This window comes from Triticum urartu, chromosome 1A (assembly GCF_056163025.1).
Source record: "Triticum urartu cultivar PI428250 chromosome 1A, HENAU_Tu73, whole genome shotgun sequence".
Lineage (NCBI taxonomy): Eukaryota > Viridiplantae > Streptophyta > Magnoliopsida > Poales > Poaceae > Triticum > Triticum urartu.
This window is the reverse complement of record NC_141873.1, coordinates 260,733,745-260,805,833: the sequence shown is the minus strand read 5'-3', so window position 1 is coordinate 260,805,833 and position 72,089 is coordinate 260,733,745. Positions and strand designations below refer to the sequence as shown.

The 72,089-nt window shown below is 42.8% G+C and overlaps 2 protein-coding genes across 2 annotated transcripts; one reads left to right on the top strand and one right to left on the bottom strand.

Moving 5' to 3' along the window:
* The first annotated feature begins 25,875 nt into the window (after positions 1–25,875).
* On the top strand, positions 25,876–27,490 carry LOC125508371 (uncharacterized). The gene is made up of 3 exons (XM_048673070.2): positions 25,876–26,150; positions 26,227–26,637; positions 26,725–27,490. Exons 2-3 carry the CDS (start codon positions 26,326–26,328, stop codon positions 27,277–27,279), a joined length of 867 nt encoding a protein of 288 aa, XP_048529027.2. The 5' UTR covers positions 25,876–26,150; positions 26,227–26,325; the 3' UTR covers positions 27,280–27,490.
* A 3,036-nt stretch (positions 27,491–30,526) lies between these two features.
* Positions 30,527–36,616, bottom strand: LOC125508365 (uncharacterized). The gene is made up of 11 exons (XM_048673063.2): positions 36,459–36,616; positions 35,744–35,843; positions 34,468–34,626; positions 34,155–34,286; positions 34,022–34,084; positions 33,788–33,877; positions 32,545–32,637; positions 32,306–32,449; positions 31,646–31,753; positions 30,890–30,941; positions 30,527–30,803 (listed from the first exon to the last, which is right to left on the bottom strand). Exons 2-11 carry the CDS (start codon positions 35,837–35,839, stop codon positions 30,766–30,768), a joined length of 975 nt encoding a protein of 324 aa, XP_048529020.1. The 5' UTR covers positions 35,840–35,843; positions 36,459–36,616; the 3' UTR covers positions 30,527–30,765.
* Positions 36,617–72,089: the final 35,473 nt, after the last annotated feature.

The following is a 72,089-nucleotide window of genomic DNA, read 5'->3' as shown; positions in this document are numbered from 1 at the left end:
AATTCCGCACAATTCCACTAAAGCAATCGTTAAAATGACACTAGAGAAGGCGGTGGCGGCGGATACAAGTTCGTTGTCTAGAAAAACAGCACGGTCGCCCGAGGGCAATGTTGACGTTGAGCCCCCGAGCTCCATGGATGATTCCTCCATGATCTTGACAGACATCGGAGTTGATGTTGATGAAGGCCCTCATCCGAACATGACGATCGGAGGTAGGGCGCAATCCTCGGTCAAGCCAAGGTGACCAGTCGAGCCAGCGACGAAGATGCTGACGTCGCAGTTGATCTGCAGTTGAGCCATTGATCCTTTGTCGATCACACAATGGAACTCTCAATGAAAGCACCATTGTCGGTGTCAAAACCGGCAGATCTCGGGGTAGGGGGTCCCGAGCTGTGGATTTAGGATGAATGGTAATAGGGACGATGAACACGGTGTTTTTACGCATATTCGGGCCCTCTTTATGGAGGTAAAACCATACGTCCTACTCTTGTTTATATCAATAGAGTATCAAGTACAGAGTTGATCTACCTCGAGATCATATACCATGGTCTAAACCCTAGAGGTATGATGAGTAATGTCATAATGATCTAGCATATATCTATCAACTAGCCTAGCCTCGGTTTATATAATCCACCAGAGGCCTAGGATAACAAGAGTCCTAGTCGAATACGCCTGTGGGGAGGAGTCCTTGTCTTGATCACCAAGTCTTGTGGAATCTTCCTTGTGTATACATCGGTTGTCCGAACTGGCCCTTGAGTATACGGCCATGGGGGTCCTCGGCCCAATCTAACTGATCGGCACACGATGTGGTGAGTACCTCCTAGTCCAGGACACCGTCAAGGGGAAAACACCATATGATCCGACTATATTAACAAAGCCCGTGATACATCAAGATCATGACATATCAAGAACACAAGAGAGAGAGAGAGAGAGAGAGAGATTAAACACATAGCTACTGGTACAAACCCTCAGCCCCGAGGGTGGACTACTCCCTCCTCATCGTGGTGGCCGCCGGGATGATGAAGATGGCCACCGGAGATGATTCCCCCTCCGACAGGGTGCCGGAACGGGTCTAGATTGGTTTTCGATGGCTACGGAGCCCTGCGGCGGCTAAACTTCTGTTCTAGGTTAACCCCAAAGGGTTTCGGAATATTTGGGAATTTATAGTGCAAAGAAGGGGTGCGGGAGGCCACCGAGGTGGGCACATCCCACCTGGGTGCACCAGGGGGCCTGGCACGCCCTGGTGGGTTGTGCCCCCCTCGCCCCCCCCCCCCAGGTGCAGCTACGGCCCATTAGGTTCCTTCTGGTCCAAAAAAGTCTCCAAAAAGTTTCGTGGTGTTTGGACTCCGTTTGATATTGATTTTTTGCGATGTAAAAAATAAGCAAGACATAGCAACTGGCACTGGGTACTGGGTCAATAGGTTAGTCCCAAAATATGATATAAAGTTGCTATAAAATGATTGTAAAACATCCAAGAATGATAATATATTGGCATGAATACTTCATAAATTATATATACGTTGGAGACGTATCATAAAGCGAGAGATGGTTGTGCACGAGGAGGGCAAGATCATGCTGACGGAACAGGGACCGACAATGGAGCTCTCTATGGTCTCTATGGACCTCACCTTGCTCCACTGCCCCTTATGCCTCCGCCCCTTGAAGCCTCCAGTGTATGAGGTTCGAATACACCTCGTCCGTTCAGCTGATCGAGCAAGGTGCATGTTTCTTGATTGATGTGGTGTTCGATTGATTTGTGCAGTGCAAGTGAGGGCACCTGGCCTGCGCGGACTGCCACGGCGAGCGCCCCGAGAACCAGCGGTAGTGCCAGAAGTGCGAGCGCGGCAGTGGCTTCGACGTGCGGAACACGGTGATGGATGTCGTGCTCTCCTCGGTGAGGGTGGAGTGCCCGCGCGAAGGTTGTGGGCTCTACGTCACTTGCCATAAGCTCGCCAATCACCAGAGCGAGTGTCCGCTCGCACCCTGCAAATGCCCCGTGCCCGTCTGCGGCTATGAAGGCCCACCACCGGCGCTCTCCCACCACATCAGCACCGTGCATCCCATGCCCGTGCACAGGATCTAGTACGACAAGGTGCTCCAGCTGCAAGTGCCACTGTTGGATCCACGGCTCTTGCTGTTCGCGGAGGAGGACGGCCACGCGTTTTTTCTTAGTCGGCGGCGTGCTTGACATCGGCGCTCCTATCGTCGTGTTGGTCGTCTGCATTAGAGCGGGGGCGTCCCCACTGCCGCACTACGCGGCCAAGCTGTGGGTGAACGGCCCGCTGGGCGAGCCCAAAGGTAGGACCGACGCCGTCAAGGTGGAAATGGAGATGACAAGCAGCAAGGTTCCCGGCGACGTCGTCGTGCAGGAGCTGACCTTCTTCACAGTTCCGCCCAAGCTGCTGGCCGGGGCTAAGCTAGTGTCCCTCCACATTCAGATTGACAAGCTCACGTCCTAAATGATTATACAGTACCTTCTGTTTATCTTAGTAATATGCTAATATAGGGGTTAACTCAGTCTACTTTAGCTTAAGAGATGGTGGGTTTTGGTGGCGATGGAGCAATTACTTCGATATCAGATTAGCAGTTAAAGTAATTTCCAACAGTCGAACAGATATTTTGTGTTTGTTGGATATAAAGATCCTTTGGGTAAGAAGTATAACAGCGTATATGCTTGTTTGTTCAGGAAGTGTTGCATACTTGTGCGAGTTGATGCGACACATCAAAGTAGTAGTACTACTAGTAGTACTCCCTCCGATCCTAATTTCTTTGCAGATAAGTCGAGGAACAAATACCAAGGAGGGTTTGGTTGTGTCTATACTTGGACAAATCACCTGACTGCGCACCAGGAAGACGAAGCTTGTGTCGTGTTGGTGCCGTGTGCGGCCCGCACATTAACCAAAACCTCGCTCCTCCAGCTTAGCCTCCGCATTTTAAACTTCTCAATCTAAAGCCCAAGGAGCAACGGGAAACCTATGATAGAGCCAACCGGATGGTTGAGAACTCTACAATTCGTAGCTACAGATGCGTGTGTGAGAGAGGACGAGTGCGTGCGTGCACCTCTTATCTTCCTGTATAACATGCTCCCTACCAAACATGACATGCAATGGTTAGGTAATTGCATGCAATGCTATTAATTAGCAAATAAAAATTAAGTTCTCTCGTTTTCCCCTCCTTCTTGGTCACGGTGCACATTAAGTATCGAAAACTCTTCAAACCTGTTCACACCGATCACAACCTAAATGGTTTCCCACTTAGGAGCGTATTAGTACTTTGTTATAAATACTACTATGCCAAGATGACTGCACATTCCTCCTCAACTCCTCATCCACAAAAACAAACAAGTCATTCAGCATCCTTCCCTTGCGTCTGCCATGGCCAGCGTGAGTTCTAGGTCAAGAGATTACCACCAGGAAGAGGCGAGCATGGAAGCGGAAGCACGAGAGATGTCATGCCTCGCCACGAAAGCAGCCGACATGTCCCGCAGCGTGGAAGTAGCAGCACAGAGGTCCCGCCGCATTGCTGAAGTAGCACGGAGGTCCCGTCGCGTCGTCGATGCAGCAGAATGGTCCGGTCGCGGAACGGAAGCAGCAGAGATGTCCTGTCATGCCGCGAATGCAGCAGAGATGTCCTTCCACGCCGTGGCGACCTGGGTAAATGTCTCGCGGGTAGGCGACGACTCTTACAAGCGCATGCATGCGATCGTCCATAGCCAGATGGATCAGATCTCCGGCTGGGCGAGGTTGCATTACGACATGAAATCCTCGTTTGAACAGGCTACCGGCGTCATCCGGCAACTAAGGGAGGGCAATGAGAAGCTCCGGGCCAAGCGCGACCTGCTAAGGGTGAAGATCATCGGAAGTGCAGAGCAGCAGGAGGAGACCAGTGCCTTGTTGAAAAGGACCGGCGTCATCGTCAAGAAACTTATGGACGAGAATGAAATGCTCCGCATCGAGCGCCAAAGGCTGGTGGAGGAATTTGTGGATGCTCTCAAGCAGTGTGTTGAGGACACGAAAGAGCTCATCGCCGCTTGCCGCAGAGACTAGTTCCCGCGGCCTGCAGCAACGCATCAAGAAAGTAGAGATCAGCGAGCCAGATCATTGTCTTCCTTCTTCTTTTGCCCTTGTGTATTTCAGGCGTAGCCGCATGTAGCTTTTTTAATTATCTTCCTAGTTATGTAAGACAATTATTATCCACTGTCGTCGTCCTTATATATTCATCAGTCTTGTAGTAGATGCTATATAGGTCCGTCGGATCTTACATCAAGATCCATGCAAAATTTTCTTTTCAGATTTTCTTTTTTCTCTCTTAAATCTCAGTCGAGTGAGACATATCCACGCCATTAAACAGGGGCTCGGGCGCCATTAATGGAGACCTTGGGAGAGAGGTGGGCGGCAGATGGAGGTCAAAGGGCTCTCCTCCCGATAAGCACGCGTAGGGGTCTGATCGCACACCTCCCATACTCAAATAGCAACCCTGCATGGCGCCTCCTAGCTAATAGAAAAGGGGGATGCATGGTGGCATGTAAATGGTAAGTAGAACGCCCACGGTTTCAATAATACTAGTGTTTCCGATTGTAACGTGACAACACTTGTTCCAAAATGACTTTGTTGATTGTTAATCTGTGCGCCTTCGCAAATCGGACAACAAAATTACCACAACATGTTGGTGCCATGTCATGACACCAAGCCAAGTTTCATGATTTTCATGTGTGTTTTGGATTTACGGGTATTAAAAAACCAAGTTTATCAATGCTTTCGGCCGAGCCACGACGCCCAGATGTTTGAATTTCATTCACATTTCTTGCATGGGACCTAGAAATTTACTCGAGGACACACATGTGATTTTTCAACAAACTTTGGTGCATTGGAGCATGTGCTTGTAGTTCAAAATTGAATTATGCACATTAAATGACCAGAAACTCAATTAATGTATAAAAAAAGCCAAACGAACCCAAAATAATTCCAAAATTTAACATGACACTCATATAGTTCTATGTTGACTCTGTAAAGAAAATCAGGGGGGCAGCGTATATCGTTTCGTACACAAAGGTGACATCTTCCCTCTCAGAACCACGAGCATTGTTGAGAGAAGCTACAGTTTGCAAGAAGCTTATACCAAAATTTGTTCCAATTCGGCCAATTTTTTTGCCACAACATGTTAGTACCATGACATGACACCAAGACAAGTTTCATGATTTTCAAGCATGTTTTGGATTTACAAGAATTTTAAAACCAAATTTCTCAATGTTCTTGGCCGAGCCACGACACCCAGATGTTTGAATTTCATTCTCATTTCTTGCATGGGACCTAGAAATTCACCCGAGCACACACATGTTATTTTTCAACCAACTTTGGTGCACTGGAGCATGTGCTTGTAGTTCAAATTTGAATTATGCACATTAAATGACCAGAAACTCAATTGATGTATAAAAAAGGCCAGACAAACCCGGACTAATCCCAAAATTTAACACGACACTCATATAGTTCTATGTTGCCTCTGTAAAGAAAATCAGGGGGGGCAGCGTATATCGCTTCACACACAAAGGTGACACGTTCCCTCTCAGACCCACGAGCCTTCTTGAGAGAAGCTCCGGTTTGCAAGAAGCTTAAACCAAAACTTGTTCCAATTCGGCCAAGTTTTTTACCACAAAATGTTAGTGCCATGACATGACACCTTGCCAAGTTTCATGATTTCCAGGTGAGTTTTGGATTTACAGGAATTTAAAAACCAAGTTTCTCAATGTTCTCGGTTGAGTCACGACGCCCAGATGTTTGAATTTCATTCCCATTTCTTGCATGGGACCTAGAAATTCACCCATGGACACACATGTGATTTTTCAACCAACTTTTGTGCACTGGAGCATGTGCTTGCAGTTCAAATTTGAATTATGCACATTAAATGTCCAGAAACTCAATTAATATATAGAAAAGGCCAAACGAACCCGGAATGTAAACTTAACTAATATCTTCTCTATGTGGGGCATTTAATAAAGTCTATTATATATGTTTTCTACCCTATTCAAAGTTAGTAGATATGAAAGTTAGATGCTATCACATAATCTATTATTGGCACTATAGGGGATGTTGATTCCTATCAACTACCATATCCTAAAGGTTAAAAAAGGTACATAATCATCTTCTCTGTTATGCACAGTGCACTTCCAACCCCTATACAATGATGCACATTAAACTGTTGATACGATTTTTATGTAAACCAGAGGCTTAAAATTGATTTTCATATTGTTTGAAATTGTGTCAATAAAGATTTTTTTAAGAATATTGTTTGCTGATGTTGTCGGATGTGTGTATGAAAGATGTTTTTTCCCTCCCGTTGCAACGCATGGGCATGTTTTTCTAGTGTATAAAAAAGGCCTAACGAACCCGAAATAGTTCCAAAATTTAACAGGGCACTCATATAGTTCTATGTTGCCTCTGTAAAGAAAATCAGGGGGGAGGCAGTGTATATCAGTTCGCACACAAAGGTGACACGTTCCCTCTCGGAACCACGAGGCTTGTTGAGAGAATCTCCGGTTTTGCAAGAAACTTATACCAAAACTTGTCCCAATTCAGCCAAAAATTATACATATGAAAATAGGGTTTAGATTATCCCGAACATCTCGCTACCTAGACCAATGTACTGTGATTTGAATTCAACAAAAAATGGATACAAATATTTGAATTAGAGACCGTATGGCACATGTAGTTCATAGTGATTACTGCTATATGCATGTTTTTTGTTATCAAGATAATATTTAAATGATGGTATAATTTGACAATAGACGTATTCAAATAAGGAAAATTGATTGAAATTTAGTCCATATGGTAGACGACAATATATATGTTCATAGGGTGGAGTAAAATGTTCATATATGATGGAAGAACAAAATGTAGGACTACATCCATTATAAACCGCTGCTGATTTAGATCACCGCTTCTCTACTACTAGTGCTCGAACGCCCAAAACATCTATTGCAATGCTCTGCTACCAGTGTTCGAACCGCTGCTGGAAGATCAAAATGTAGGACTACATCCATTCGAAATCAACATAACATGGATTCAAATATTGAAATTCGAGATCCTGGCATTTGTAATCATATAAAAAGGGACATGACTCTTTATTGTGGTGGGAATTGATTTGTTTTTTGTTGTTGTTGAGGGAAGTGCGAATTGATTTGGTACTGTACAGGGTAATCTTGTTCTCCCGATTTTTTTTAATTTTTCTTGTAGTTTTTTCAATGGAATTTATAGCAATATGGTAAAAGGGGACATGACTCTCTTGTGTCTTGTATGAATTGTTTTTTTGTACACATTAAGTTTGTTCTGCCGAACATGGAATCCGCGCCTTGTTATCCCGAAATTTTCAAGCTCGAGTATCTTTTGTCTCATCTGCTATGAAACTTCCGCCTTTTCAACCCGCGTCGCACCTTATTATCTCGAAATTTCGACACGCGCCAAAACTCCCTCCTCATCCAAAATCGGTCCTGCAGCCGAGACACGCGAAATTCCCCTTCTACCCCTCAGCCGGAAATGTCGGCTCGACATCGCATGGTCAAAACCGGTGGGGGTACGCAGGTAACTTACCCTACATTTCGAACAAGCGCGTCCCTAAGCCATGGCTCCCCCTACCTTCCCCTTTGTCCCCCCCATTCGTACACCGAGGCCGCCAAAACCCGCAAAACCCCACGCTCCTCCCCGGCCTCCTGACCGCCCCAGTCGGAGACTCTTCCCCGATGACGTCGTCCACCACAACACTCGTCACCCCTCATCCACTGCACTAGATGAGGATCCATCGTCGATCTCGTCGTCCCGCCAAATCAGTCGCCCCGTCCTCCACCTCCAAGGAGCTGCCTCGATGTTCGCCTCGTCTATTGTGCCACCTCCATCTGCACAGCACCGCCTTGACCTGCCCCACCGAAACCGCAGCACCCTCACCAATTCCTCCGATGAAGCCGAGGCCTACTCAGTGCCACCAAGGAGGTTCTGCAATCACTGCTGCATTTTATCTTTTATTCGATCTCACGGGGCTACCAGTGCTCGATACCGAGCAGCCATGGTGGGTCTCCATCGATGGCACCATCGTCGGCCACTTCATCCACGGCGTCTCTCCCCCATGTCGTTGCTTCCTCGACGGTGACTTCCACACCGGCACTAGTTGCAGCTACTCCGGCTCTTGCTCGCGCTGCGGCTCTGTTCTTGATGTTGGTCGTGCTGCTCTTGCTTTTGTTCGTGCTGCTGCTCTGCTCTGCTATTGCCGTTGGTCGCCCCGCTGCTCGCTCTTGCTCTCATTTGTTCTGCTGCTCTGCTCTTGCTCTCACTCGCGCTGCTGCTGCTGCACGACCTCCGGCAGCTATAGGAGTTGCTGCTTTAGCACTCGCTCGCCATGCTGCTGCATGACTAGCTCTCTGCTAGTGTGTTCCCTGCTCGAGCGGCTGCTAATTTAGATCGTTGTTTCTCAACTATTAGTGCTCGAATGCCCTAAACATCTATTGCAATGCTCTGCTACTAGTTCAACCAGTTTCGATAGTAAAATTCAGTTTCAACTATAAAGTTTAGTTTCTTCAGTTAAGTTCAGAGTGAACATTATTTACAGCATCTGTCAGAGCGGCCGTGGTGCGGCTGATGCATTTTACATGTAGCACTTTTTGGTGATGTATTTTACATCCTCTATTGCAAATGATATTAGAGTCCACATTCAGATTAAATTTGTCTGTCTTCTCCTGCTTCAGCTCGCCGCCGTACACCTCACCAGAGCTGCTCCAACGATGGAACCGTCCATCACAGCGGAGCTGTACCCTCGGCGCCATTTCCAGAGGCCTTAGATCTTCTTCCCCACCTCCGACAGTCACACCAGCATCACTATCCTCCACGTCCAACCCAATGATGCTGAGGTCGACAAGGCTATGCCAAAGAGGTTGTACACTCGTCGCATCATTTTGTTACTCTGCATTCATGTCGATCCCTCAGGGATCCTTTGCTATGGAACTAATATGGTACTACTATTCATGCATTTGGTTAGAAGGAGTGGAGCAAAGCAAAACTGGAGGATTTTTTCCTTTGGTGTCTCTTTAAAAGAAAAAATGTAAGAGTTTTAATATCCACTTAGACGTCCTTTTCAAATTAATATACATGAAGAACATGACTAATTGCATTACTGTCATGATAAGATTCTTATTTTTTTCATTTTCACGTGGTTTGACTTTAATTTGACCATGTTTCTCCATTCATGTGTTCCTCCTGTTCATGTGAACCAAAAACCCAGGTTGACAGAAATCCTATGTTTCCAAATGCTCTGTTTTACACGTGCATTGCTATCCTATTCCTGTGTTTTTCATGTCCCTGCGTTTATAGAATCCTCCAATTCTAAGGAGCCCTTAGGATTTACTTCATTTTCAGATTGGCGTCAAAGAAAACTCTATGTGTTATGTTCTGCTCCTGCTATGTCGTCATCCACCCCACCTGAGGTGCACCATCGACGGAAGCGTTCATTGCAGCAGAGATTCCCCCTGCAGACTTTCTTTCGCCACCTCAGATCATCTTCCCTATTGCCAGCAGCCACGCCAACTGCATTACCATCATCCACTGAGCAGATGAACCTGAGGACTACACAGTTCCGGAAGAGAGGTCGCACTCTTTCGTGTTTGCTTACGTTATACATTAGTTATTATTACCTGCTACTGTATCGTTCAAACTTGAGTTTTAAAATGCCCGTGGGGCACATATCGAGGCAGCAACGGATAGTATATGTCTACTATCTGGTTCATCTGGGGTCTTCTGTGTGGTTCATGTTGGGTTGGCAACAAACAGTAGATGATCCATTGTCTATATTTTTAAACTGAAGCTATAATCTACCTGCTATCATTAGTTTTGGATCTATCCACTCGTTTGCTACCATCAGTCTTGATTTTTGCATGCACCCCTTAGGCCTTACATAATCTAACTATGTTTTTTTATTATGCATGTCAGTTAATGTACACAATCGTACTAAACATGTAGAGAAAAAGAGAAGATTGTTGCGTGGGAATATAATGGCATGCAGACTCCGCTCCATGGTGAGCGAAGTGCCCCCCCTCCCGCCATTCTAGATTGTATTCCAGAGGAAGATAACTATTCAGATGGGGATTCAGAGGGAGCCGACCACTCCTATTTACCACATGAGGTGTTTGCTCTAACCTGGCATGCCGATGTTGGTCATATCATGCATATGGCGCCTCGCATTGCTTACATTATACATCTTATATGTCATCAGCTTAGTTTAGATTTGCTTTGTGTGAACGCCACCTGTTTGGTTTCTATATCATATATGGGAATTATGCAATGCCATCTTCTTTAGCCAGGATACATATACGTCAATCATGCAATGCCATCCTGTTTAGCCAGTCATCGTATATGTGAATTTTATCATGCCATATTTTTTTATAATGTATTACATTTGTCAACAATGTTTACACATTCATCTACTCTTCCTGTGCATCAGCCATTTGAGTCGGTCATGGGAAAATCTGGAGTGAACCAGGTCTTTTGAGCAGTCAGTGCTACATGTCGATGCAGATATCTTGCTGGTTACAGATAGCTCCTCAGAGGAGGATTCAAATACAGATGACCAGTCGTATGCCCCCCCCCCGAGGTGCATGCTCTAACTTGGCAGGGTTATATTGCTCATATCATGCATATGGTGTCTTGCATTGCCATGCCATCTGCTTAGATTAGACATGCTTTGTGTGAATGCCTCCTGTTTGCTTTCTATATCAGATATGTGAATTATGCAATGCCATGTTTTCAGCCAGTTATCATATATGAGAATTAAGCACTGTCATGTAGCCAGGCATCATATATGTGAATTATCTCATGCCATCTTTTTTTTCATTACGTATTCCATTTGTCGACAATATGTGTATATTGAACTACTCTTCATGTGTATCAGCCATTTGAGCCGGTTATGGAAAAATCAGGAGTGAAAACAAAGTCTTCAGAGCAGGCAATGGTACCTGTTGAAGCATATATCTCGATGGTTACAGGTAGCTCCTCAGAGGTGGTCCTATATCCCACCTGAGGTGTATGCTCTAAGTTGCAATCTTTATATTTCTCATATCATGCATATGGTGTCTTGCATTGCTTAGTTTATACATCATATGCACAATATTGAATTCCATCTGCTTAGTATATGAATCAATTATGTCAATTATATCATGCCATCCTGTATACTTAGACAACATGTATGTGAATTATTTCATCTCAACCTATTTTGGAAAGACATCATATAGTTTTGTCATGTTATCCTGTTTAGATACTCATCATATGTTGAATTATACCATTATATCCTGTTAAGTAATCCATCATATATCTAAAACTGTGTCATGCTATCATGTTTAGTTAGGCATCATATATGTGAAATTGTGTCATGCTGTCTTGTTTGGTTAGACAACATATATGTGAATTACCACATCTGTCTATCATACAATGTCTATACATTCAATTTCTTTTCTTGTTTATCAGCCATTTGAATTGGAGGGGGTGATGGTAGTATCTAAGGGAGCAAAAACCCATTCTTCACAAAAGACGATGCTACCCATCGATGCAGATAGAACCATGATTGTACTGGCCCACGAACTAGCCCCACCACACATAACCGAGACTTTTCCAGATTGCGCACTTACACCGTTGGACGGAGAACCAGCTACAACCCATCTAACCCCAACCCTAGCGGATAGTAACCCACTTCTAGTTGACACAGCACCATGTCCACCACAGAGTACCCCACACGAGCAGTTTGTAAAGCAACTACAGTGCCCAAAGCACGAAGACCACCACAGCGAACCCAAACTCCACGTTTAAAGCAAAAGAGCAACTGTTCCCAGGTCAGATTCCGTAGCTATGGTCCATACTCCTTTGTTGTTGCATCACTGTATTTACTCATACCAACTACTTCCGAATTTGAAGGATCCAATTGAAACTCCAATGGCGCAACAGGTATGTTCTCAACCTATTTCTTTAACTGGATTGTTGTTCTAACTTCTTCCTCTATGTTGATTTCAGTTTCAGTTGTATAAACAGTTATGTTCTCATGTGATGCACAATACAAGCATTGCCAATGTTGTGTAGTTTCTCACACTTATATTCTGTCTATGATGTTGTGTCTTAAAAATATATGAGTTCAACTGTGTCTCTATCTTGATTTGGCAACATAAACTAGAATGATATCGATAATACAGTGACCATAGTACATAGATATATGTTTGTTTCATGTTGTTATCCTGTCCACCTTACTACTGAACCGGTTTACCAAAATGGGTTTCGTATACTACATGCTAAACATGTGATGTGTCTGCTTGTTTCTCTTGTAGTATGCGAATGGAATATTGGAGAAGAGCACCCCACTATGCAATGGTAGAGAAAGTAATGCAGATAACGTTCAAGATAGTGAGACAACCCTGTTGGTCTCCAAGAAAGGTGATAAAAACGATCTTCTAGATAGTGAGAAAAACCCACAGTCTTGCGTTGATGTAGTGTTCGATTTACTGGCCAGTACCGCTGGCACAAACTCTTCGAACTCTCTGCCTGAATCACTTCGACTTCTTTAGTCTCAGCTACAAGCTGAAAGGCATCAGTCAGCCGTGCTACGCAAGAAGCCGAAGGACTGAGGAAGTCCCTGCAGAATTCAGATGCATACTTTCTTGTGCAACAGCAAGCGGTGGAGGATTTAAGCGCCAAACGAGAGAAAGTTAATAAGATTGCTAAGTATCTTGCCAGCATTATGGGTACCCAGGATATTGTTTCTTGAGCTCTTCTGAAATGGTTTCCGTTCTGGACTTGTTTTGCTTCGGCGTTTATTTGCATTGGTCATCAACTTAGACAACCAATGTATGTGATATGCTGCTTTGTTCCCTATATTTGCACTGGTGGCAAACTTTGATGCCTGGTGGATGTAATATGTGTAATAGCCGTGATAGTCTAGCGTAAGTTGCTTGCTTATTTATTTCCGTGTTGCCTTGTTTACTTGTTTGCTTGTAGTTAGTGCAGTTCTTTTTCCAGTTCGCTGGTGGCTGCAATAACCTATTTTTAAAAACTAGGCCACAATAACCATGGGCTACATATTTACTGTAGTGACCCTGGGCCTCCTACGGGTCGTAGAAACAATGGGCCTTCTATGGGCTGTAGAAATAATGGGCCTTCTAGGGGCCGTAACATCAATGGGCCTTCTATGGGCCATATCATCGATTGGCCAAACATGGGCAGATAACAGACCGCATTATGGGCCTTAAACAGGCTAGAGTTGGAATCGTTCGTTCATGGGCCGACCATAATGGGTCATCGTTAATCGGTCGTATTTGAGGACGCTAAGAAAACGGCCCAACAAATTAATGGGCCGACTATAACCATAGGCTGAATTTGGCCCACAAGTAGAAAGGCCAGTAATAGGCCATAAGTAACCGAATGCTGGAAATAAGCCTAAGAATAAATGGGCCCTGAGAAGGCCGAAAGATAACATGGGCTTGAAATGGCCCAATGAAATAATGGGCCGTTAATGGGTATAAAGTGATATACTGTTCATTACGGGCCAGTTTCACCACGAGCCGTTAATGGGCCAAGAGTTACAAAGTGCCTCATATGGGCCGAAAGACGTCATGGGCCATACATGGGTCGGAAGTTACAACGGGCTGGAATCATATTGGACGGCCCAGATGACGCTACTCAGCCTAATTTGGATAGGCCGTAACGGGCCCTGGGTTAGTGGGTTGTAAATGGGTTATGTGCGAACAGGCCGTTAACATGCTTTCCGAGGGCCGGCCTGCTATCTTTTGACCAAGTCAAATGGGCCGGCCTTTTCACGGGAATGGGCCTCTTTTGGGCCGTGCCATGTGTCGACGTATCATTGGTGCCTTCTGTCCAATGAGTGGATGACATCTATCCCAACGGTGAGCCGACACGTGTTTCCTCCAGCCAATGATGATTTCACATGTGGAAATCCCCATTGGTCCGGGCTGTTAACGGGTTATCGGATCCAAACCGAAACCCGATAGCTTGATGGTGACCCGTTACGGTGGATGCCACATGTCGGTTACCCTTGACGAAAGCACTTCCATGAGGCGCCATTTATTGTCATAGAAGTGGACACCTCCGTGACGATAATTTTGGTATTTTCATGGAACACTTCTACGACAGCACATGTATGACTATCTTGATTCTGTCATAAAATCGACATGGATGTACATGCATGACAAAAAACGTGACCTACTGTGACAAACACGTATCATCACGGAAGTGTATTTTTTTGTAGTGTAATATGATGGGCATCCAAGAGGGATATAATAAAAACTTTCATGTAAAGTGCATTGAATACTATGTAAAGTTTGATTCCTTATGATTGTTTTGAGATATGAAGATGGTAATATTAGAGTCATGCTAGTGAGTAATTGTGGATTGGTGGAAATACTTGTGTTAAAGTTTGTGATTCCCGTAGCATGCACGTGTGGTGAACCGTTATGTGATGAAGTCAAAGCTTGATTTATTTATTGATTGTCTTCCTTATGAGTGGCGGTCGGGGACGAGCGATGGTCTTTTTCAACCAATCTATCCCCCTAGGAGCATGCGTCTCTTACTTCGTTTCGATAACTAATAAATTTTTGCAACAAGTATGTGAGTTCTTTATGACTAATGTTGAGTCCATGGATTATACGCACTCTCACCCTTCCACCATTGCTAGCCTCTCTAGTATCGCGCAGCTTTCGCCAGTGCATTGAACCCACTATCACCTTACTCAAAACAGCCGCCATACCTACCTATAATGGCATTTCCATAGGCATTCTGAGATATATTGCAATGCAACTTTCCACTGTTTTGTTTATTATGACACGCTTCATCATTGTCATATTGCTTTGGATGATCATGTAGTTGGCATCGTATTTGTGGCAAAGACACCTTTCTTTTTTATATACATGTCACTCTTGATTCATTGCACATCCCGGTACACCGCCGGAGGCATTCATATGGAGTCATATTTTTGTTCTAGAATCGACTTGTGATTCTTGAGTTGTAAGTAAATAAAAGTGTGATGATCTTTATTATTAGAGCATTGTCCCATGTGAGGAAAGGATGAAGGAAGCTATGATTCCCTGGCAAGTTGGGATGAGTTTGTGGACTTTATAAAAAATAAAAGAGGCCAAAGAAGCCCACAAAAAAATAAAAGAGGCCAAAGAAGCCCACCAAAAAATGAGAGAAAAGAGAGAAGGGGCAATGTTACTATCCTTTTTCCACACTTGTGCTTCAAAGTAGCACCATGATCTTCATGATAGATAGTCTCCAATGTTGTCACTTTGATATACTAGTGGGAATTTTTCATTATAGAACTTGGCATGTATATTCCAATGATGGGCTTCCTCAAATTGCCCTAGGTCTTCGTGAGCAAGCGAGTTGGATGCACACCCACTTAGTTTCTTTTTGAGCTTTCATACACTTATAGCTCTAGCGCATCCGTTGCATGGCAATCCCTACTCACTCACATTGATATCTATTGATGGGCATCTCCATAGCCTGTTGATACACCTAGTTGATGTGAGACCATCTCCTTATTTTTGTATTCTCCACAACCACCATATTCTATTCCACCTATAGTGCTATATCCATGGCTCACGCTCATGTATTTCGTGAAAGTTGAAAAAGTTTGAGAACATCAAAAGTAAGAAACAATTGCTTGGCTTGTCATTGGGGTTGTGCATGACTTAATACTTTGTGCGATGAAGATGGAGCATAGCCAGACTATATGATTTTCTAGGGATAACTTTCTTTGGCCATGTTATTTTGAGAAGACATGATTGCTTTATTAGTATGCTTGAAGTATTATTGTTTTTATGTCAATATTAAACTTTTGTTTTGAACCTTATGGATCTGAATATTCATGCCACAATAAAGAAAATTACATGGATAAATATGTTAGGTAGCATTCCACATCAAAAATTCTGTTTTTATCATTTACCTACTCGAGGACGAGCAGGAATTAAGCTTGGGGATGTTTGATACGTCACCAATGTATCTATAATTTTTTATTGTTCCATGCTATTATATTATCTGTTTTGGATGTTTTATATGCATTATTCTGCTATTTTATATTATTTTTGGGACTAACTTATTAACCTAGAGCCCAGTGCCATTTTCTGTTTTTTCCTTGATTTTGAGTTTCGCAGAAAACGAATATCAAACGGAGTCCAAACGGAATAGAATTTCGTGATGATTTTTCTTGGACCAGAAGACACCCAGGGGACTTGGAGTCCAAGACAGAAGAGCCGCGAGGCGGCGGCAAGGGTGGAGGGTGCGCCCCCTACCTTGTGGACCCCTCAAGACTCATCTGACCTAGCCCTTCATCCTATATTCACATATATTCCAAAGCCCTTCAGGGGAGCCACGAAACCACTTTTCCACTGCCGCAACCTTCTATACCTTAGTTCTCAAACTGAGGGAAATACTTATCTCTACTTTGCTGCATCACCCTTTCCTCTTCAAGGGAAAAACCAACGCAAGCTCAAGAAGTAGCAGGAAGAATTTCTGGCGCCGTTGCCGAGGAGATCTACGCCAAGTGAAGACATACCAAGTACCCATCATAAAATATCATGTCTTTCATTAAGTTATTCGCCATTTGCCTCTCATTTTCATCTCCCCCACTTCTGAAACAATTTTCGAAAAGATTTGCCTTCTATCTGTCCTTCTTCTCATTTGATCTTATGATTGCTTTCGTTGCCATGTGCCTTCTATTTGCTTGCATCTTCGCTTGCTAAAAATCTATTCTTATGGATCCTCATCCACTTGCTAATATTTTTATAAGATCCAATTATGATGAACCAATTGCTAGTGAGTTGAGTGCACTAGATTATCTTTATGAGGTTTTGCTTGAAATTCGTGAATCTGAAAATTTTGATGAAGTGTTGAAAGAACAAAATTATAAAGTGATTCATGATAGCTCCTTGAATGAAAAGCATGGTTGCAATAATGTTATTATAAATTATATTAATGCCAATTGTGTTAATGATATGCAAAACTCTAAGCTCGGGGATGCTAGTTTTGATATGTCCACTACTTGTTGCAATGATCGTGATTAGGGTGATTTTTCTTACAATCTTGAAAATTTATTTAAGCCCCATGATGAATATGAGATTGATAATAATGTTTGCAATAATATTGAAAGTGGGTTTGGAAGGGTGTCAGCTTTAGATCCCACATATTTGGATAATGTTCAATCTTATGAAGTTTTTGATAAAAGTGGATTAGGAGAGGTGTCATGACTTTATTTGATGATAATTCCACTATTTTAGAAGAGTGTCAACTTTGCATGCATGTGGATCATGTTGAGAATATTTTATGTGATAGTTATATTGTTGAGTTTGATTATGATCCTACATGTAATTATTATGAGAGAGGAAAATATGGTTGTAGAAATTTTCATATTACTAAATTACCTCTCGTTATGTTGAGATTGCTATTGGTTCCTTCTTCTTCCTTGCATATGGTAGTTTTTGCTTGCTATAATAATTTGTTTGCTTATAAAATCCCTATGCATAGAAAGCATGTTAGACTTAAACTTGATTGTTACATGTTTTATGATGCTCTCTTTGTGTTTCAATTGCTATCTTTCATGTGAGCATCATTAAAATTATCAATGCCTAGCTAAGGCTGTTAAACAATAGCGCTTGTTGGGAGGCAACCCAATTTTATTTTTGTTCTTACTTTTTTTGGTCCTGTTTAGAAATAAATAATTCATCTAGCATCTGGTTAGATGTGTTTTTGTGTTTTCCTTAGTGTGTGTGCCAAGTAAGACCTTTGGGATGGCTTACGGTGATAGTTGATTTGATCTTGCTGAAAAACAGAAACTTTTGCGCTCAGGAAAACAATTCTCATTTTTAACAGAAATTTGACAAAATACTGATTATTTTTGCAGAAGATTAATAAGCAAATTTCTTAGCTTTTCCTAATTTTTCAGAATTTTTGGAGTTACATAACTTTTCGAGAGTTACAGACTGTTCTGTTTTTGACAGATTCTGTTTTCTATGTGTTGTTTGCTTATTTTGATGAATCTATGGGTAGTATCGGGGGGTATGAACCATGGAAAAGTTGGAATACATTAGATATTACATCAATATAAATAAATAATTAGTTCACAGCAGTACTAAAAGTGGTGATTTGTTTTCTTATACTAACGGAGCTTATGAGATTTTTTGTTGAGTTTTGTGTTGTGAAGTTCTCAAGTTTTGGGTAAAGATTTGATATATTATGGAATAAGGAGTGGCAAGAGCCTAAGCTTGGGGATGCCCAAGGCACCTCAAGTTAATATTCAAGGACAACCAAGAGCCTAAGCTTGGGGATGCCCCGAAAGGCATCCCCTGTTTCGTCTTCGTCTATTGGTAACTTTACTTGAGGCAATATTTTTATTCACCACATGATGTATGTTTTGCTTGGAGCATCTTGTAAGATATGAGTCTTTGCTTTTTAGTTTGCCACAAACATCCTTGCTGTACACACCTTTTGAGAGAGACACGCATGAATCGTGATTTATTAGAATACTCTATGTGCTTCACTTATATCTTTTAAGCTAGGCAATTTTGCTCTAGTGCTTCACTTATATCTTTTTAGAGCGCGGCGGTGGTTTTATTTTATAGAAATTGTTGAACTCTCATGCTTCACTTATATTATTTTGAGAGTCTCTAAACAGCATGGTAATTTGCTTTGGTTATAAATTTAGTCCTAGTATGATAGGCATCCAAGAGGGATATAATAAAAACTTTCATATAAAGTGCATTGAATACTATGAGAAGTTTGATTCTTTATGATTGTTTTGAGATATAGAGATGGTGATATTAGAGTCATACTTGTGAGTAATTGTGAATTTGAGAAATACTTGTGTTAAAGTTTGTGATTCCCGCATGCACGTATGGTGAACCTTTATGTGATGAAGTCGGAGCATGATTTATTTATTGATTGTCTTCCTTATGAGTGGTGGTCGGGGACGAGCGATGGTATTTTCCTACCAATCTATCCCCCTAGGAGAGTTCGTGTAGTACTTCATTTCGATAACTAATGGATTTTTGCAATAAGTATGTGAGTTCTTTATGACTAATGTTGAGTCCATGGATTATACGCACTCACACCCTTCCACCATTGCTAGCCTCTCTAGTGTAGCGCACCTCTCGCCGGTACCATACACCCACCATATGCCTTCCTCAAAACAGCCACTATACCTACCTATTATGGCATTTCCATTGCCATTCGAGATATATTGCCATGCAACTTTCCACCGTTCCGTTTATTATGACACGTTCCGTCATTGTCATATGGCTTTGCATGATCATGTAGCTGACATCGTATTTGTGGCAAAGCCACCGTTCATAATTCTTTCATACATGTCATTCTTGATTCATTGCACATCCTGGTACACCACCGGAGGCGTAGAGTCATATCTTTTTCTAAGTATCGAGTTGTAATTCTTGACTTGTACGTAAATAAAAGTGTGATGATGTTCATTATTAGAGCATTGTCCCATGTGAGGAAAGGATGATGGAGACTTTGATTCCCCCACAAGTCAGGATGAGACTCCGGACAAAAAAAATGATGCCAAAAAATGAGAGAAGGCCCAAATAAAATAATGAGAGAAAAGAGAGAAGGAACAATGTTACTATCCTTTTACCACACTTGTGCTTCAAAGTAGCACCATGATCTTCATGATAGAGAGTCTTCTATATTATCACTTTCATATACTGGTGGGAATTTTTCATTATAGAACTTGGCTTGTATAATCCAATGATGGGCTTCCTCAAATTTCCCTAGGTCTTCGTGAGCAAGCGAGTTGGATGCACACCCACTTAGTTTCTTTTTGAGCTTTCATAAACATATAGCTCTAGTGCATCTGTTGCATGGAAATCCCTACTCACTCACATTGATATCTATTGATGGGAATTTCCATAGCCCATTGACACGCCTAGTTGATGTGAGAATATCTCCTTATTTTTGTCTTCTCCACAACCACCATATTCTATTCCACCTATAGTGCTATGTCCATGGCTCACGCTCATGTATTGCGTGAAAGTTGAAAAAGTTTGAGAACATCAAAAGTATGAAACAATTGCTTGGATTGTCATCAGGGTTGTGCATGATTTAAATATTTTGTGTGATGAAGATGGAGCATAGCCGGACTATATGATTTTGTAGGGATAAGCTTTCTTTGGCCATGTTATTTTGAGAAGACATAATTGCCTTGTTAGTATGCTTGAAGTATTATTGTTTTATGTCAATATTAAACTTTTGTTTTGAATCTTATGGATCTGAACATTCATGCCACAATAAAGAAAATTACATGGATAAATATGTTGGGTAGCATTCCACATCAAAAATTATGTTTTTATCATTTACCTACTCGAGGATGAGCAGGAATTAAGGTTGGGGATGCTTGATACGTCTCCAACGTATCTATAATTTTTGATTGTTCCATGCTATTATATTATCTGTTTTGGATGTTTTATATGCATTAATATGCTATTTTATATTATTTTTGGGACTAACCTATTAACCTAGGGCCCAATGCCAATTTCTGTTTTTTTCCTTGCTTTTGAGTTTCGCAGAAAAGGAATACCAAACAGAGTCCAAACGGAATAAAATCTTCGCGATGATTTTTCTTGGACCAGAAGAGAACCAGGATACTTGGAGATGAAGTCGGAGGAGCCATGAGGCGCCCACAAGGACGGAGGGCACGCCTAGGGGGTAGGGCGTGCCCCCACCCTTGTGCCCCCCCCCGGTGACCCTCCTGACCTAATTCTTTCGCCTATATATTTCCAAATATCCCCAAACCACCAGAGGCATCCACGAGAACACTTTTCCACCACCGCAACCTTCTGTACCCGTGAGATCCCATTTGGGAACCTTTTCTGGCACCCTGCTAGAGGGGGATTTGATCACGGAGGGCTTCTACATCAACTCTATTGCCCTTCCGATGAAGCGTGAGTAGTTTACCACAGACCTACAGGTCCATAGCTAGTAGCTAGATGGCTTCTTCTCTCTCTTTGATTCTCAATACCATGTTCTCCTCGATGTTCTTGGAGATCTATCCGATGTAATATTCTTTTGCGGTATGTTTGCCAAGATCCATTGAATTGTGGATTTATGATCAGCTTATCTATGAATATTATTTGAATCTTCTCTGAATTCCTTTATGCATGATTTGATATCTTTGTAATTCTCTTCGAACTATCGGTTTGGTTTGGCCAACTAGATTGGTTTTTCTTGCAATGGGAGAAGTACTTAGCTTTGGTTTCAATCTTGCGGTGTCCTTTCCCAGTGACAGTAGGGACAGAAAGGCACGTATTGTATTGTTGCCATCGAGGATAAAAAGATGGGGTTTTCATCATATTGCTTGAGTTAATTCCTCTACATCATGTCATCTTACTTAATGTGTTACTTTGTTCTTCATGAACTTAATACTCTAGATGCAGGCATGAGTCGATCGATGTGTGGAGTAATAGTAGTAGATGCAGAATCGTTTCGGTCTACTTGACACGGACGTGATGCCTATATTCATGATCATTGCCTTAGATATCATCATAACTTTGCACTTTTCTATCAATTGCTCGGTAGTAATTTGTTCACCCACCGTATTATTTTCTATCATGAGAGAAGCCTCTAGTGAAACCCTATGGCCCCGGGGTCTATTTTCCATCATATTAGTTTCCGTTCTACTATTTTTGAAATCTTTTACTTTCCGATGTATAAACCAAAAATACCAAAAATATTTACTTTACCTTTTTATTTATCTCTATCAGATCTCACTTTTGCAAGTAAGCATGAAGGGATTGACAACCTCTTTATCATGTTGGGTGCAAGTTGTTTGACTGTTTGTGCAGGTATTAGGTGATTTGTGCGTTGTCTCCTACTGGATTGATACCTTGGTTCTCAAACTGAGGGAAATACTTATCTCTACTTTGCTGCATCACCCTTTCCTCTTCAAGGGAAAACCAACGCAAGCTCAAGAAGTAGCAATAGACAAGTGGATCGGGTGGCCGGATCCGAAGGGATTCAATGTAGTGAGGGCTAGTTGGGTCGGCTGGCGCTAGTGGGCTTCGGCCGTTCTAAAAAAACAAAGAGGCCTTTTCTTTTTAAAATAAACATAAAATAAAATAAAAATTGCTATAGGAAATATATATATATATATATCAAATTCTTTGAATAAATGAGATAAAAACATGAATTATTTTTCAGAGGCAAATAAAATACTTTAAAAATTTGTTATTATGGAAATTCCAAATAAAAGGGAAATTTGTTTTTCAAACCTTTTCCAAATATTTTTCTGTTTTCCATCTCCAAATGTATTTCCAAATTTCCTCTGACTTTTGAAAGGTCATGTTCCTCCTCTCTTTATTTGGATTAGGGGATTTTGAAAAAATTCGAACTCAAATTTGAAAAGGATTCAAATGAAATTCAATGAACTTAAAATTCAAAAGGCACTCAGTGCAAATGATGATGATAGATGCTTAACTATTTGTAGAACATTCCAAATTCAAATTTGGGATGTTACGAAGCTTTCGGAGGGGGGCACCACCTGAACTTGTGGGCCCCTCCTAGCTCCAATTGACTTAATTCCAACTCCATAAATTTCCTAAATTCCAGAAATCACCAGAGTGAGATCTGAAAAATTATTCCGCCACTGCAAGCATCTGTTCTTCCACGATCTCATATGGAGGCCTCCGCTGGTACTCAACCTGGGGATCGATCACGAAGGGCTTCTACATCAATCTTGTTGCACCTGCGATGATGTATTAGTAGTTCCCCACAGGACCTATGGGTCCATAGCAGGAGCTAGATGGCTCTCTCTCTCTAGTTATGATCTTCAATGCAATGTTCTCTCTTCGAAGATCGATATGATGTAATCCTTTTATGCGTGTGTTTGTTGGGATTCGATGAATTGTGGGTTTATGATCATCTTATTCATTGAAAGTAATATAGTTGTATTATGAACTTTATTATGTGTGGTTGTTATAGCTATGTAATGTTTTCCAATTTATGAGTTATCTTTGGCCAAGTTAATGATTAGATCTTCATTGGAAGTGGTGCATCTTAGTAGATTTAATCTTGTGGTGTCCTCACCTCATGGCAGAAGGGGTAGCAAGGCACGTATTTGTATTGTTGCTACTAAGGATGTAACGATGGGCTTCGATCATATTAGTTGATCTTATTTTGTCTATATTATGTCATCATACTTAATGCATTACTCTATTTTTCATGAACTTAATATCTGGAGAGGCAAGCATAGAAGCGCTCTCGAAGTGGAGTAATAGTAGTAGATGTAGATGGATGTCACGGCCTACTTGTCACGGGCGTAATGCCTATGTACTAATCATGACAAGAATAACATCATAACTATGCGCTATTCTATCAATTGCCCAACAGTAATTTGTTCATCCACTATATTGTTATGCTTATGAGAGAGATGCCTCTAGTGAAAGCTATGGCCCCCGGATCCATTTAAATCATATTACTAAAACCCTAAATACCCTGCTGCAATTTATTTACTTTTATTTTACTTTGTAATTTATATGTCTCCTACTATCATATTTTGACCCTTGCAATTAACGAGTACAAGGGGATTGACAACCCTCTTGCCCGCGTTGGGTGCAAGTATTTGCCCTTGTCTGTGTAGGTACTGCTAGGTCATTTGGATAATTCTCCTACTAGTTCGATAAACCTTGGTTCTTTACTGAGGAAATACTTTTTGCTAATATATTACTTCACCCTTCCTCTTCAGGGAAATCCCAACACATTCCACAAGTAGCAACTGGCGAGTCGTGTTATGACTGGAGACGGGCGACGCTACGACCAGAGGTGAGTGGTGCTAAAACTGGCGCGGCAAGATGCTGGAACCAGCGATGCAGGAAGCTTCAACGGCGGCGTAGAGTGCTGCAACGGGGTGGACTGATGTTGCAACTGTCTTCTATAGCTACCGTGGATGGTTGATGCTACAAACAGCAAGGTGCGCTGCTGGGGGTGGCAAAGGTGTCGCACGCAACTCCAGAGGTGGTGTTGCAACCATCGCACCCAGGAGCTGCAAGCAGCCATGGCTGAGCTGTCGCGATCGTCATTCGTGCCGGGAGGTGTCCTGGAGACATGGGCCAGGGAGGCAGGCAGGAGACATGGAGCACAAGAAAATCATGCTCCTTTCTTCGAGAGCGAGGAGTGTGGAGGACGCGTGCGAGGTGGGGGAAGCGACATCCCGATCCGACATCAAGGAGCGATGCATCGGGCGACTTGTATGCGACTGCTCCATGCATTTTGCCGGTCGTCTAGTGCCTAGTGGTGCGTTTGTTATCTAATGACTTGGTATCAATTTGATAAATTATCCTTTCGGGTGACCGACCAAAGTTTCTGCTGGTCTCACGCGCGACGTCAGATGCCACCAGATCATGCGCTCTCTTTTTTATTCTTTGTTTTTGCATTATACTCCTCCCTCGCCTCTTGTATCTTATCCACATGGACCTCTCCTTTCTTCTACCTTTTACATGACACGTTGCTTGCTGGGAAACACTCCACTTCTCTTCCCTCATCATCGTGACACGTCGCGGCAAGCTGGGCGGCGTTGTTGTTGCGTGCTGCTAGGACAAGCCATCGTAGGGCGGAGAAAATAGCCACGATCAGCACCTCCTTTTTCCTCTCCCTCTCATGCAACACTCGCCTCTGGCACACACGAGTTGCGATGACACCAAGGGCACATGCTGGAACAGTGATGGAGGGTCCTGGAACGAAGACTTGACATGTTGGGACTGTAGATTCCTTGTGCTGATGACCAGCGACGCACAACCACTGGAGGCGAATGTTAGAACAGCTGCATACCAGTGTTGTAGCCGTTGACATGAAAAGCTTCATCCATAGATGGAAAAGCTTCACCAACCATATAGAAAGCTTCAATTGACCACTTCACAACCAAAACAAATTGCACCAATTGACATGAAAGCTTCAACCATACATGGAAAAAGTTTCAACTAGTGATATAGAAAGCTTCAATTGGCCACTGCACAACCGAAGTTGCAACCATTGACATGAGAAGCTTCAACCGTATATGGAAAAGGCTTCAACTCGCGATATAGAAAGTTTCAACTGGACACTGCCCAACCAGAAAAGATGCAACCATTGAGACGAAGAGCTTCAACCATAGATGGAAAAAGCTTCAACACGGACTGGCGATAGAAAATGTTGCAAGGGGTTGAGCCAACGATGCACACAACGTTTTGTGCCATGTACTGCGACACATGTTGGACCCGTCACCCGCCATTGCTGCAACCGGCTACAACGACGACTTATGGTAGGGTTGCGCCGGTGATGAATGTTGGGGACCAACGAGACGATTTTTTGCTAGGTCTGCCTGTACGATTTGGTGCATAGGGCGGACTAGTGGGCACCGGTGCTGCAACCGGTGAGCAGCGCCACCGTGCTACAAGCGAGAGGCGATGGAATGTCGCGGGGGCAACGAGTGACGACATTACGACAATTGTTGCGAGATGAGAGGCAAACGAGTTTGTTTGCCGGAAGAGGAAAGACACAAGGGGATCTTATAGCCACGTCGGGGAGGCATCTGACGGCTGTAGGGAGTCAGATCAGTGACGCCCTATCTTCGCCTCAAGCCATCACAGGTTAACAAAATGCAAAATACAAATGGAAAACAACAAATTGCAGCTCTAGGCTGGTGATGTAATTTTTTTTATTTTTTATTTGTGGAGAGGTGAGTTTAAAACTTTGCAGTAGGTTTTTTTCCTACTGTTTTCTTGTTAAAAAAACAAAAAGTGATGTCTTGTCCGCTTCATTCGTTTTTACGGTGGCCATCTCCAAATTCCAAACTCGCGCGTCCAACGAAAAGAAAAGGTAAAAATCATAAACCCACTCCCGCCAGCGAACTTCAAAAGAAGCCCCTTAGCCCACCCATGTGAATGCTGTGTGTGGGTCGCCTCACCGACTTACCTTCTCCTAGAAGCCCACCAAGCACAGAAGTTTCCCCAAACCCTTTCGCGTTCTCCTCTCGGGCTAAAGAAGCAGGCGGCGGCGATTGCGACGGCGGACGGGCTCCACGGCGAGGCGGTCGTTGACGATCTCCTTTGTAGCGGCGGCGACCTCCAGTCCTTCTTTGACCAGTTGGTAGGTTTTTCCTTTCGGTGAGGCTTTTTGGGGGGTCTCGTCGTACGGAATCGGCGATGAAGGTTGGTGCTTGCAGTTGCAGGGGCTGGAGGTGGCGGCTTGCGGAGGCGGCGAGGGGGCGGAGGAGGAGCTCGAGTGGCTGTCCAACAAGGACGCGTTCCCGGCAGTGGAGGAGATGGACCTGGAGCTAGCGGTGATGGGGGCCCGTCGGGCCCAGGAGGAGCTCGAGTCGCTGCCCAACAAGGACGCATTCCCGACGGTGGAGGAGATGGAGCAGGAACCAGCGGTGATGGGGTCTCGGAGGAAGGTGGTGCGCCGGCGGCGCGGGGCGATGTCGGCTAGGCCGGGGCAGCGGCGGTGCAGGCACTGCGGGACGACGAAGACGCCGCAGTGGCACAGGGGGGCAGCGGGCTGCCGCACGTTGTGCAACGCGTGTGGCGTGCGGTACAAGAGGGAACGCCCGGAGTATGCACCCTCTCATCAGGAGGTACGCGTTTTCCGCACGCTGTTCCTTTTGGTCAGGGAATTGGGGTTGCTTGGTAAGGGAAATGGAGGTAATGTTTGGCTCTTGCAGGGACTGGAGGTTGGCGGCGGCGAGGCGTTGGAGACTATGGAGGCGGAGCCGTCGGAGGTGGGGTCTCAGACGAAGAGGGTGGTGCGCCAGCGACGGACTTTGGCGTGGCCTCCGACAGCGGCTGAGCCGGAGCAGCGGTGGTGCCAGCACTGCGGGAAGATGAAGAAGCCGCGATGGCGCGAGGGGGCGGCTGCGGAGCAGGAGCGGGAGTGGCTGTTGAACAAGAACGTCCCGGCGGTGGAGACAGTGGAGCCGAAGCCATCGGTGGTGGCGCCTCGGACGGAGGGGGTGGTGTCGCCGGCGCTTTCTGACCTGGGGCAGCGGCTGTGCCGGCACTGTGGGATGGCGGAGACGCCGCAATGGCGCGAGGGACCGGAGGGCCGCAAGACGCTGTGCAATGCGTGCGGCGTGCGGTACAGGGCCGGCCGCCTGGTGCCGGAGTACCGGCCGCTGCGCAGCCCCACCTTCTCGCCGGAGCTGCACTCCAACAGGCACAGCCGCGTCGCCCATATGCGCCCTGCCGGGGCTCCTCATCCACTGCCGCCGGACAAGTGAAGTGTTGACAGTGGTTTCTGCCGTTTGGAGATTTATTTATGTTTTGGGTTTAAAGACCTACTGCTCTATCTACACTTCATTAGCACAAAATGATTTAGAATAAGTAGTAGGAGTACCTTGGTTTTGGTGGTAAAGGACATCCAGTTTTTGGTGGTTCTTGGCTTTTATGGTCAATGTTCCAATAAGCAGGAACTTGCTTGATCTTTGTCAACTTACGCTTCACATTATTTATGTGTTTCTGTTGCAATTAAGTAGACATGAGATGCATGATGTGCTTTACACCTTTAGTGCTTCTTGTTATAGCGCTGATGGTTTGAGCCCAATCTCAAACTTCACGTTTAGATAAATACCTTTGTGGCCTTTGAGTTCCAGGGATAAACAGTTCCGATCGAGGAATTTTAAGACATACATTGCATATGAAAGGAAAAAAAAATACAGCATTGAGATAGCATGTACTCCCTCCGTAAATAAATATAAGAGTGCTTCACAGTACCATGAAATCATCTATAACACTATGCAGCCACATTTAATTAAGGTCTCCAATTAGAATTGGATCATCTGATTTTAACTGGGTCAACAATTTCTCAAAAAAAAATCCAATTCTTTTATATTATACACTGCATCCTCTATAACACTATGTTCCCTAGATTTAAAGAGCCCACATTCAATAGAGGTCTTCAATTAGAATTGGGTTACCCGATTTTCACCGGGTCAACAATTTCTCAAAGTTTTCCCATTCAATTCTTTTATACTACTATACACTATGGTTCCTAATTTTTAAGGCCTCACAATTAATTGAGGTATTCAATTTAGAATTGGGTCACCCGATTTTGACGGGGTCAACAATTTCTCAAACTCTCTCATTCAGTTTTTTTTTAATTCACTATGTTCTCTAATTTTGAAGCCCTTTCATTCAATTGAGACATTCAATTTTGGATTTGATTTACAATTTTGACCGGGCCAACGATTTTTTCAAATCAATCAGCAGCAACTGGCCTATAAAAACATGTCAATCCCGCGCATCCTCCCACCATCCAGGAAAAACCATGTGATACTGTAGCACCAATATAGTTCATGCAGTCAATGACGTAGAAATTTCCCCACATAAATATAGGTTGGTTAGTGGATAACATAGAATCAATCACGAAAGTTCAACCAAATCATCGCATTATAAATAAAAATTAAACACACTCCATCATCTCCCCTATCCATGAAACTAAATATTCCATCAGTCCCAAACTATAAGGGGTATTAGTTTTTTGAGAAGTCAAATTTCTTTAACTTTGACCAAGTTCACAACAAACATATCGACATCCATAATATTATTTTTTAACGAACTATTAAACAAAAAAGTACGAAAATTCATTTCATGATGAATCTAATCATACCGATCTGAAATTATGGATTTTGATACATTTCTCTACAAATTTGATCAAACTAAAAGGTTTGACTTTTCAAAAAGTAATACACCTTATATTTTGAAACAAAGTGGTTAATTTTTTTTAACAAAACCAACAACACCAACGGCGTAGTAAAGCGCGCCCAACCCCTTCTAGTCCTGTATGATTCTAGAACAGAGAAAATCTGCATTATGTGTCCTTGGTTGGTGCACATGAAACAAATACAAGAAGTTTGGAGGATTGAGGAAAGAGTGAAAGTTCATTAGACTATTTTTTGCGAAAACGATCCAGGTTTATTATCAAAGTTCAGCGGAAGTACAAAGCATGTCGAACATAATAAAAATTACATTGAGATTCCAAAACCCCTCATGGACTTATTAGAGGAAAAATGAAATTTGAGCTCATGTTGAGATTCATATGGAATGGGGGACATATGAGCGGATGATAGAGGAATTTGGTAAACCCAATATTATGACCCCAAGGGCTTTCATAGGAAAAAGGTGCTACTTAGAAATCAAATCCACCAAAATTCTCATGAAAATCCAATCCAAATAGACCCTAAATTAGAAAGAAAAATATATTTACAGGTACAAAAATAATCTGAGGTTCTGTAAACAGTGCTCCCTCTTTCCATGTATACAAGGCTCACTTAATCTTGTCTTAAGTTGGGCCGAGTTAATAGTAACAATATGAAGAAAAAAAAAGTACAATACTAAATGAATATATTATGAAAACAGATGTCATGATCTCATGATATTAATTTGGTGTCACAAATATTGTTATTTTATTTTATTTTTTCGATAGAAACTTCCGATCTATAATCAACCACGGTAGTATAAAGAACACATGAGTTAATAAAAATTACAAAGAGGCCCATGGACCACCTAGCAACTACTAGAAACACTGGAGAAACCTTATTGTAATAGACAGACGAGAAGTCATCGTGCTAAGAACACGCAGGATCAATGGACTATGGCAACAACCATCGCCGATGAAGAGAGTTATAGATAGAAAAATAAAACATGTAAACACACAAACAAAATCAGATCCAACATAGATACAACTCAAAACACCCTCCGACAACGATAGACGCATCATGGGGATAGGAATCGGTCGTGGGAGACATTATTCCTACACTGATGTTGCAGGAGGAGAAAAGGTTGGATCTTTTCTTGTGGGCAAAGGATCCTTCGAGCCGGAGACATAAGATATTGCCGTAGGGAAAAAAGATATTTTATTCCATCAATTGATTAATCTTAAATATGTTTGACTAAAAACAAGATCAATACATGAAATGAGTGAGTTCATTCATATATTATCGTCTTGTATACATGTAGAAGAAACTTTTTTATGTAAGAAGAAAAATGTCACAAGCTAGTGTTTTCACTCGGCCATGAATAATCATTTTTTCACCGTATCAGGCTCCTGGGTGACTTTAAAAATTAACCAGCCACCCCCCCCCCCCCCCCCCCCTCTTTACCCCCCTGCCTCTGTGTACTCCCTGTAACACTTTATCAAACAATCTCTCTACATTGTACTCCCTCCGTTCCTAAATACAAGCTTACAAGCTTGTATTTAGGAACGGAGGGAGTAAATCGCAAAGCTGTCATTAAATTGTTTTGCTTGGTCAGAAACATACTCCCTCTGTTCACAAACATAAAATGTTTTGAATATTTCAATACGGACTAAAATGAATGAACAAAAACACTAAACGTGTCTATATACCTCCAATCAGAAATAAAAGTTAGAACATCTTATATTCATATTTGTGGAGGGGAATACTACTGTTTCTGCCAAAATAATTGTGAAGAGGCAAACAAAGCAAACCAAAATTAAAGGCCATCGAATGGAAGTTTACGGCAAGAAAGCTACCTGATTGTCCAAAAGAGGCTCAACCAGTAATAAGCAACAAGGAGAAGGACAGTGCATCACATTCAACTGGAGACAGAGAACCAAGTTTAAATACAAGAAAATGGACACAGATAACCACTCCAACACAGACTACCGTTAACTTCTTTTTAGGGTAAGACTACTGTTAACTAAATACATAGACTTGTTATAGTCGGACAAGGCTACTGTCACAAGCTCAGAAGCCGTCGCCACGCTCCTCAGAAACCGCGCCGCCTGTGGTGCGTAGTTTGTTCAAGCCGTCAAGGTTAAATGATTAAGCACATGAAATGCGAAGAAAATATGGGGTGAACATATCGTACTTGCGAGGGTGATGGCTATGTTTGCCTGGCGATCCGCCTCAGAGTTCCATTCCTTGCATTCAGAAAATGGACAGAGATCAGCAAAGCCAAACATATTGCTGTCTGAAGCAGACACACAAAATGCAGTACAGGAAGCATAAAACATACTCCCTCTGTCCCAAAATAAGTGTCTCAACTTTGTACTAACTTACTAAAGTTGAGACACTTATTTTCGGACGGAGGGAGTATTATCTTGCATTGTCAAGGCACTGTTATGCTGTAAATTGAATTTGCTCTTCCACATGGAAAGTATAAGAACAGGATGATGCATTGGTGTGGATGCAAAACCAAAGAGAAAATAATGTACTGGTTTTGGTTCATTCAGAAGTTTAGGAGGTGCCCACAATCCGCTGTATGTGACTATGAATCAAATAGGAGTAAACTAGTACTTGCATTTTACTTTATATTTCCCCGCAAAGAGTATCAGCAATTTCATCTTGACAGGTAATAGAAGAAAGAATGCCTCTCCAAGGCACCCTTTGTCACGCAACCCTTGCCTGCAAGTCTAACGCTAACAACACAATCTTTCTCAAACGCACAGTTACCAGTGCCAATAAGTGCCCATGACTTAACATCAAGTGCTAAGGTTCCTCTTTAGGAAGTGCGAAGAAAATAATGTGGCCTCACTATGCATGCCTGTATGTCAAATTACCAAACCAACAGCACGTTGGAATTATTAGGACACCAATATACCGAGAGGAATAGAATGTACAGTACCCGTCGCACATGGTGGACCTCAAATGAGATGAAGTTCTCTTGAAGTTTTCTCACTTCTTTGCACAGTTCCATCATGTTCTCTTTCTTTGCTTGCCACGTACCTTTCACCTGTTTAAGAGATATGAGAAGGCTGTCAAAAGAAAAAATATCTTTTCTAGTCTCCACATCATCTTTCTTTGCCCCATGATTTCGATAGAAATTTTTAACATCGTTTGTAAAATGACGTTTGTCCTGTTTATCCTCCTTTGCTCTAGTTTACACTTTCAATAGTTGTGCAGTGAAGTTCTCAAAGAAAATGCACGATGGTTACAAGAACAGTTCCAGGTTTTAAGGTGCTGATATGCACGTTGAAGGTTTCAGAGTAAACGAAGTGCTACAAAAATAAGAAAAATGCTACAGACATCCTGAGTGTTTCTGATTAATGTTTTCCTACATAGCATTAAATATGGGAATATTGATTCCTAGTTGCCTGTAGAATAATGCACAAGTAAAACTAAGATTTGTATGACTTTCGCTCTCTTTTTCCAGTTGTTCTCTTACTGTTTCAGTTAGCCGCATGACTTGTGATTTAGATTATAGCATGAAAATGCAGAGTTGCCAGACAACCATAAAATGTGGGCAACTTGATCACTGATAAAAAAGAAGCTCATAAGCATGTACCTGATAACAGACTAGTTGAGAGTCACCATATACTTTGATTCTCTTGAATCCAAGCCTGATAGCATATTTCAGTCCTAAGATAAGGCCCCGGTACTCAGCAACATTATTGGTAGCAACACCAAGACCCTCACGAAGTCGAGATATCTTCAAGGATATGTCAGGACATGAAGTCAAGGGATAGATCGACAGACCAAAACTGCAAAGGATAAACTCTGAAGTACATTAAATATTTACTGTACCACTCTCCCGTCTTCAGTCATAAGTACAGCTCCAGCACCTGATTTTCCTGGGTTTCCTTTTGAAGCACCATCAAAGTGAACCACACATACCATCTGATGACCAGAAAAGTGCAGAACTTGTATAAATTCAACATGAAAATATAGCATGCGCTGATGGCCAGCTGAGGCAAGTTACGTGCAAGAGAAGTAGGTAACCACACAACCATCAAAGTTCTATTGTTTCAATAGTTTGGCTGCAACAGTTATAAGGCTAGGTGCAAGTCTTTAGGTGCAGGAAATGAATATACTTGAAACACCTATTATGGGCAGATAGTCTTAATTGAATAGATTATACAATATTAATACACCCGCTTTGACTAAACAAAGTATAGCAGCCAAGAGATACAACAAATAAGCACACTTGAAAAATACCTCATAATTTAATGGCCTGATGTGAGCAGGTTATAAATATACAAGCTTTCAGTAAATGATCATGCAAAAATACATCTGGATAAAATTTTCCTTTTTAATCAGAACATGTTCATGAATGGAATTGAGTTAGTGCCAGAACAGGTTCGTAACTGAAGACCTATTTGGTTGATTTTGTGGCAAAATAAAAAAATAGTGATGCTAAGTCAGAATCTTGATTCAAGTCATACAACCCTACATTGTAAGACCTATTGATTGGACCAATCTAATCCTACGTAACACAAAAATTTGTAGGATCATTGACTGTATATGTCCTCTTTAGTGTAACATCTTACTTCTTATCAAATGATAATTTTGGCGAACCAAGCTGGTGGCTTTATTTATAAAGCGGGGCGAAAGCCTATTTCGAGAGATAATTTTGGCAAACCTTTTTTTTCTTCATATCCATTATAATATGTATAAATAATAAATGATCTTTAGCATCCACTACATTTTCGAAAATTTAAGTTGTAAGTATAATTTCTATAGTTGACTACAGATGTTTAAAGTGTTTATTTTGTAGAATCTGGTTTGATCCTGATTCTACACTGAGGCTATATTGCGCTATCCTGCCAATGAACATCTTATCTAATTCAGCATCGTGAGTCTAACAACACCAATTACAAATATTTACCATTGAAGCATATTAGATATTTCAAAATTGAAACTATGTAGGCTTAGCTTCTTTGATATTCGACCTACTAGACGGAACTTAAGTGCATAGATCACTTCCTACAGCATCTCAAACAGATTGGAAAACTTATAAGCAACCAGTCCAAACATGACCAAACATTACATATTGTTTTGAGACAGGTTGTGCATCAAAAGCTCCAGTGTGGTTAAGGTTATTTGGCAAGGAATAACTGGAGGACCTTGGTTTGGCTTCCTGCAATATAAGCCCATCATATAAAAAAAATATCAATACTTCCATATTAGACAAGTGCTTGCAATTATATTTGAAAAGGGGAAATATATGCTAGAAGCGCATAATTTGCGTGCTGCATATTCTTAGTCGTGACATGTTAGATACCTGCCCACTAAATGCATGTTCCTGGACTGAGTAACCTTGAGCTTGACCAGATCCAGCGACACTCTGTAATAACACAATATGACGTAATTGATGATATTATGAGTGGTTGGCTGCTTGCAATAGCAGAACTTACATAATTCAGATCCACAGGTTGTGTCCCAGGCTCATGTTTTATATCATTATGGATGCCAGGTTGATATCTTATATCACTGCCGAGGGTGGACAGATTTGGAGCTCGTTGGTTTGAACTAGTAGCAGTTACCTCCTATAAAGAAAAAAAAATATGATAATTCAATGCATCAAAGATGCCAGCTGTACTAGGTCAAAAACAAGAAAATAGCTCATCATACAAGCTTTGACCTCATACCTCATAGTAACTATTTTCAGATTATAACATGTCATCTGATTATGAAAAACAAATTCAAGTGCAATTTTTAGCAGTTTACCTGGAAAGTGCAGGGCACAAGGGCACCCAATAAATCTTCCCTAAGTTCAGATGCACTGATTGTATACGAAGCATTGATTAGTCCACGTGAAGAGAGGTATTCTGCCTTTTCTTTGCTCCAGCAATAACCCTTGTAGGCACTTGCAGCAGGACCAGATACCTTTCAAAAACAAAACCAAAATGTGAGAAGATAACGCCTTTGCTCGTAAGAATATAGGAATGGTGATAAGCTGGTGAATGGTTCATCTTCCATCCCACCTTGTTTTCGAGGTTCATGTACTATGATCATTTTATAGTTTTGCTATCTGCAGATTCCAAGTTATTTTCATAGTAAACATGAAGAACACACAAAATATATATAGTATTGGATAGTTGTAGCAGAAATACAGGCTGCTATTACACTATTCCCCAGCTTAAAACATAAATCCTGTGGTTAACTGTATATAACCAGACCAGTACAATATTTCATCAAAATAACAAGGAATTGAAAGCAATATTGTAGTGGTTCAACTGGAATTATGCGGAGTCATGAATACGCTATATTATGAAAAGGTATACATCTTATTAAATTTAGCTAATACAAGCAAACATTGGTAGCAACTGAGCATCATAATGAATTGGCATATAATTCTCAAATCAAACATATCAAATTTAGCTAATATATTTTGAGGTATTGCAAGATTGTTGTGATTAGCTAACCTTAAGAGGTTCAATGTATAGCAAACTCCACCTGCGGAACCAACCGTACAGTAACGTACTAACCTAGCTACAAATAATGATTTAATTGTTGTTCATAAGACTAGCAGTATGTATCTATCCAACCAATTAACTTCAAGTAAATATCAAGAAATATTGAAACCTCAGCCTGGTTAACCAGCATTAGAAAAATTGGAAGGAACAATGTTAGTAGTTCACTACTTCACTAAGGCATGGAACAGCAAACACTGATAGAAGCTACAAAAGGAGCTGTGCTGACATGTTCATCTCCCTTCCACTAAGTATGGAACATGCCAAGGCCAGAAGGCAAAAGAAACAAGGTTTAGTAAAACTTCGTACATATGCAACCATGGTGATTTTAGGATACAGACTTGACTGAGGGAGCAAGGACAAGTGGAACATTTGCTAAAACAACTTCATGTTGAGAGTAGTCATAGTAGGGTTGATACATTATGACATAATTCTGACTTCTGATAATGGCATAATAAGAATCTTATACATCAGCATAGAGGTAAAGTGCAAGCAAGTTAACTGAAAATTCTTCATATAGCATCACATACCGAAGAGCAAATTTGCGCCTGGCAATCATTTAAAGTTTTATAAACAGCAACCATGTCCCCTTTCTTGACAACATAATAGTCACTGCCTTCTTCCATAGGACTGCCAAAAGAAGAAGAATAAATCAAGCAATCCTCCAAGGCACAAAATGTTATCGTGTAGAAATCTAATTATAAGATACATTACACAAGCAAAACTGTTTTCCAGTTGTTGGTTACCATACTCAATCTATGCCATATAAAGGCATTTATAGCTCTATATCCCAAAATGTGAACAATGTATAGCCTATGTCTCAAAATTCTGAAAAACGAATGGCGCTTTCTAGTTTCTACATAAAACTACAAAAAAGCACCTAAAATAACCAAATTATGCAAGATTAACTCAAATTCCCAAGGAAACAACGAATGGATTGCAGAATCGCTAATGGAGAAGGTGCCCTAACTTCCACCAGACTATGGCGATGCTACTCCATGGCTCTGTATATTCCAGGGGGCGACTTCACACGGGGCATGTGGTGTGGGTTCAGTCGAAGCCCCCAAATCTTACTGGAAAATAGGGCGGATGCAGCAACAGCAGCTTGCGTAAACCCTATTTGACGGGGCTCAACAGCGATCCATCTTTACTAAGAAAGATCCGGGTGGATCGATTGTTTACAGCAGAGAGAAGACCAGAGCAAAACGAACAGCAATGCAGTTGCAGAGTCTAGGGCTCCCTTACCAGCCCGGTGGTCGGGCTTCGAGGTGGCAGCCGCGTTTCCGTGGGAAGGGAAGAGGTTTGGGACGGGAGAACAGGGGAGACGGCCGACGGAGGTGAAGAGGGGACCGGAAAGGCAAGAACAAACAAGACCCCAGTCTCAAACCAATCGCCAAAAAACAAACGGAAATGATAATAAGTTTTTCTCTCTTTTCTATGAATTTTTTTTATCAACAAACACCAGAAATAATAAAATTACGTTCAGATCCGTAGACCATCTAGCAGCGACACAAACACTGAAGAGAGCTGAAGGCCTGTCACCGTCATCGTCCCTCCCTTGTCGGAGTCGAACAAAACTTATTGCAGTAGACAGTCTGAAAGTCGTCGTGTTAAGACTCCATAGGACCAGCGCAGCAGAACAACAACCGTTGCTGATAAAGAGAAGTATAGATCGAAAGAATCCTACCTGAAGACACACACATAGGCGAATAAAGACTAGATCCGAACAGATCCACCAAAGACAATTACGATCAAATCTTAAGAGATCCGCCGAAGACATGCCTCTACACGCCCTCTGATGGTGTCCTGAATTAGGGGTCATTCACCATATCGGTTCCGGCTAGGTGGGCCAGGCCGAGAACCCATGACGGTTCATCAAGGGGCCATTTCGTGTTGTCCATGATGATTTATGAAGAGCCATGACGTACAAGACAAGATAAGGATTCCTAACTTGTGGAGGACTCCTTTTTATCCATGTAGGCGACTGAAACTTCTGTTATCCAAGACCTTTAGTATATTATACAAACTGAGGTTAGACAAGTCGATAGATCATTATAATCTCAACACATTTTAGAGATGAGAATTTTACACGACAAATCTCATGGTAAACACATGTACTCAACATTATACCTTAATCAATAAACATAAGCAAGATGTAGGGTACTATCTCCTCGAGAGAGCCCAAACCTAGGTAAAACCTACCGCCCACTGTTACCATCGTGTCAAGGCTACTAGCTTGGAACCCCTATCCGAGATCTGCTGGATTTGACTCCACCACCCTCCGACAATAGTAGACACTGAAGGAAATATGCCCTAAAGGCAATAATAAAGTTATTATTTATTTCCTTAATTCATGATAAATGTTTATTATTCATGCTAGAATTGTATTAACCGGAAACATAATACTTGTGTGGATATATAGACAAACAGAATGTCACTAGTATGCCTCTACTTGACTAGCTCGTTGATCAAAGATGGTTATGTTTCCTAGCCATTGACATGAGTTGTCATTTGATTAACGGGATCACATTATTAGGATAATGATGTGATTGACTTGACCCATTCCGTTAGCTTAGCACTCGATTGTTTAGTATTCTGCTATTACTTTCTTCATGACTTATACATATTCCTATGACAATGAACACTTTGTGTGCTACCAAACGTCACAACATAACTGGGTGATTATAAAGGTGCTCTACAGGTGTCTCCAAAGGTACTTGTTGGGTTGGCGTATTTTGAGATTAGGATTTATTACTCCGATTGTCGGAGAGGTATCTCTGGGCCCACTCGGTAATGCACATCACTATAAGCCTTGCAAGCATTGCAACTAATGAGTTAGTTGCGGGATGATGTATTACAGAACGAGTAAAGAGACTTGCCGGTAACGAGATTGAACTATGTATTAAGATACCGACGATCGAATCTCGAGCAAGTAACATACCGATGACAAAGGGAACAACGTATGTTGTTATGCGGTCTGACCGATAAAGATCTTCGTAGAATATGTAGGAGCCAATGTGGGCATCCAGGTCCCGCTATTGGTTATTGACCAGAGAGGTGTCTCGGTCATGTCTACATAGTTCTCGAACCCGTAGGGTCCGCACTCTTAACGTTCGTTGACGATATAGTACTATGAGTTATGTATTTTGGTGACCGAATGTTGTTCGGAGTTCTGGATAAGATCACGGACATGACGAGGAACTTCGGAATGGTCCGGAGATAAAGATTGATATATGGGATAATAGTATTTGTGATGTGGCCACTAGAGGCTTTTTGGCTACGACGCAGAGTCGAGGAAACAAAATGTTGTTTGCGTAGGAGAAGAATGATGAAAAAGGAATACTGGGAGTTGCACCGTATGCTAAATTCGATGATATAAATTTGTCTGGCACATTTTCTTAAGTTAGTAGAGTCAGAGGAGATGAAACCGAATTTTCGTACGCCAAGCTGGATAATGATTAGTGCAATTCTAGTTCAAGTATCGTGACATCCCAAGTCAATTAGGAAACAAAGTGCACATGTGGTATGGATATTTCCTACGTAGAGTCATAGTACTAGTTACGTTTACTAGTTCGTTTTTTTAATCTTAGGTGATCAGGTGGCCAGATATTTAATTAGGTAAATCTTGTTTAGTTTAAGTAGGAGAGAGAGAGTCAGTATCCAATTGTTTTTATGTTTCCTAGTCGGTTCCATGGAACGACCACGCCTATAAAACGGGCTGGCTTCGGCTGGTGTACGGGAGTTTTTATGAGAGATTGATTATTTTATCAAAAGTTACAAGAGAAAAGTCTCAGGTTGGGGACGCCAATATTATGAGTTTCTGCGATCCTTGATCGGGGATTTGTTGTTGCTGTGCTGTCGTGATTAACTTTGGGTTAATTTCGATGCAAGTCTATTCCTTTGGTTTCTTGCTATTTCCTTGATCCAAAGGCCTATTCTTTCTCTACGTCTGCTATCTATTTTCTGTGACCGTCGCTGCCTCTGTTTGTTGTTGTTTTGCAAGTATCGTGAAGGATTGGACCGACCAGTGACTCGTCGCCTAGTCGAGTCTTATCAAGTGGTATCAGAGCTAAGGTTGTTCACGGTACTTTGTTGATCAAGATGTCAACCTCAGTCAACAAGGCTGATGAGGTTGTTGCTGATTCTGAGGAAATAGTACGCCCAGTGTATGCGGATGATATTCCGCAAAATATTTGGGATGGTTTTGACCACACATGCAACTACATCAAGCAATGTCATGATGCGCTCGGCAAAAAGATAGATGTCCTGATCACTCGGTTCGATGGTTTGGCAGACATCATCAATATGCCGGCAACTAATTCTGCACCACCACAGATTGCTCCGGCTGCTCCACTGCATTATGCACCACCAGCTCGCGACGAACATGCCGGCGTGCATGATCGCCGTTTGGCGGCACACCCTCATGCTGGAGATGATGGTTTCGATGATGGCGTTGACCAGGCGGGGTACGCGCCACGACCACGACACTATGAGCCTCATCCCGAAACATCCTTTCGTGGTGGAGTGCATGACCGAGTTGGTCAAGATGTGCGTGTGCCTTTGGATGATGGAATTGGGCGCATAAAAATTTCAATCCCTTCATTCTCCGGCAAGTGCGAACCAGAAGGCTATTTGGAGTGGGAGATGCGTGTTAATCAAATTTTTGATGCCCATCATTATAGCGAGGAGAAGAAAGTTCAACTTGTTGGAATTGAGTTCACCGGTTATGCGCTAATTTGGTGGAATCAAATTTGTCGTTCAAGACATCGCCCGATGACTTGGCGAGGTATGAAAGAATTCATGAGGCGACGTTTTGTTCCCGAGCACTATAAAAGAGATATGTACAACAAGTTGCAGCGGCTCTCTCAAGGTAATATGAGTGTTGATGAGTATTACAAGGAGATGAAATTTCTTATGATACGTATAGGGACAACGGAGGATCCGGAGGCGACCATGGCACGTTTCTTTAATGGGCTAAATATTGAGGTGCAGGATCGTGTTGAGATGGTGGTCTACTATAACATACAAGATCTTGTGCACCAAGCTGTGCGTGCGGAACAACAGATTAAGCGACGCCAAGTCAACACAGTTCCCAATACCACTTTGAACACATGGCGACGCTCACAGTATAAGAGTGAGGATGTCGGTCCTAGCTCCAGGGCGACATCATCAAATCGCTCTCATGGTTCCATGCAAAATGATGCTTCAAAATCAGGACTGTCGATGGTTGATTCTAGTTCACAGTCGACCGGACGCACTAGTGACATAGAGTGTTTCAAGTGTGGAGGAAGGGGGCATATGAAGTGTGAATGTCCTAATGAGAAAAGAGTGTTGCTCACGAGAGATGGCTATGCATCCGCTAGTGATGAAGAGGCAGTTTCTGACACTTCTAATGAAAAATCTAAGGATACTGAAAATATGGTTGCGAGTTTTGAAGCTGCTGAGTCATATCCTTCACTAATGGTGCAACGAGTGCAGGAGGATCGCATTCAGGATAAGGGGCAACGTTGGAATATTTTTCAGTCTGAGTGAAAAATTAACAATACCAATTGCAAGTTGATTATTGACGGTGGAAGCTACACAAATGTTGTCAGCAAGGGATTGGTGGATGCTTTAGGATTACGTATGTGGAAACACCCACAACCCCATCGTGTCGAGTGGATGCATCACACCGGAAAGTTGAAGGTTACCCACAAGGTGCGCATTTTTTTTTCTGTTGGCGATTATACTGATATGGTTATATGCGACATTTTTCCAATGGATGCATGTCAGTTACTGTTGGGCAGGACATGGCAATATGATAGTGGTGCCACACATGACGGGAGGTCTAATACCTATTCATTCTGGAATAACGGGAAGCAACATGTGTTGCAACCAATGTTTGCCAATGCTATCAAGGTGGATGCTATTATTTCAGTTCCAAACAAAATTCTCAGACCTATCACGAAACCGAGGACGGCTTCGTTTCAAGAGGGAGGGGATGATGTGGCCACTAGAGGCTTTTTGGCTACGATGCAGAGTCGAGGAAACAAAGTGTTGTTTGCGCAGGAGAAGAATGATGAAAAAGGAATACTAGGAGTTGCACCGTATGCTAAATTCGATGATATAAATTTGTCTGGCACATTTTCTGTTAAGTTAGTAGAGCCAGAGGAGGTGAAACCGAATTTTCGTACGCCAAGCTGGATAATGATTGGTGCAATTCCAATCCAAGTATCGTGACATCCCAAGTCAATTAGGAAACAAAGTGCACATGTGGTATGGATATTTCCTACGTAGAGTCATAGTACTAGTTACGTTTACTAGTTCGTTTTTTTAATCTTAGGTGATCAAGTGGCTAGATATTTAATTAGGTAAATCTTGTTTAGTTTAAGTAGGAGAGAGAGAGTCGGTATCCAATCGTTTTACGTTTCCTAGTCAGTTCCATGGAACGACCATGCCTATAAAACGGGCTGGCTTCGGCTGGTGTACGGGAGTTTTTATGAGAGATTGATTATTTTATCAAAAGTTATAAGAGAAAAGTCCCAGGTTGGGGACGCCAATATTATGAGTTTCTGTGATCCTTGATCGGGGATTTGTTGCTGCTGCGCTGTCGTGATTAACTTTGGGTTAATTTCGGTGCAAGTCTATTCCTTTGGTTTCTTGCTATTTCCTTGATCCAAAGGCCTATTCTTCCTCTACGTCTGCTATCTATTTTCTGTGACCGTCGCTGCCTCTGTTTGTTGTTGTTTTGCAAGTACCGTGAAGGATTGGACCGACCAGTGACTCGTCATCTAGTCGAGTCTTATCAGTTTGGACTCCAGAAGGGTTCCGGAATTCACCAGAAGGGGTTCCGGATGTTTCCCGAAATGTTTGGGTACGAGAACACTTTATTTGGGCCAAAGGGGAAAGCCCACAAGGTTTTTGTAAAGCACAAAAGAAAGTTTTGCGGAGTCCGGGGGCCCCTGGCGTCTGGGTACAGACGCCGGGAACCCTGGCGTCTGGCCCTGGAGTCCGAGAAGGACTCTTGCCTTTCGGGTGAAACCGACTATGTGGAGGCTTTTACTCCAAGTTTCGACCCCCAAGGCTCAACATATAAATAGAGGGGCAGGGCTAGCACCCAAGACACATCAAGAAACACCAAGCCATGTGCCGGCAACCCCGTCCCCTCTAGTTTATCCTCTGTCATAGTTTTCGTAGTGCTTAGGCGAAGCCCTACAGAGATTGTTCTTCACCAACACTGTCACACCACGCCGTTGTGCTGCCGGAACTCATCTACTACTTCACCCCTCTTGCTGGATCGAGAAGGCGAGGACGTCACCGAGCCAAACGTGTACAGAACTCGGAGGTGCCGTGCTTTCGGTACTTGGATCGATCGGATCGTGAAGACGTACGACTACATCAACCGTGTTGATATAACGCTTCCGCGAACGGTCTACGAGGGTACGTAGACAACACTCTCCCCTCTCGTTGCTATGCATCACCATGATCCTGCGTGTGCGTAGGATTTTTTTTTAAATTACTACATTCCCCAACAGTGGTATCAGAGCCAGGTTTTATGTGTTGATGTAATATGCACGAGTAGAACACAAGTGAGTTGTGGGCGATATAAGTCATACTGCCTACCAGCATGTTATACTTTGGTTCGGCGGTATTGTTGGATGAAGCGGCCCGGACCGACATTACGTGTACACTTACGCGAGACTGGTTCTACCGACGTGCTTTGCACACAGGTGGCTGGCGGGTGTCAGTTTCTCCAACTTTAGTTGAACTGAGTGTGGCAACACCCGGTCCTTGAGAAGGTTAAAACAACACTAACTTTACGAACTATCATTGTGATTTTGATGCGTAGGTAAGAACGGTTCTTGCTCAGCCCGTAGCAGCCATGTAAAACTTGCAACAACAAAGTAGAGGACGTCTAACTTGTTTTTGCAGGGCATGTTGTGATGTGATATGGTCAAGGCATGATGCTAAATTTTATTGTATGAGAAGATCATGTTTTGTAACCGAGTTATCGGCAACTGGCAGAAGCCATATGGTTGTCTCTTTATTGCATAAGATGCAAGCGCCAAATAATTGCTTTACTTTTTCGCTATGCGATAGCAATAGTTGCAAGAGCAATAGTTGGCGAGACGACCATGTGATGACACATTGATATAGATTAAGATGATGGAGATCATGGTGTCATTCCAGTAACGATGGAAATCATGACGATACTTTGGAGATGGAGATCAAAGGCACAAGATGATGATGGCCATATCATGTCACATATTTTGATTGCATGTGATGTTTATCTTTTATACATCTTATTTTGCTTAGTTCGACGGTAGCTTTATAAGATGATCTCTCACTAATTATCAAGGTACAAGTGTTCTCCCCGAGTATGCACTGTCGCGAAAGTTCTTCGTGCTGAGACACCGCGTGATGATCAGGTGTGATAGGCTCTACGTTCAAATACAACGGGTGCAAAACAGTTGCACATGCGGAATACTCAGGTTAAACTTGACGAGCCTAGCATATAACAGATATGGCCTTGGAACACTGAGACCGAAAGGTCGAGCGTGAATCATATAGTAGATATGATCAACATAGTGATGTTCACCATTGAAACTTGATGTAGGGTAGGAACCCTAGGGGCCGATCTTTCACGAAAGGAGCAGATCCCGCGAAGAACACGAAGAAAACGGGGAAGAACGGAGAGAAATCACAAGGGGAAACACTCAAGAACAAGTCCAATCACACATCCACTAGACAATCAAACACACAAGATCCACAAGGTACATGAACAACAAAGGGGAAGATACAAGGTAATGTTCATCTCCATGAGGAGGTCTTGAAGGGGGCCACCCAAGAGGGGGTCTTGAATCCAAGGGGATCTTCTCCGAAGAGGGGCCGCGGTCTCTCTCGTGGAGTAGATCCGTAATGGATGAGAAAAGCTCTATCTCTAAATGAGCTACTACTTTGTTAACCCTAGAAAGGAGGTGGGGGTGGTCTATATATAGTCTAAGCCACGAAGGGGTAAGTGGGAGAGAGATACAAGGCCAAAGGCCCGACTGCGCATAAGCAGGGCGGTAGTACCGGTCCCTCGGGCGGTAGTACCGGACTTGTGTCGCTCGATCACAGGAGTTTGTCGGGTTGAGTGGAAGTAGAGAGGAAGTTGGCCGGTAGTACGGCTTGTGGGCCTTCAGCGGTAGTACCGCTTGATGTGGGCGGTAGTACTGCTCGTCCTGGACTGGGCGGATCCTCTTCTTCCTTCTCTTCCATGCTTCTCTCGCGGTGTATGTGAAGTAGATGTCGCACATGTTGCTTGCCGAACGGACTCTTGACATGGTGATGTCCATAGGATGCTCCGCATCATCCCCTCCCCCTTGGGAAAGATCCGACCTCGGATCGAAAACCAAATCACCATGGGAAATAGATGGCTTCGCCGTGTAGAAGCGGACGTTCACCAAGTAGTCATCATCTTCAAGCTTGGAGTGGGCACTCTCCAATGTCGCACCGTCTAGTGATTCCTTCAAAATGAGCAAGGACAAAAAACACTTGGAAAAATAAATGTGGTTAGCGTTAGTGCAAAACCAAGCATTCAAGAGGTGATTCACCAAACAAGTATCGTCATCATGCAAAGCATATGGTGCGACAAAGGATTGTGACGTGGCATGTAAGCATATCAATCTAGAACAAGCAAAGAAATCATGGGGACAAGCATGTGAATGTGAGGTAGTGATGCAAATATGTGTGACAAGAGAAGAAGCATCTACCTCAAGTTCATAGTAAGCATTCACAAATTGCTCAATGAAAGGTCTATGGTAGGCATAGGAATCATTCACAACACCAAATAAAATGAAGTGTCTAAACATATGGGTCAAGTGCAAGACAATCCAAGCATAATGTGCATGGGGTGTAGTGAATATAGTGTGGCACTCAACACAATAGAAAGAGCAATTGTGCATCATGTGTGAGGCAATCAAGGAAAGCATGTAGCAATCAATGGGACATGGCATATGTGAAGAAACAACATTGTTGCAACCAAACATGTGATAGGAGCAAGTAATCCAAGAATTGGATGCAACACACAAGGCATATATATCATGATGCATGGAATGGTGAAAGTGACAAGTCGAAGCAAGATCTATAACATGTGTGCAATAAAGTGATCCAGGATGAACAATAAGTCTCATGGTGCAAGCAACACAAGTAGTATGATCCTCAATATCCATGCGCATGGTTTGGGGGTTCTTAAAAGAGAAGGATATCACCTTGAAAGGATGTCCTTGTGCGTCCTTCACAATGCCGAAGTACAAGCAAGTGCTATGTAGAATCATCGTGGTAGAAGGTGGTTCGCTCTCAAGAGCTCGGATTGTCAACTCACGTGACGTGGAAGTTGACACAAGGTCCAAGTATCCTACACATGCACACAACAAAACAAAGAACGTATGCACATGGTAGATAAACACATCATCCATCATGATGGTTCTCTTCTCTTGCACATAACCATTAGAAGCACAAGTGCATGAACAATATGATGCAACAATGGCAATATTCATGGCACGAGGTATATGGTGCAAAGAATGAAGACAAGCATGCTTCACAAAAAAATGTCAAAATCTCCAAATATATGCGAGAATGCTATGGGGGCAATCTCATTAGCAAGACTAAAATCATTGTTGCGCTCAATACATGGAAAATCATCTAGCATGAGGGAGGCAACATATGGAGATATATGACGGCAAGCAATAACAATCATGTGCAAAGCATGTAGATGGTTGTCATCAACCGCATGAAATGAGAAAGTATGAATCATCGGTGATGCAACAAGGCAAGCAATCATAGGAATCAAGCCGTGCAAGCTAGTAGTGCGAAGATGCAACATACTAGATGAACTCATGGCAATCATGTCATGTGAGCAAATAATAGTCATAGGCAATGTACATGACACATCCCAAGCACGAACACAAAGCAAGATGAAAGTATCATCATAGGCATGGGGTACAAAGCAACCATGGCAATAACTAGCAATATCTCCACCAAGCTTGCAAATACACATACAAGTATGAGAATCAATCATCATGTGTAATGCAAAGCATGGGTCAAAAATGCATTGCAAAGGTATAGGAATGAGCATATCATGCAAAGTGAACATGGCAAGATGGGCAAATGATATATAATGGACAATAACCCTTAGCCAAGTGAGGGCCATGTAGAAGAAATGCACGAAGTCTTTGCGCGAAGAGAGCGGTGGGAAAGACAATCCGAGGGATCGCAAGTCATCATTGCTCTTTAGAGCTTGTTTTGTCAACTCGTGGGATTGCGAGGTTGACAAGAATTCATGGGTACCTACACAAAAGAGACACAGACGAAAGAAATTGTGTGTGTGGTAAATGTACATATCACCCATCATGATGTGTATGTGCACGTGAGAGTTAGCACAAGATAAGCATCGCTCAAAGAAATTTGATGCATGGTATAGGAACATGTCATCCATCATGAAAGAATAGTTATTGTGTATAACACGATGGGGACACAAATTGAGCATAGTAGTATATGGCACAACAATATCATTATGATTCATGGGAGCATATGGTGCACACAAGTATTGGGATCATGCAATGGATGGGATGAATCAAAGTCTCTAAAATGTATGAGGAAACTATGGGGGTCTCCTCATGAGCAATATTGGAAATATCATATGGAGAAAATGGACAACATCCAAAACAATGCATATCCAAAGCTAGGTGGTTATGGCATGGTATATGAGATAAATGATGCAAAGGGAGCATATCAATATCATCACAAGAGAAACAAATGCCAATAACCATGGGCTTGTCATCTATTCCATAAGTGCAAATTGGGTTAATTTTAATGGCATATGCATAGTCACTATGAAGAGATTGCAAATATGACATATGATTGATCTTATGCATAGCATATGACAAGTCAAGCGGATTGGCAAACATGATGTGACCTAAAGAATTATCACAAGAAATCCTATGCAACATGGCATCACAACTAATAGACTCCACATGGCAATCGTCAAACTCGTCATAAATGGGTAAATCATCGCATGGGGAAATCATACTAGCATGAATCATGGCAATAGGGGGATCAACATCATGCAAGCAATTAATGTCATGATAGTCCACTAGTGGGACAAGAGTATCACCTTCACCTATGTTACCTTTGTCATCCCACTCAAGTGGTGTAGGTGAGGTGGTAAAGACCAAATGGTGGTCATCTTCATCTTGATGGAACCATGTGGGGGGTGCATCATATTCCACCATGGCCATCGTCTTGTCCAAAGGTAGGACGTAGTCGTCGCGAATCGGCGCATCATCATATATGGGACCTAGCACCAAATGAGAAGACACAATAGAGGTAGAGGTTAAGTCATTAGAAAGAGGCCTCACATGACCTATCAACTATCACTCTCTCTCTCTATGTGGTGGTTCACTCACTCCCCCAAAATAGATGCGCTCAAACTCACATATGGTGGAGTCACTCATCTCACTCAAGAGGTGGGGGTTGTGGCTCTCCTCACATGGGAATTGTGGAAACACATCATATATGGGGCTAGTGGTGAAGTCACTCTCACTCTCAATATGGTGGCAAAAGTCACTCAAGTCATCATACGTCGTCGTGGTCGAAGGGAAAATCCCATGCTCAACCATCTCATCGCCGTCGTCGTGGATGAAAGCCGAATATGGCACATCATCACTCTCACCTCCTAAGATGGAAGCATCATCCTTGCTCGTCACCATGTTGCTCGCCTCCAAAGCTTGGTCCTTGATGGTGTTCGTAGTCGTAGTCGTCGCCGCACCATCTTGAAAAAGAGTCGAAGTAGACTCGGCATCGTCAATGCCACAAAGAGGGATGGCGGTGAAGTCGAACTTGGGAGCATCGTCTTGGAGCTCGTCAGGCTTGGACATCATGGTGGTACTAGCCTCATGCTCGTTTTTATGGAACTTGGTCGTCGCGAAGTGAGCTTGGGGTGGAGAAGCTTTGGCCTTCATGAGTTCTTGTTCCGCCTTGAGAGCACCAATGTAGTTGTCGTCAAGGGACTTGTAGTTCTCGAGGAAGATCATCTTGGAGATGTCGTTGTGCAATCCCATCATGAAGTGGAACTTCATCGAAATGGGGTCGTCCACGCTGGCTCGTCGCAAGGCAATCTTCATCTCCTTGAAGTACTCGTAGATGGACTTGGATCCTTGGATGGTGTTCTCCAATTGGCGTAGAAGTTGTTCCGTGTAGGTTGGAGGCACAAACTCTCGCCGCAAAGCTCTCTTCGTCTTTGGCCAACTCATGTTGTAAGTCTCCGAAGGTGCGTGAAGCCACCATGTGGACGCGTAGTCGTGGAAGTTCCTTGTGGTGCACTTCACTTGATCTTTGGGAGGAACTTGATGTAGCTTGAGGTAGTCGTCCATCAAACGCTTCCATTCGAGATACTCCTCGGGTTCTTGAGTCCCATAGAAAGGAATCGCGTGGTCGATGTTGAGGTAGTAGCTTATGGAAGTCAAGGACTTGAGCTTGGGGAGCTTCTCTTGAAGTGCTTGTGGGTGAAGATGTTGTATGTCCATAGGCGAAGATGCCTTGAAGTCGCTTGGTGAAGATGCCAAGGGAGATGGTGAAGTCGTTGAGCGGTTGTTGGTGTTGAGCTCTTGACCCTCACGTTCATGGTGGTGATGGTGTCGATGCCGATGAGACCTTGCCGGAGATGGTAGCTTGGAAGCAAGTGTACTTGAGCGTCTTCTCGAAGATGAGGAAGATCGCTTGTAGGACTTGATGAGGGCTTTGATATCCTCCATTTGAGCTTGCATCTTGGCGTCGGTAGAGTTACTCGTGGCATTGAACTCGTCGTTGTTGTTGTAGACCGAAGGTGAAATGCCTTGCCTATCCATCACAAGACTCGAGTAGAGGTGAGTAGGAAATGAGATGAACAATACCAAGTTACCTTTTCCCAAAGTTGAGGATGTATCCCGTTTCACTCAATGTGAGATGAAAGAATAGTGGAATTGGTACCGGACTTGTTCACTCACACCTACAAACTAAAGCTTATGGAGTAGCTCAGTGAGGATAGTGGCACAAAAATTTAATGCAAAATGTTAGCAAGAGTCAATAATGTTGAAAGAGATTCACAAATTCGCAAGTGAAACAAGTAGACCAATAGCAATATATGGCACACGGAAACACACACACACACGGATAGCTAAAATGGGATCGTGTAACCAAGGAATGAGCACAAAATGTGGAATCCACGGAAAACGCTCGTGTTGCACAACTCAAGAGAGATGCTAGCACGATTTCTCAATAGGCGGATACGACACTTGTGCACAACCTATGATATGCAAAATGTAAGGACGTTCTATCCCAAGTATGCTATGTGTATGATGTTCCGGTGGTATGATCCAAGATGATCGGATATGACAATCTTATATGCAATGTGGTATGATGCTATGGCACTTGCTTACAAGCTCTTTGTTCACTCTTTTTATTTTGCTTAAAATCTTATTCTTTATTTCTTTTTCTTCTTCTTTTTTTTGGATATGGCCACAATGCGAAATGCACAAACCAAGATAGTGATTGCGTATATGTGGGAACAAACTTGAGGCACAAGAGATGATATGATGATACCAATATGATACCGATATGGTATGGTATGTATGTAATGGAAGGTGTAGACCACTAATGTGCACAAGTAACATTGCCGGCAGTACTCAAAGGCTAGTCTCGATAGGCAAGTGATGCAGAATAGGCTAGGGGTTATCAATGCAATGGCAAGGGAATATACAATGGAGGGATACCACGATACCAAGATGATATGGAGGTTACCGTCCTTGGCAATGATGAGTGGCGGTGATCTTGATGGAGATACCAAGATGATGGAGACTCGTCCCTAACTAGCCGAAGCACCTTAGGAAATGGAAAAACCGCGAACTCAAAATCTCAAATGTCAAATGTCAAAATGGTGGTAGCGGGATGCGGTGGTGGAATGATGGGTTATGCGAGTAGGCAATGCGGAAATGGAGTGTAAGGTGGTGGACTATACACGGTGTCGGAGTTGGAAGCACAGTCCCTAAGTAGCCGAAACACCTTAGGAGACACAACTCACAACACAAACAAAATTGGGTTAAGCCGGTGTGGAAGAAGTGTATGGTTGGTAAGCCTATGCGAAAGTGGTGGTGGTGGTTGATGAAGAAGCAACCATCCCTAAGTAGCCCAGACACTTTAGGAAACTCAAATAACTCCTCAAGCAACCCCTAATGTGATGGGGAACAAAATTGGTTAGGTTGCGGAAGTCGGTGGTGGTGTAGCGGAGGATGTGGTGGAAGCCCTAGGCAAAGATGCCAAAGTTCCAAAAATTTGATGGATTCAAATGGTGTTGAAACCTATGTATATGGATGGGGGATGTCAATAGCTACTCAATGAGCTAAAGAACGCGAAAATCGGACTCCGGATGTGAAAGTTATGGTCGAAACGGTGAAACTCGGAACGCTAAAACTGGGAGGGGCGGAAGTACCGCTTGGAAGGGCGGTAGTACCACTTGTGGAGCTCAGTGGTAGTACCGCTTGGTGGGGCAGTAGTACCGCTCATGTCGGGAAAATTCGTAGAACTGGATCGGGGCAAATTTTGGGGCGGAAAAGAATGATTTCAAGGTCAAAATTCAAGCGATTTCGTGGATGGAAAGTGGAGAAAATTGGGGAGATGCTAGATCCACTTGAAACCAAGCAAATCTATGGATCAAATCCAACAAAACTTTGTCAAACCAACAAATCACAAAAAAATTGGGGCTATTTTTTGGTGGGTATTTTCAAATTTGGGGAAGAACACAACAAAATTAGGCTAGAAAACACAATGGGGAGGCTCCGAAATCGTGATCAACGTGGCTCTAGATACCAAGATGATGTAGGGTAGGAACCCTAGGGGCCGATCTTTCACGAAAGGAGCGGATCCCGCGAAGAACACGAAGAACACGGGGAAGAACGGAGATAAATCACAAGGGGAAACACTCAAGAACAAGTCCAATCACACATCCACTAGACAATCAAACACACAAGATCCACAAGGTACATGATACAAGGTAAGGTTCATCTCCATGAGGAGGTCTTGAAGGGGGCCACCCAAGAGGGGGTCTTGAATCCAAGGGGATCTTCTCCGAAGAGGGGCCGCGGTCTCTCTCGTGGAGTAGATCCGTAATGGATGAGCAAAGCTCTATCTCTAAATGAGCTACTACTTTGCTAACACTAGAAAGGAGGTGGGGGTGGTCTATATATAGTCTAAGCCACAAAGGGTTAAGTGGGAGAGAGATACAAGGCCAAAGGCCCGGCTGCGCACAGGCAGGGCGGTAGTACCGGTCCCTCGGGCGGTAGTACCGCTTCAGCGGTAGTACCGCTTGTACGGGCGGTAGTACCGAACTTCTGCCGCTCGACCACAGGAGTTTGTCGGGTTGAGCGGCAGTAGAGCGGAAGTTGTCCGGTAGTACGGCTTGTGGGCCTTCAGCGGTAGTACCGCTTGATGTGGGCGGTAGTACCGCTCGTCCTAGACTGGGCGGATCCTCTTCTTCCTTCTCTTCCATGCTTTTCTTGCAGATGGTGTAGTTGTACACTTGTGCTCGCTCTCCTCCTCCTCGTCCATGATGTTCCGACAATACCTATGTATGCACACGAGAGGAGTGTCAAGTAGTATACCATCCTCGAAGGGGTCAAGTAAGCACGCATAAAGGAGATGATTCACCTTTGTGTATGTGAAGTAGATGTCGCACGTGTCGCTTGCCGAACGGACTCTTGACATGGTGATGTCCATAGGATGCTCCGCATCAAAACTACTCCATCTCACGTGATGACCGGACATGGTTTAGTTGATATGGATCACGTGATCACTTAGAGGATTAGAGGGATGTCTATCTAAGTGGGAGTTCTTAAGTAATATGATTAATTGAATTTACATTTATCATGAACTTAGTCCTGGTAGTATTAGCATATCTATGTTGTAGATCAATAGCTCGCGTTTAGCTCCCCTGTTTTATTTTTGATATGTTCCTAGAGAAAACTAAGTTGAAAGATGTTAGTAGCAATGATGCGGATTGGATCCGTGATCTGAGGTTTATCCTCATTGCTGCACATAAGAATTATGTCCTTGATGCACCACTAGGTGACAAACCTATTGCAGGAGCAGATGCAGATGTTATGAACGTTTGGCTAGCTCAATATGATGACTACTTGATAGTTTAGTGCACCATGCTTAAACGGCTTAGAATCGGGACTTCAATGACGTTTTGAACGTCATGGACCATATGAGATGTTCTAGGAGTTGAAGTTAATATTTCAAGCAAATACCCGAGTTGAGAGATATGAACTCTCCAACAAGTTCTATAGCTAAAAGATGGAGGAGAATAGCTCAAGCAGTGAGCATGTGCTCAAATTGTCTGGATACTACAATCGTTTGAATCAAGTGGGAGTTAATCTTCCACATAAAATAGTGATTGACAGAATTCTCTAGTCACCATCACCAAGTTAGTAGAACTTCGTGATGAACTATAATATGCAAGGGATAACGGAAACGATTCCCAAGCTCTTCGTGATGCTGAAATCGACGAAGGTAGAAATCAAGAAAACATCAAGTGTTGATGGTAAACAAAACCACTAGTTTCAAGTAAAGGGACAAAGGGAAGAAAGGGGAACTTCAAGAAGAACGACAAGCAAGTTGCTGCTCATGTAAAAAACCCAAGTTTGGACCTAAGCCTGAAACTGAGTGTTTCTACTGCAAAGGAACTGGTCACTGGAAGCGGAACTACCCAAGTAATTGGTGGATAAGAAGGATGGCAAAGTGAACATAGGTATATTTGATATACATGTTATTGATGTGTACTTTACTAGTGTTTATAGCAACCCCTCAGTATTTGATACAAGTTCAGTTGCTAAGAATAGTAACTAGAAACGGGAGTTGCAGAATGAATAGAGACTAGTTAAGGGTGAAGTGACGATGTGTATTGGAAATGGTTCCAAAATTGATATGATCATCATCGCACACTCCCTATACTTTCGGAATTAGTGTTAAACCTAAAATAAATGTTATTTAGTGTTTGCGTTGAGCATGAATATGATTGGATCATGTTTATTGCAATACAGTTATTCATGTAAATTAGAGAATAATTGTTGTTCTGTTTACATGAATAAAACCTTCTATGGTCATACACCCAATGAAAATGGTTTGTTGGATCTCGGTCGTGGTGATACACATTTTCATAATATTGAAGCCAAAAGATGCAAAGTTAATAATGATAGTGAAACTTATTTGTGGCACTGCCGTTTAGGTCATGTAGCGACCAGACCTCAAACAGTCTGATCTCTGTGCTCCGGTGTCATCCCTGGATCAGTAATGCTGACACCACACAGTACTCGGAGGATTTATAGCAGAGTAGCAATCATACACTTATTACATCGAGTGTCTCAAAAGAGAACTTATTACAATAAATATGGCTTAAGGCCATCTAGTGACGATAACAGCGGAAGGCTTGGAAGATAAGTGAGTCCATCAACTCCAACGGCATCACTGAGTATAGAACCACGACCTAAAAACTCCTTAATCGTCGTCTGAAAAGTCTGCAACATTAACATTGCAGCCCGAAAACGGGTCAGCACATGGAATATGCTGGCAAGGTAACACATAGAGAGTAATGGAATGCAACAGCTATACTATATGCATATTTGGCTGGTGGAAAGCTCTATGGTTACTGTTTTTGGATTTTTTCCCTACTTAAAAGGAATAAAATTAATTACTATCATGGTGGTTGTTAAACATTGAGAATGGTTGACAGCATTCTCAATCCCAATTAAGTATCATCATTAAAACCCATCAAAATTAATTTAGAGTAACATGTTGAGATTCACATGAAAATCCAGGTACTAGATACTCAGGATGTCCATAACTGGGGACATGGCTAACCATGATTAGTTTATACACTCTGCAGAGGTTTGCGCACTTTTCCCCACAAGACTCGATCACCTCCGTTTGGTTTCTCGCACTACATGGTGTTTGAGAAACGGATGACCGAGACACAGTCTTTCAGAAGCGCTAGCACCTTACGATGGGTAGACCGGTACACCTACTTTCCCCTACATCTGCTAGTCTACCACTGTAAGAGTTCGCACAACTTAGTCAACTATGCCAGAGCCCATAATGGCTTGTGGCTGCACACGGAAGTTTCTAGTATGAATAATCTCATGATCCTTTTGAGCCCGGGTGGCGGTCCAATAAAAACAGGCAAGTCCTGGAATCCCCAGGTGCCTCAATCCACCCAGATGTGTGTTAGGTTGCCACCTTAGATAAACCCTTAATTTTCAATCTCACATCTGTCATGGATATCACTCACCCAATCCACGTCTACTAGCATAGCATGGCATAATGAGCAAACGTAGAAGTAACTCCCAAAGGTTTGATAATAAACAGGTAATAGGTACTACCTCATCTACTTCCCATCCCACGGTTTAATTAGATCCTAATCATGCAATGAGTGAGGATTGATCTAATGCAATAAAACTGGGTTGTAGAAAAGGTATGATCAAAGTGTTACTTGCCTTGCTGATGATCCGCGTAACCTAGAGATTCGAAGTAACAGGCGGCGCACTCCGGGTAATCTATCGCAGACAAACAACAAGTATACAATAAGTACTCATCTAATGCACAGGTAAAACTCAAATAGAAGATCTAACCAGAAAGTTCAACTTAAGAACCCTGGTTGGCAAAAAGAATCAAATCGAACGAAGCAAAAGAAATCAAACGGCGAAAGAAAACAACTTCGTTCTAGTAATCTGGATCTAGGGAAAATTTTACAGTAGCAAAAACATGTTTAAGTTGATTATTCGGAAAGAGGGTTTCGAGACGAAACTCCAGGCGCTTGAATCGCCTGATTCCGATAAACGAGCGAAAAGTTATACTAAAACGAAAATCGGATTAGAAATCGCGATCAGGAAATAACCGCGAAAAATCCGACGAAAAAGAAAAATGACGAACAGGAAAAAAATATTTTTATTATTTTTTTTAAAAAAACTGCACGGAAAGCGAGGCGGCGGCGAATCTCAAAAGGCGCGCGGCTCCGGCGACGGCGGCGGCGCTAGGGTTAGGGCAGGCGGCGAGGTGGGCTTTCCTCGGGCCGGCTCGGGCGCTATTTAAAGGCGCCCCGGGCGGAGGTTTCCTGGCCGGGTACGGCCCGAAGTCGGTTACACATTTTTTTTAAATTCCGCTCGGAAGAAAAATAAAAATAAATACTAAACGGACTCCAAAAATCACGAAATAAATTTTGCCGGGTTCCTAAAATCAAGCCCGATAAAGTGAACATTTATCTGGGCCCAAACTACAACTTTGAAAAACGTGCATTTTTCCTAAATTCAAATAAAAATACCGAAAACTCCGAAATAAAACTTATTTGATTTTTTTATTAAATCCTCAATATTTCTATATTTTGGGAAAGTCATTTTATTCCCGCTCTCATATTTTTGTAATAGAAATAATTGATGATAAAATAAATAAAATCAAATGATCCTGTTTACATAATTTGAGGAAACTCAAATATGTAAATAACGAAATCCCCAACTCTCTCCGTGGGTCCTTGAGTTGCTTAGGATTTTCTAGGATCAAAACCAAAAGCAAAATAAAATATGATATGCATGATGACCTAATGTATAACATTCCAAATTGAAAATTTGGGATGTTACAGGTCATATTGGTGTAAAGCGCATGAAGAAAATCCATGCTGATGGGCTTTTGGAATCACTTGATTATGAATCAGTTGATGCTTGCGAACCATGCCTCATGGGCAAGATGACTAAGACTCCGTTCTCCGGAACAATGGAGCGAGCAACAGATTTGTTGGAAATCATACATACTGATGTATGTGGTCCGATGAATATTGAGGCTCGCGGCAGGTATCATTATTTTCTGATCTTCACAGATGATTTGAGCAGATATGAGTATATCTACTTGATGAAACACAAGTCTGAAACATTTGAAAAGTTCAAAGAATTTCAGAGTGAAGTGGAGAATCATCGTAACAAAAATAAAAGTTTCTACGATATGATCACCGAAGTAAAATATTTGAGTTACGAGTTTGGCCTTTAGTTAAAACAATGTGAAATAGTTTCATACTCACGCCACCTGGAACACCACAGTGTAATGGTGTGTCCGAACATCGTAACCGTACTTTATTAGATATGGTGCGATCTATGATGTCTCTTACCGATTTACCACTATCGTTTTGGGGTTATGCATTAGAGACAGCTACATTCACGTTAAATAGGGCACCATCTAAATCCGTTGAGACGACACCGTATGAACTATGGTTTGGCAAGAAACCTAAGCTGTCGTTTCTTAAAGTTTGAGGTTGTAGTGCTTATGTGAAAAAGTTTCAACCTGATAAGCTCAAACCCAAATCGGAGAAGTGCTTCTTCATAGGATACCCAAAAGAAAATGTTGGGTACACCTTCTATCACAGATCTGAAGGCAAGATATTCATTGCTGAGAATGGATCCTTTCTAGAGAAGGAGTTTCTCTCGAAAGAAGTGAGTGGGAGGAAAGTAGAACTTGATGAGGTAACTGTACTTACTCCCTTATTGGAAAGTAGTTCATCATAGAAATCTGTTCCTGTGACTACTACACCAATTAGTGAGGAAGCTAATGATGATGATCATGTAACTTCGGATCAAGTTACTATCAAACCTCGTAGGTAAACCAGAGTGAGATCCGCACCAGAGTGGTACGGTAATCCTATTCTGGAGGTCATGTTACTTGACCATGACGAACCTACGAACTATTAGGAAGCGATGATGATCCCAGATTCCACAAAATGGCTTGAGGCCATGAAATCTAAGATGAGATCCATGTATGAGAACAAAGTATGGACTTTGATTGACTTGCCCAATGATTGGCGAGCCATTGAGATTAAATGGATCTTCAAGAGGAAGACAGACGCTGATAGTAGTGTTACTATCTACAAAGCTAGAATTATCGCAAAAAGGTTTTCGACAAGTTCAAGGTGTTGACTACGATGAGAGTTTCTCACTCGTATCTATTCTTAAGTCTGTCTGAATCATGTTAGCAATTGCCGCATTTTATGAAATCTGGCAAATGGATAAACGAAACTGCATTCCTTAATGGATTTATTAAAGAAGAGTTGTATATGATGCAACCAGAATGTTTTGTCAATCCTAAAGGTGCTAACAAAATATGCAAGCTCCAGTGATCCATCTATGGACTGGTGCAAGCATCTCGGAGTTGGAATATACGCTTTGATAAGTTGATCAAAGCATATAGTTTTATACAGACTTGTGGGGAAGCCTGTATTTACAAGAAAGTGAGTGGGAGCACTATAGCATTTCTGATAAGTATATGTGAATGACATATTGTTGATCGAAGATAATGTAGAATTATTCTGCAAAGCATAAAGGAATGTTTGAAAGGAGTTTTTCAAAGAAAGACCTCAGTGAAGCTGCTTACATATTGAGCATCAAGATCTATAGAGATAGATCAAGATGCTTGATAAGTTTTTCAATGAGTACATACCTTGACAAGATTTTGAAGTAGTTCAAAATGGAACAAGTCAAAGAAAGAGTTCTTGCCTGTGTTACAAGGTGTGAAATTGAGTAAGACTCAAAGCCCGACCACGGCAGAAGATAGAAAAAGAATGAACGTCATTCCCTATGCCTTGGCCATAGGTTCTATAAAATATGCCATGTTGTGTACCTGATCTATTGTATACCCTACACTGTTTTTGGCAAGGGAGTGCAATAGTGATCTAGGAGTAGATCACTGGACATCGATCAAAATTATCCTTAGTGAAATAAGGATATGTTTCTCGATTATGAAAGTGACAATAAGGTTCATCGTAAAGGGTTACGTCGATGCAAATTTTGACACTGATCCAGATGACTCTAAGTCTCAATCTGGATACATATTGAAAATGGGAGCAATTAGCTAGAGTAGCTCCGTGCAGAGCATTGTTGACATAGAAATTTGCAAAATACATACGGATCTGAATGTGGCAGACCCGTTGACTAAACTTCTCTCACAAGCAAAACATGATCACACCTTAGTACTCTTTGGGTGTTAATCACATGGCGATGTGAACTAGATTACTGACTCTAGTAAACCCTTTGAGTGTTGGTCACATGGCGATGTGAACTATGGGTGTTAATCACATGGTAATGTGAACTATTAGTGTTAAATCACATGGCGAGGTGAACTAGATTATTGACTCTAGTGCAAGTGGGAGATTGAAGGAAATATGCCCTAGAGGCAATAATAAAGTTATTATTTATTTCCTTAATTCATGATAAATGTTTATTATTCATGCTAGAATTGTATTAACCGGAAACATAATACTTGTGTGAATACATAGACAAATAAAGTGTCACTAGTATGCCTCTACTTGACTAGCTCGTTGATCAAAGATGGTTATGTTTCCTAGCCATTGACATGAGTTGTCATTTGATTAACGGGATCACATCATTACGAGAATGATGTGACTGACTTGACCCATTCCGTTAGCTTAGCACTTGATCGTTTAGTATTCTGCTATTGCTTTCTTCATGACTTATACATGTTCCTATGACTATGAGATTATGCAAGTCCCGTTTACCGGAGGAACACTTTGTGTGCTACCAAACGTCACAACGTAACTGGGTGATTATAAAGGTGCTCTACAGGTGTCTCCAAAGGTACTTGTTGGGTTGGCGTATTTCGAGATTAGGATTTGTCACTCTGATTGTCGGAGAGGTATCTCTGGGCCCACTCGGTAATGCACATCACTATAAGCCTTGCAAGCATTGCAACTAATGAGTTAGTTGCGGGATGATGTATTACGGAACGAGTAAAGATACTTGCTGGTAATGAGATTGAACTAGGTATTGAGATACCGACGATCGAATCTCGGGCAAGTAACATACCGATGACAAAGGGAACAACGTATGTTGTTATGTGGTTCGACCGATAAAGATCTTCGTAGAATATGTAGGAGCCAATATGGGCATCCAGGTTCCGCTATTAGTTATTGACCAGAGAAATGTCTCGGTCATGTCTACATAGTTCTCGAACCCGTAGGGTCTGCACGCTTAACGTTCGTTGACGATATAGTATTTATGAGTTGTGTATGTTGGTAACCGAAGGTTGTTCGGAGTTCCGGATAAGATCACGGACATGACGAGGAACTCCGGAATGGTCCGGAGATAAAGTTTGATATATGGGATAATAGTGTTTGGTCTTCAGAAGGGTTACGGATGTTTCCCGAAATGTTTGGGTACGAGAACACTTTATTTAGGCTAAAGGGGAAAGCCCACAAGGTTTTTGGAAAGCGCAAAAGGAAGTTTTGCGGAGTCCTAGGGCCAGACGCCAGGGTCCCTGGTGTCTGGGTCCAGACGCCGGGAACCCTGGCGTCTGGCCCTGGAGTCCGAGAAGGACTCTTGCCTTTCGGGTGAAACCGACTTTGTGGAGGCTTTTACTCCAAGTTTCGACCCCAAGGCTCAACATATAAATAGAGGGGCATGGCTAGCACCAAAGATAGATCAAGAAACACCAAGCCGTGTGCCGGCTACCCCGTCCCCTCTAGTTTATCCTCCGTCATAGTTTTCGTAGTGCTTAGGCGAAGCCCTGCGGAGATTGTTATTCACCAACATCGTCACTACGCCGTCGTGCTGCCGGAACTCATCTACTACTTCACCCCTCTTGCTAGATCGAGAAGGTGAGGACGTCACTGAGCCGAACGTGTGCAGAACTCGGAGGTGCCGTGCTTTCGATACTTGGATCAGTCGGATCGTGAAGACGTACGACTACATCAACCGTGTTGATATAATGCTTCCGCGAATGGTCTACAAGGGTACGTAGACAACACTCTCCCCTCTCGTTGCTATGCATCACCATGATCCTGCGTGTGCGTAGGATTTTTTTAAATTACTACGTTCCCAACAGACACACCACCCAAATGCGGGCTAGGTGAGGGGAAAAACCTTATTCCCAAAGAGCCATTGACTTCTCACTTTTCTAAGCAGCACACAAACTTTAGCAAAACTTAAAGAAACATCTAAAACTTTTTTAAGTATGTCTTATTTATTTCAGTTATTCACGATATGATGTTCTATATATGCAAGTATGAACTGTGCAGTTCAATTTCATCAATACCAGTTCAACAATACCTTTATGAATGACTATATTTGGTTTTTGTTAAGCATGTTGTAGTTAACACACCTTTCCATCTTTATTTAACAATAACTAGTGTAGTTACGCCTGCACAATATCAGTTTGAATGACTATGTTTGCTTATTTTTAAATGTTAGGCCTGTTCCAGTTAATACACATTTCCACTTCTTATTTTGCTTAACTAGCATGCTTAAACCTTCACCCTAAACCTATCATTTGGAGATTATGTTGTCTACCATGGATATATTTGGTTGATGTTTAGCCTGTTGTGCTTAACATACCTTTAGATGTACTTACACATGACAATATTGGGAACAACTGTTGTTTACCATCGAGGTTAGTTTCATCCCATGACTTATATATATATATATTCACTGTTCATGATATCGGTAACTGGTACCATATAGGTCGGAGACTGATAAGGGATTAATCGTCGCATCGGGCATTTAACTGAAATATCTGTAACTCATCTATCAGTGGGTTAATTAGGGTCATATCTAACATATCTGAGGCTACATAACAACATGCATTGTACTGAATGACTAAATATGCAATCCTAGGCCACATAGCAACAAGGAAGAGTGTTACATTAATGTTCTGATGATGTCTAGATATATATAGAATAACAACAATACAGCAGCAACAATTAATTGCAGTTAATCGCCCGATATTTGTAAAAAAGTAATAAACTCCCTCCACCGGATAATGTAGGATGTTAATTCATTCAATATGTGAGTATAATGGATGTTATAAGATCTTATATAATGGGACGGAGGGAGTGTTGTACTACATCATTGTGCAACTGTTGGTTAGCTTCTAATATTATATTGATGCTTTTAGGTACATATGTCATTGGAAAAGATCCGTGCTTCGACCCTTTCTGCGTATGAGGTAATGAGATATTGATGAACCAACATCAAGTGAGGAAACTGATAAATATTGTTAGTAAAATGGGTCAAAAGATGTCAACTAAAATATTTATTTACACTTTATCCAAGACAACAGCGAACTGCAGGATGATAAGTAAGAACTTTGCAGCCTTTTTTTACTGCCCATAATGAGTTGTGTTAGATGACAATGTTTGAATCTTTTTCCCTTTGTGGTAGTTCCCAAAGCAGTTTACTCAAGATTAACTCTCAAACGACATGATTAGTGGGCATTCAAAGGTTAAAGTATTTCTACCAGAACACGATGACTATATAGATGTCCTCATGAAGACAGTGAAGGATGGGCAGTCGACCATCACAAGGGGTTGAACTAGAGTCGTACGTGCCTTCTGGATGAAGGAGTGCAAAATATGGGCATTCCGCTTCACCTTGTTCAGCAACCAGGATGTCTTTCGCCTCTTTCTTTACCGTCTTTAATAGTACAAGTATAGAACCGTGGTTTATCATTCTTTATTTGGTGCTTATGTAATTATTGAACATATGTACCTCTGAATTGAATAATGCATTGGTTGTTGAACCTGATGGATATGAATAAAGTTATAACCTACTTTTAAATTCAAATTCGGTATAATTTTAAATAGCAGCAGTTACATTAGGGTGAAATTATGCGTTGCAGGTCATTACAGCACACACGGTCTATAAAGCACAATGTGTGTGATATACATCATAATCCGACACGGTTCATAAAGAGGAAACGTGTGCGACCATGCACATAGTTGCCATTTGCAAAGCGCGTGCGATGTCAGACAATATCACAAATAGTGCGAGTAAACTAAATGTTTGTGATAGTGGCCTTATCATACACGCTTTACAATCATGAATTGTTTCTAATATCGCACGCATCATAAATGTTGCACCACAGAATAGCTTGTGCGATAGTTATATTGTACGACACTGTTACAACGGTCCGAAGTTTCGTAATTCTATCCAACACTCGTACGATGATTAGCTAATATTCTTAATTATATATTGCATATCTTTCGGGAGAAGTGAACGTGTGTGATTGTCCGCTTATCGTACACGCTCTATAATCATGAACTGTTTGTGATGGGACGCACATCGTAAACGTAGCACCATAGAATACAGACTGCGATGGAAATGCGAGCACAAATGAGTAACAAGGATGAAGCGTTTGAAATATTTAATATATCACAAACAATTGTCTGAAGACTCGTGTTTGGGATAGATGTCGGCATCGCATAAGCTTAGTTATGCAAAATGTATGCATTACTACTCCCTATCCTTGATGGTCTCTAGGTCGTGTGGGAAGGACCCCCCCTATCGCACACACTGGCAAGACGATGGTTTAAAATGCCGTCACAGAAAGGGGTTAAAAACCGTTTGTATAGTAACTCGCTGTACTAGTAAATGACAAGCGAATAAACATTCATCGTGAGCATGGAAGATACTGACCACCCCATGTCACTCCATGAGCGGTACAAACACTCAAAAAATGTTTATTTGAAGATTTAGAGATGGCACATGCAAATTACTTGGATCGGCAGGGTAATACCGTATATAGGTAGGTATGGTGGACACTTATGGAAGAAACTTGGCTCAAGAATTTGGGTGCACAAGCAATATCCCCCCTTAGTACAGAAATTTTGGCTCGCGAAAGATTCTAAACAAGCCCCCCCCCCCCCGTGGCTCTTCTGGTCCTCCCACGAAACTTCAGGGGGTCTCTTTTGTTCCAAAAAAAATCATCAAAAAGTTCCAGCCCATTCCGAGAACTTTTATTTCTGCACAAAAAATAACACCACGATAGTTTGCTGAAAATAGCGTTAGTCCGTGTTAGTTCCATTCAAATCATACCAAGACCATACAAAATTGTTATAAACATGGCATGAATACTTCATAAATTATAGATACATTTGGGGGCGTATCAGTGCTCTGTATCACCACCATCATGATCATCAGAATGCTCATAATCATCTGTGGTCTTGACGGTGTGCTCTTCGGCGTGCTCTTTGGCATCTTCTTGGGCATGCTCTTCACCGCCCTCTTTGGTGTGCTCTTCAGTGTGCTCCACAAATTTTTCCCTTGCCGGCACCTTTGGCTTTTTCCCAGGGACGAGCAACCTTTTTGGCCTCTTCAATCCTCGCTTGGAGGAATTTGGCTTCATCATTTTTGGTGGGATGAACCATGTCATCCTCCACTATGATGACTTCTTCCTTCAAGGCAGGAAGCCATTCTTTAATCTCTATCTTGGTGGGCACCTTCCACTTGTCCACAACACCCTTGGCGTCGCATTCGGGCATTCTTGCCAGAATGTAGTTCTTGGCAGTGTTGTTGCAGAGCAGAATTACCTTCATCGACAAGTGGAATACACAACCTCTATTGAAGAGCTGGCAGATGAGCCAGTAATGCTCCATCACCGTCAAGTTGTTGTTAAGACTGGTGTAGAGACGCATCGTGTCTGCGGGATTCTTGTATTCCCAAGCTCTTCGGCCTCCTCTGTGCTGAAGCGGGGCAATCCGGCAATGGATGAAGTTCACCCCACCATCTCAATGGTCAAGTCAGCTGCTTTGAGGCTGGGGAGCTTGTACAGTGCAATCCCCAACTTGGTGTCGTTGAGGCCGATATTACCCCAAGTGTTGTTCTTCTCGATTCTCTAAGTGCGCAGACGACAGAATGGAGGAATGTTGTCTTGCTTGATCCAGCACCAATCTGTCCTCCACTTGTACCATTTGATGTGTGGCTTGCCGTGTGACGCCCCCTGCTCAATCATACACTAATCACACATGCAAATGTGTATGATCAAGATCAGGGACTCACGAGAAGATATCACAACACAACTCTAGACACAAATTAAAATAATACAAGCTTAATATTACAAGCCAGAGGCCTCGAGGGCTCGAATACATAAACTCAATACAAATGAGTCAGCAGAAGCAACAATATCTCGGTATAGACATAAGATGGCTAGCACAAACATGGATACAGATCGAAGAGGCGCAGGCCTCCTGTCTGGGATCCTCCTAAACTACTCTTGGTCGTTAGCGGCCTGCACGTAGTAGTAGGCACCCTTGGGGTAGTAACAGTCGTCGTCAGCGGTGGCGTTTGGCTCCTGGGCTTCAACATCTGATCGCAGCAACCGTGTATCGAAGGGGAAAAGAGGGAGCAAAGCAACCGTGAGTACTCATCCAAAGTACTCGCAATACTGACATCAGATCTATACTACATATGCATCGGTATCAATGAAAGGGGTAGTACTATGGACTGAACTGCATAATGCCAGAATAAGAGGGGGAGAAGCTAGTCCTATCAAAGACTATGCTTCTGGCAGCCTCCAACGTGAAGCATATAGAAGAGAGTAGCTGGTAAGTTAACCAAGTATCATCACATAGTATAATCCTACCCGATGATTCTCTCCTCGTCACCCTGTGAGAGAGCGATCAACGGGTTGTCTCTGGAACTTTTTTGGGTGTGTTTTGTTAAGTATCCGGTTCTAGTTGTAGAGATAGGAATACAACTCCAAGTGTCCTGTTACCGTGGACACGGCTGATGTCTACTACGCAACCTTCTTCTTGTAGACTCGTGTTGGGCCTTCAAGCGCAGAGTTTTGTAGGACAGTAGCAAATTTCCCTCAAGTGGATGACCTAAGGTTTATCAATCCATAGGATGTATAGGATGAAGATGGTCTCTCTCAAACAACCCTGCAACCAAATAACAAAGAGTCTCTTGTGTCCCCAACACACCCAATACAATGGTAAATTGGATAGGTGCACTAGTTCGGCGAAGAGATGGTGATACAAGTGCAATATGGATGGTAGATAAAGGTTTTTGTAATCTAAAAATATAAAAACATCAAGGTAACAAGTGGTAAAAGTGAGCGAAAACGGTATTGCAATGCTTAGAAACAAGGCCTAGGGTTCATACTTTCACTAGTCACTACAAAAAAAAGACACATCCGTGACATTTTGGGCCAAACAAATTTTTTCTGTCATACTTACGACACTTCTATGATGATAATTGTGACAAAACCCGGTATCATCATAGATGTGGTGGGCTCCTACTTCTATGACAAAAAATCATGACAGAAAATGGGCTTTTCGTCCTGGCCGGGCCGGAGACGCAGCTGCATGACATTCTTTGGGCCGTCCATGATGGGAAAAGCCATGGTAGAAGCGAGGGCGAGGAAAATATCGGGGTGTTCCCGGTTATGGTGGGTGGTCGGGGCCGAGCGATGCGTGTTTCTCTCATACACGCATGCGCGTGGGTGCGATGCATTGGGCTCTAACTGAACCCGAGCAAGGCGTTGGGCTCTAACTGAACCCGAGCGATTGCACTGCAGGCTTCGCGTTACTGAACCCGAGCGATCGATCGATGGCTGTTAACTGAACCCGATCGAGCGATTCCTTCGCGACTGCTGCTAACTGAAGCCGATCGATGCTGCCTCTGGATGAACAGTGAGAGTTGCTGGGGGGGGGGTTTGGATGAACAGTTCCCGGTGGGGGTGGATGAATAGGACCCCGTGGTGTTGCCTTTGGATGAATAGGATCCCGATCGATCGAGCCGGTTGGGGCTGGATGAACAGGACCCCGTGGAGGGCAGGATGAACATGATCACCTCGTGGAGGGCAGGATGAACAGTAGACGGTGGAGGGCTTGATGAACAGTAGCCCGTGGAGGGGTGGTTGAACAGGAGCCCGTGGAGAGGGCTGGTTGAACAGTAGCCGGTGGAGTAGCGCGTGGTGGAGGCTGGATGAACAGGAGCCCATGAATGAACAGTCGTAGGTGGAGGCTGGAGGAGGTCAGCGGTGGATGAACAGTAGCCCGTGGAGGCTGGAGGGGTTCGACGGTGGAGATGAACAGTATCTTGTGGAGTCCCGTTTTGCGGTACGCCACACCCCTCCCGATGAACAGGACCCCCATTTCAACCATAGTGCTCAAACACAAGCTTGTTTCCTCCGTTTTGCGGTACACCACACCCCTCCCGATCAACAGGACCCCTGTTTCGACCGTAGGAGGCTCATTTCCTCCGTTTTGCGGTACTCCAGACCCCTCCCGATGAATAGGATCCCGTTTCGAACGTAGCCAGTCGAACACAAGGCCGTTTCCTCTGTTCTGCGGTACGCCAGGCCTCGTTTCCATCGGCTGTTCCGTCCAAGCCCTCCCGATGAACACGACGACGCATTCCGTTCTGACCCAGCCGGTTGGCTCCCCATGAACACGATGACGACGCTGTTTCTCCGTTCCGACCCAGCCATGTACACGAGCCCTGGCCGTACGTATGCGCGAGTAGGCGTTCGAGACCCTGCTCGTATGTACGTACGTTATCGTATTTTCTTTCTTGCACACTGGCCGTTGTACATACGTGTACATGCTACGTGCGCGCCTCTACATCAACCAGTATGTACGTACACGTTCGCGACCAGAATGACAATGCTACGTACGCTTCGACCAGGTGGGTCCTGACTGTCAGGCACTTCCTTGTGTGCGAAGATTGAACTAGGTATTGAGATACCGACGATCGAATCTCGGGCAAGTAACATACTGATGACAAAGGGAACAACGTATGTTGTTATGTGGTTCGACCGATAAAGATCTTCGTAGAATATGTAGGAGCTAATATGGGCATCCAGGTTCTGCTATTGGTTATTGACCAGAGAAATGTCTCGGTCATGTCTACATAGTTCTCGAACCCGTAGGGTCCGCACGCTTAACGTTCGTTGACGATATAGTATTTATGAGTTGTGTATGTTGGTAACCGAAGGTTGTTTGGAGTTCCGGATAAGATCACGGACATGACGAGGAACTCCGGAATGGTCCGGAGATAAAGTTTGATATATGGGATAATAGTGTTTGGTCTTCAGAAGGGTTACGGATGTTTCCCGAAATGTTTGGGTACGAGAACACTTTATTTGGGCTAAAGGGGAAAGCCCACAAGGTTTTTGGAAAGCGCAAAAGGAAGTTTTGTGGAGTCCAGGGGCCAGAAGCCAGGGTCCCTGGCGTCTGGGTCCAGACGCCGGGAACCCTGGCGTCTGGCCCTGGAGTCCGAGAAGGACTCTTGCCTTTCGGGTGAAACTGACTTTGTGGAGGCTTTTACTCCAAGTTTCGACCCCAAGGCTCAACATATAAATAGAGGGGCAGGGCTAGCACCCAAGATAGATCAAGAAACACCAAGCCGTGTGCCGGCTACCCCGCCCCCTCTAGTTTATCCTCCATCATAGTTTTCGTAGTGCTTAGGCGAAGCCCTGCGGAGATTGTTCTTCACCAGCACCGTCACCACGCCATCGTGCTGCCGGAACTCATCTACTACTTCACCCCTCTTGCTGGATCGAGAAGGCAAGGACGTCAACGAGCTAAACGTGTGCTGAACTCGGAGGTGCCGTACGTTCGGTACTTGATCGGGACGGATCATGAAGGTGTACGACTACATAAATCACGTTGATAAATGCTTCCGCTTACGGCCTACGCGGGTACGTAGACAACACTCTCCCCTCTCGTTGCTATGCATCACCATGATCCTGCGTGTGCGTAGGAATTTTTTTGAAATTACTACGTTCCCCAACAGTGGTATCAGAGCCAGGTTTTATGCGTAGATGTTATATGCACGAGTAGAACACAAGTGAGTTGTGGGTGATACAAGTCATACTGCTTACCAGCATGTCACACTTTGGTTCAGCGGTATTGGTGGATGAAGCCGCCCGGACAGACATTACGCGTACGCTTACGTGAGACTGGTTCTACCGACGTGCTTTGCACATAGGTGGCTGGCGGGTGTCAGTTTCTCCAACTTTAGTTGAACCGAGTGTGGCTACGCCCGGTCCTTGAGAAGGTTAAAACAACACTTACTTGACGAACTATCGTTTTGGTTTTGATGTGTAGGTAAGAACGGTTCTTGCTCAGCCCGTAGCAGCCACGTAAAACTTGCAACAACAAAGTAGAGGACGTCTAACTTGTTTTTGCAGGGCATGTTGTGATGTGATATGGTCAAGGCATGATGCTAAATTTTATTGTATGAGATGATCATGTTTTCTAACCGAGTTATCGGCAACTGGCAGGAGCCATATGGTTGTCGCTTTATTGTATGCAATGCAAACACCTTGTAATGATTTACGTTATCACTAAGCGGTAGCGATAGTCGTAGAAGCATAAGTTGGCGATACGACAACGATGCTATGATGGAGATCAAGGTGTCGTGCCGGTGATGATGGTGATCATGATGGTGCTTCGGAGATGGAGATCACAAGCACAAGATGATGATGGCCATATCATACCACTTATATTGATTGCATGTTGTGTTTATCTTTTATGCATCTTATCTTGCTTTGATTGACGGTCGCATTATAAGATGACCTCTCACTAAATTATCAAGGTATAAGTGTTCTCCCTGAGTATGCACCATTGCGAAAGTTCTTCGTGCTGAGACACCACGTGATGATCGGGTGTGATAGGCTCTACGTTCAAATACAACGGATGCAAAAAAGTTGCACACGCGGAATACTCAGGTTAAACTTGACGAGCCTAGCATATAACAGATATGGCCTCGGAACACTGAGACCGAAAGGTCGAGCGTGAATCATATAGTAGATATGATCAACATAGTGATGTTAACCATTGAAACTACTCCATCTCATATGATGATCGGACATGGTTTAGTTGATATAGATCACGTGATCACTTAGAGGATTAGAAGGATGTCTATCTAAGTGGGAGTTCTTAAGTAATATGATTAATTGAACTTAAATTTATCATGAAATTAGTACCTGATAGTATCTTGCTTGTCTATGTTGATTGTAGATAGATGGCAGGTGCTGTTGTCCTGTTGAATTTTAATGCATTCCTTGAGAAAGCAAAGTTGAAAGATGATGGCAGCAATTACACAGACTGGGTCCGTAACTTGAGGATTATCGTCATTGCTGCACAGAAGAATTACGTCCTGGAAGCACCGCTGGGTGCCAGGCCTGCTGCAGATGCTGCTGACAACGTTAAGAATGTTTGGTAGAGTAAAGCTGATGACTACTCGATAGTTCAGTGTGCCATGCTTTACGGCTTAGAACCGGGACTTCAACGACGTTTTGACATCATGGAGCATATGAGATGTTCCAGGAGTTGAAGTTAATATTTCAAGCAAATGCCCGGATTGAGAGACATGAAGTCTCCAATAAGTTCTGTAGCTGCAAGATGGAGGAGAATAGTTCTATCAGTGAACATATACTCAAAATGTCTGGGTATCATGATCACTTGACTCAACTGGGAGTTAATCTTCCTGTTGATAGTGTCATTGACAGAGTTCTTCAATCACTGCCACCAAGCTACAAGAGCTTCATGATGAACTATAACATGCAAGGGATGGATAAGATGATTCCCGAGCTCTTCGCAATGCTAAAGGCTGCGGAGGTAGAAATCAAGAAGGAGCATCAAGTGTTGATGGTCAATAAGACCACCAGTTTCAAGAAAAAGGGCAAAGGGAAGAAGAAGGGGAACTTCAAGAAGAACAACAAACAAGTTGCTGCTCAAGAGAAGAAACCCAAGTTTGGACCTAAGCCTAAGACTGAGTGCTTTTACTGCAAGCAGACTGGTCACTGGAAGCAGAATTGCCCCAAGTATTTGGCGGATAAGAAGGATGGCAAGGTGAACAAAGGTATATGTGATATACATGTTATTGATGTGTACCTTACTAATGCTCGCAGTAACACCTAGGTATTTGATACTTGTTCTGTTGCTAACATTTGCAACTCGAAACAGGGGCTACGGATTAAGCGAAGATTGGCTAAGGACGAGGTGACGATGTGCGTGGGAAATGGTTCCAAAGTCGATGTGATCGCGGTCGGCACGCTACCTCTACATCTACCTTCGGGATTAGTTTTAGACCTGAATAATTGTTATTTGGTGCCAGTGTTGAGCATGAACATTATATCTGGATCTTGTTTGATGCAAGGCGATTATTCATTTAAATCAGAGAATAATGGTTGTTCTATTTATATGAGTAATATCTTTTATGGTCATGCACCCTTGAAGAGTGCTCTATTTTTGTTGAATCTCGATAGTAGTGATACACATATTCATAATATTAAAGCCAAAAGATGCAGAGTTGATAATGATAAGTGCAACTTATTTGTGGCACTGCCGTTTAGGTCATATCGATGTAAAGCACATGAAGAAACTCCATACTGATGGACTTTTGGAACCACTTGATTATGAATCACTTGGTACTTGCGAACCGTGCCTCATGGGAAAGATGACTAAAACGCCGTTCTCCGGAACTATGGAGCGAGCAACAGATTTTTTGGAAATCATACATACAGATGTGTGTGGTCCGATGAATATTGAGGCTCGCGGTGTGTATCCTTATTTTCTCACCTTCACAGATGATTTAAGCAGATATGGGTATATCTACTTAATGAAACATAAGTCTGAAACATTTGAAAAGTTCAAAGAATTTCAGAGTGAAGTTGAAAATCATCGTAACAAGAAAATAAAGTTTCTACGATCTGATCATGGAGGAGAATATTTGAGTTACGAGTTTGGTCTTCATTTGAAACAATGCGGAATAGTTTCGCAACTCACGCCACCCGGAACACCACATCGTAATGGTGTGTCCGAACATCGTAATCGTACTTTACTAGATATGGTGCGATCTATGATGTCTCGTACTGATTTACCGCTATCATTTTGGGGTTATGCTTTAGAGACGGCTGTATTCACGTTAAATAGGGCACCATCAAAATCCGTTGAGACAACGCCTTATGAACTATGGTTTGGCAAGAAACCAAAGTTGTCGTTTCTTAAAGTTTGGGGCTGCGATACTTATGTGAAAAAGCTTCAACCTGATAAGCTCGAACCCAGATCGGAAAAATGTGTCTTCATAGGATACCCAAAAGAGATTGTTGGGTACACCTTCTACCAAAAATCCAAAGGGAAGACTTTTGTTGCTAAATTTTGAGTCTTTCTAGAGAAGGAGTTTCTCTGGAAAGAAGTGAGTGGGAGGAAAGTAGAACTTGATGAGGTAACTGTACCTGCTCCCTTATTGGAAAGTAGTTCATCACAGAAATCGGTTTCCGGGACACCTACACCAATCAGTGAGCAAGCTAATGATAATGATCATGAAGCTTCAGATCAAGTTACTACTGAACCTCGTAGATTAACCAGAGTAAGATCCGCACCAGAGTGGTACGGTAATCCTGTTCTGGAAGTCATGTTGCTAGACCATGATGAACCTACGAACTATGAAGAAGCGATGGTGAGCCCAAATTCCGCAAAATGGCTTGAGGCCATGAAATCTGAGATGGGATCCATGTATGAGAACAAAGTGTGGACTTTGGTTGACTTGCCCGTTGATCGGCAAGCCATTGAGAATAAATGGATCTTTAAGAAGAATACTAACGCTGGCAGTAATGTTACTGTCTATAAAGCTCGGCTTGTTGCAAAAGGTTTTCGACAAGTTCAAGGGATTGACTACGATGAGACTTTCTCACCCGTAGCGATGCTCAAGTCTGTCCGAATCATGTTAGCAATTTCCGCATTTTATGATTATGAAATTTGGCAAATGGATGTCAAAACTGCATTCCTGAATGGATTTCTGGAAAAAGAGTTGTATATGATGCAAACAGAAGGTTTTGTCGATCCAAAGGGATCTAACAAAGTGTGCAAGCTCCAGCGATCCATTTATGGACTGGTGCAAGTCTCTCGGAGTTGGAACAAATGCTTTTATAGTGTGATCAAAGCATATGGTTTTATACAGACTTTTGGAGAAGCCTGTATTTACAAGAAAGTGAGTGGGAGCTATGTGGCATTTCTGATATTATATGTGGATGACATATTACTGGTTG

Excerpts from the sequence above, each read along its gene's own strand:
- LOC125508371 (XM_048673070.2), top strand. The coding sequence starts at position 26,326 with ATGGACCTGGAGCTAGCGGTGATGGGGGCCCGTCGGGCCCAGGAGGAG. Across the intron at positions 26,638-26,724 it reads ATGCACCCTCTCATCAGGAG|GGACTGGAGGTTGGCGGCGG; the intron begins GTACGCGTTTTC and ends TGGCTCTTGCAG.
- LOC125508365 (XM_048673063.2), bottom strand. The coding sequence starts at position 35,839 with ATGGAAGAAGGCAGTGACTATTATGTTGTCAAGAAAGGGGACATGGTT. Across the intron at positions 32,450-32,544 it reads TGACTGAAGACGGGAGAGTG|ATATCTCGACTTCGTGAGGG; the intron begins GTACAGTAAATA and ends ATATCCTTGAAG. Across the intron at positions 30,942-31,645 it reads AGGTCCACCATGTGCGACGG|GAATGGAACTCTGAGGCGGA; the intron begins GTACTGTACATT and ends TCTGAATGCAAG.